General features: G+C 39.0%; 1 protein-coding gene and 2 long non-coding RNA genes across 5 annotated transcripts; all 3 read left to right on the top strand.

Annotated features, from left to right (window-relative positions):
* The first annotated feature begins 5,756 nt into the window (after positions 1–5,756).
* optc (opticin) lies at positions 5,757–55,819 on the top strand. 2 transcript variants are annotated; one of them, XM_067588522.1, is made up of 7 exons: positions 5,757–5,925; positions 8,164–8,391; positions 36,140–36,287; positions 52,267–52,425; positions 52,528–52,721; positions 54,132–54,227; positions 54,531–55,819. In XM_067588522.1, the coding sequence occupies exons 1-7, from the start codon at positions 5,845–5,847 to the stop codon at positions 54,696–54,698; spliced, it is 1,074 nt and encodes a 357-aa protein (XP_067444623.1). In that variant the 5' UTR covers positions 5,757–5,844; the 3' UTR covers positions 54,699–55,819. The 2 variants fall into 2 exon arrangements, with proteins under 2 accessions (XP_067444623.1, XP_067444622.1); XM_067588521.1 differs by having other exon boundaries at positions 5,758–5,925; positions 52,528–52,730.
* LOC137182189 (uncharacterized) lies at positions 14,464–19,539 on the top strand. 2 transcript variants are annotated; one of them, XR_010928268.1, is made up of 5 exons: positions 14,464–15,409; positions 15,534–16,412; positions 16,991–17,038; positions 18,556–18,972; positions 19,088–19,539. It is a non-coding gene; the product is annotated as an uncharacterized lncRNA (long non-coding RNA). The 2 variants fall into 2 exon arrangements; XR_010928267.1 differs by having other exon boundaries at positions 16,991–18,972.
* Positions 48,012–50,327, top strand: LOC137182190 (uncharacterized). The gene is made up of 2 exons (XR_010928269.1): positions 48,012–48,966; positions 49,634–50,327. It is a non-coding gene; the product is annotated as an uncharacterized lncRNA (long non-coding RNA).
* Positions 55,820–72,089: the final 16,270 nt, after the last annotated feature.

Here is a 72,089-nt window from a genome sequence, read left to right on the forward strand (position 1 = left end):
ATACACACACACACAAATCTCAACAAACTGCGCTACACCTGCCCTAACACACACATTTCATATTATAAGCACCATTATAAACATCTGAAGTTTCTTTTCTGCTGTAGATAGATCTTTTTCCCATTTTATGGAAGGTAGAGATATTGTCAGGTTAGTGTTAAGAAGTTTGTACAATTTGGAGAGGGTTTTATGTGGTGTTGTGAGCTTTATTATTTCTTCTGCTAGTGTGGATGGTTGGATGTCTTGTTTTAAGTCGATCTTATTTGTTATGGCTGATTTGAGTTGTAGATACTGAAAGAAGGATTTGCGGTCTATACTGTACTTGTGAGTTAATTCTTCGAAAGGAATGAAAGCTGAGTTTTGGACTATATGTTGAAGTTCGGTTATGCCTTTGTCTGTCCAAGCAGGGAAGTTAATTGTTTTTTTGTCTAGAATGAAATCTGACTTTTTCCATATTGGTATGTATTTACACAGTTTGTGTGTTAAGTGCATGATTTTGTGAGCTCTCCACCGGGCTGTCAGGGCAGTGGCTATGGTTATGTTCTCAAAGCAGTTATGGCGTTTTATGGCAGTGCTAATAAATGGCAAGGTGGATATATCCAGTTCTATGCAATGTTGTTGTTCAATGTCTAGCCAGGGAGAGGATTGTTCTGTGGGATGGATCCATTTGGTTATAATATGTAGTTGGTTAGCCAGGAAGTAGTTTAAAAAGTTTGGTGCATCGAGTCCTCTGGTATTTTTGGGTGATTGTAAAGTGGTAAGTTTAATTCTAGGTTTTTTATTTTTCCAGTAAAATTTAGTTATTGTTGAATCTAGAGAGTTGAACCACATGGGAGGTGGGCATACTGGGATCATTGAGAAAAGGTAGTTTATTTTTGGTAATATTGTCATCTTGGTGATTGCTATTCTTCTGATTAGTGAAATTCAGATTCAGAATAGATTCATCCATCTGACAATTGGCAAACTTTCTGGGGAAGACCTGGTCTGATTAGAAGAGACAGCATACATCCCACTTTGGATGGAGCTGCTCTCATATCTAGAAATATGCCTTTTATTTATTAGTAGACCAAAACCATGACAACCCAGAGTTGAGACCAGGAGGCAGAGCTGCAGTCCTACACTCTTCTCTGTGCTTCCATTAGAGCAGTTACCCACCCAAAACCCACCAAAAACCAAATTAAATCTAAAATAAATAAAAGAGGAGTCATTCATAAAAATCTAATAAATATTAACACCACCTCTGCAATAGTACAACAAAATAGGAGAATTAAATGTGGACTCTTAAACATTAGATCACTATCATCCAAAGCTGTATTAGTAAATGATCTAGTCTCAGATTATGGTACTGATTTATTTTGTCTTGCTGAAACCTGGCTGCATCATGAAGAACATGTCAGCCTAAATGAATCCTCTCCGCCTAGTCATATTAATACTCACATTCCTCAAGACACTGGCCGAGGAGGTGGAGTTGCAGCCATTTTCAACTCAAGCCTAATTATCAACCTTAGACATAAACTTAATTATAACTCATTCGAAAACCTTGTTCTTAGTCTCTCTCACCCAACCTGGAAAACTCTAAGGCCAATTCTATTTGTTATTGTGTACTGTCCTCCTGGCCCGCACTCAGAGTTTTTATCAAACTTAGTCCTTGGTACAGATTTAGTAATTATATTAGGTGATTTCAATATTCATGTGGATGTCGATAATGATGGTCTTAGCACTGCGTTTATCTCATTGTTAGACTCAATTGGTTTCTCTCAGAGTGTAAATAAACCCACTCACTGTCTTAATCACACCCTTGATCTTGTTCTGACTTACGGCATCAAAGTTGAACATTTAATAGTTTTTCCACAAAATCCTATTTTATCAGACCATTACTTGATAACTTTTGAATTCCTATTACTGGATTACATGCCATTAGACAAAAATGTCTTCACTAGGTGTCTATCTGAGAGTGCTGTACCTTAATTTAAGGAAGCAATTCCATCAGTATTGGATTCAGTGGCATGTCTCAATACAACAGAGGACTCTTACGCTAATTTTAGTCCCTCCCAAATTGATAATCTTGTTAATTGTGCCGCAGGCTCATTGCGAATAACACTCAACTCCATTGCTCCTTTAAAAAGGAAAATAATAAAACATAAGAGGTTAGCTTCATGGTATAACTCCCAAACCCACAAATTAAAGCAAACATCAGGAAAATTTTAAAGGATTTTGCGTTCCACCAAACTAGAGGAATCTCACTTAGTCTGACAAGATAGTCTTAAAACATATAGGCAGGCCCTCTGTAATGCCAGAGCCACCTATTAGTCATCATTAATAGAGGAGAATAAAAACAGCCCTAGGTTTCTTTTCAGCACTTTGGCCAAGCTGACAAAGAGTCATAACTCTATTGATCCATGTATTCCTATAGCTCTCAGAAGTAATGACTTCATGAGCTTCTTTAATGATAAAATTCTAACTATTAGAGATAAAATTCATTACCTCCTGCTGTAAACTGCTGTTAAACGTGATATATATTTAGACTGTTTTTCTTTTGACCTTCCTGAATTAATTTAAACAATTTCTTCATCTAAACCATCAACCTGTCTCTTAGACCCCATCCCAACTAGGCTGCTTACGGAAGTCTTACCCTTAGTTAGCACTTCTTTACTAGATATGATCAATCTGTCTTTAGTAACAGGCTATGTACCACAGTCCTTTAAAGTAGCTGTAATTAAACCTTCTCTTAAGAAGCCTACTCTCGATTCAGGCGTCTTACCCAACTATAGACCCATATCTATTCTTCCATTTCTCTCTAAGCAGTCTTAGCAGTCATTGATCAGTTGTGTGACTTACTACATAACAATAATTTATTTGAAGATTTTCAGTCAGGATTTAGAGCACATCATAGCACAGAGACAGCACTGGTGAAGGTCACAAATGACCTCCTGACTGCTTCGGACAAAGGACTTGTATCTGTACTTGTCTTGTTAGACCTTAGTGCCGCATTTGACACAACTGATCATCACATCCTATTACAGAGACTGGAACATTTAATTGGCATTAAATGAATGCGTGTTAAGCTGGTTTAAGTCCTATTTATCAGACCGATTTCAGTTTGTACATGTTAATGATGAATCCTCCATGAAGGCAAAAGTTAGACACGAAGTTCCACAAGGTTCTGTTCTTGGACCAATACTATTCACCTTGTATATGCTTCCTTTAGGTAATATTATTCAGAAACACTCATTTTCATTGCTATGCAAATGATACCCAAATATATCTATTAATGAAGCCAGATGAAACCAATCAGTTAACTAAACTCCAAGCAAGCCTTAAGGACATAAAGACCTGGATGACCTGCAACCTGCTACTAAACTGAGACAAAACTGAAGTTATTGTGCTTGGCCCTAAACACGTTAGAAACACATTATCTAATGATATAGCTACTCTAGATGACATTACCCCGGCCTCCAGCACCACTGTTAGGAATCTGGGAGTTATTTTTGATCAGGATATGTCCTCCAACTCCCACATAAAACAAATTTCAAATCCTTTTTTCACTTACGTAATATTGCAAAAATTAGGCACATCCTTTCTCAAAAAGATGCAGAAGAAATAGTCCACGCATTTGTTACTTCCAGGCTGGATTATTGCAATTCATCATTATCAGGCTGCCCTAATAAGTCTCTAAAGACTCTCCAGCTGGTCCAGAATGCAGCTGCACGTGTACTGAGAAAAACTAGGAAAAGATATATTTCTCCCATCTTAACTTCGCGGCATTGGCTTCCTGTAAAATCCAGAATTGAATTTTAAATCCCTCTCCTCACCTACAAAGCCCTTAATGGTCAGACACCATCATATCTTAAAGAGCTCATAGTACCCTATTACCCCACTAGAACACTGTGCTCCCAGAATGCAGGCTTACTGGTGGTTCCTACCTTGGACCAGCCCTTAGTTATGCTGCTATAGGCCTAGACTGCCAGGGGACCTCCATTGATGCACTGAGCTCTTCTCTCCTCTCCTCCATCTGTATGTATTCATTTACCATTAATGCATGTTACTAACTTGACTTCTACACCGGAATTCTCTGTGCTTTCTCATCCACAGGAAACCCCATGGACCGCGCTGACATGGAGATGTCCTTCTCCTGCTATTCCTGCTGTTGCTGCTGTTTGTCGTTGCTAGTCATGTATCTATTGTTATTGCTGTTGTTGCTGTTGTTGTTGCTGTTGTTGTTCTGCTTCTCTGTGTGTACTGTACCATACACTGCCTTCCTCACTCCTTGTCTATAAAATGCATATACATTTTTTAACCAACATCAGTCTGCAATTGCACTCTGTTGTGACTGTGGCTCAGGAGGTAGAGCGGGTCATCCATTAATCGGAAGATCAGCGATCGATTCCCGGCTCCTCCAGTCCACATGCCGATGTGTCCTTGGACAAGACACTTAACCCCAAATTGCTCCTGATGGCTGTGCCATCAGTGTATGAATGTGTGTGAATGGTTAGCTTCCTCTGATGGGCAGGTTAGGACCTTGCATGGTAGCCCCTGTACCCATTCAGCGTGTGAATGGGTGAATGTGATTCATGGTGTAAAAGTGCTTTGAGTGTTTCGGAAGACTAGAAAGGCGCTATACAAGTACAGTCCATTTACCATTAAAAGACAACTTAGTCATTGTCAGCTTTTTACTTTCAGATTTCCACCACACTTCCTACCCACACATCTGCAACCTTGGAGTAATATTTTGACAGCATCCTCTCTTTTTAACACCACGTCAATCTAATCACCAGAACTGCCTTTTTCCACCTGAAAAACATAGCTTGTCACTGCCCATCATTCTCCTTCTCTACTGCAGAAATTTTGATCCATATTCATAATATCCAGAATTGACTACTGTAAAAGCACTCTTTATGGCACACCATCCAAGATTCTAAATAAACTCCAGTACATCCAAAAGTCTGCTGCTCACCTGCTCACCTGCTCCCACTCGTGTGACCACATCCACTGGCTCCTTGTTCCACAACGGATTCAATTCAAAGTCCTTCCCACTCACAAAGACCTCCATAACCAGACCCCTGCCCACCTCACCGACCTGCTCCACCACCCCCACTTTGATGCTGACCTCCTGTTTCCACCATTCAGGACCAAGCCCTGGGCCTGGGGTGACGGAGCTTTCTCCATAGCTGCCCACTCCCTCTGAAACACACATCTGATATGTCTATGTTCCAAAAAGAATAATAAGAACTCACCTTTTAAGAACTGCGTTTAATGTGTGATTAATGTTGTGTGCTACCTCGTGCTTTTAGTGTGGGTTTTTTATGATCCTTTTAACTTATGTAAAGCTTCTTTGACTACCTTGAAAAGCACTCCATAAAAATGTATTATTATTATTGAAAAAATCAGAGTGTAAAAGAGGAAGACAAGAAAACTCTTCACCTGGCACCACCAAATACATTTGGAAACATTTAAGTTAGAATACAGTATGAATAGCCCCAGTATCATCCAAACAGAAAGACCTGATGAAATAAATCCTCCGTTTATGTGAATAAATTATAGAGATTTTCCTGCTGCCTTCACTGACTGGCTTTAAAACAATTCCATAAGTTATGAAGGTGCTGTATTAAAACTGTTTTTGAGTGATGTGCTATTCATGGTGGCATGCTCTCCTCAACTTCAGTCTTAAAAACTGGTGACAGCTGAGTACACATTGAAATGACCTGCACAACCCCCCTCTCTTTCTGCAGCGTCATCCCCCCTCCTCTTCCCTCATAATGACACATTGTCCACAAGCCACACTGAGGCTAAGTGAACAACAGGGGCCTGCAGGGACTCTGGGACCAGTCTGAGAGACCCCAGGGGATGAAGCAGCAAAGAGTAGCCACAGGAGTAGAAGAACTGAAGGTTGCAAAATCTTCAGAAACATACAGAGGAAACAAAGCAGTAAGTTTTCTTCCATGATTGCTAGCCTTTTTGTTTCCTCATGTTATTCAGGCAGGTGAAAATAATGTTTTTTGTCACTTCAGAAACACTGAGTGTGATGACAATTTGCTGATAGTTGATAGTGTTCCTGGATAAAAAAAAGAGATAGGTTTCAGGTTAAAGAGAGATATATTCTGCTTTATTTCGGATATTTGTCTGTGTTGCAGTGACTAGTTTAATCACTGCTGGAATTCTTAATTCTTCCTGTGTGCAGACAGCTTATAGTACAGTGCAGGATTAAGAACTGCTCTATTTTCACTGTTTTTCAATGACAGAGTAGTACTCTGCATTACACACTGTAGGTCTGTAGTGTAACTTCCATGTAAACTGTAGGTTCTTTATCTGCAGTTCTAGTCTTTAGGTGACTATAGCATGTCAGTCGGTTTGATGATGACCATTCAGATATGCTGCAGCTGTTATGGACCTTTGTGCTCTAATCAATAGCACGAGAATGGCCAGTGTGTAATCAAATGTCCATTTATGAACAGGATATAAATTACAACAGTATAGCCAGAGCTCTCTTTTCACCCTGGCACTAATGTTTGTAGAGCTGTCCCAGCAGGCCAATACTCACACACTCATGTCAGCTTACAAAGCAAACATTCCTCTGGCATTCTGACCAAACAGTGAACAATGCTCTTTTGGCTCACTATCAGGAAGTAGCAGGACTGCTATGCAAACTCTTAAATCATCTCAGAAGGTAAACAGACATGACAAATAACCTAGATAATTGAAAAAAATATAATATTGTTGAGTCCATTACTTCTTCATTCATCCAGAATGAAGAAGTAATGGATCTCAGACCTTCAGGATATAGTTCTCTGGTGCATTTTAACATGCATTTACACTTCTGCATTAAGGGGTCACAGCTTACCTACAGCAGCTATTTGTGTAGGCTCTGTACCTATGCAGTATGTTCCTCAAAAATGAACTACACTACTAAATAATACGCTATTGAGCTATTATCTGTCTGTGTAGTGCTTTGTACTGAACTGAATGTGACTGCCTCGACTAGCAACAGACTGAATATACTACTGAACTGAAGAAAGTCAGAAGTGCTGTACATTCGTCATATTAACAACTTGTGATGTGTTCACTTACTGTTGTAAATACTGAAGTGCAATTGAACTGTGTTGTGACTGCTTAACTTTGGAAAAAAGTGAACAAACTACATAGTCAGTGACTACAAATCTTTGAACTGAAGTGAATAAAGGGATTGGAATGGGATTTCAACCTCTAAACATGAAGCAAGTAAACGAAAGATTCACTTGTGGTCTTTTTTCAGTAACATACAGTAGCAACAACATTTATGCTGCAAACCTCTTGCTCACTATGCACACCGACTGCGTGCAATCATCATGTCTCCAATGTCCATCATGGATAAACATTCATGACAGTCACAAAGATATTAGAGGAGAGAATATTATAGTCTACAGGTGACGTTATACTGTCAGCTGCAACAGAAGATGACAGATACCAGCAGAGAGGCACAGAGGCAGCTGTCAGAGTGAGAGAAGTTTCCTATAGCTGAAATAAAGAAGTTGTGGTGCTAAAATATGGCAATAAAAATCATGAAATCAAAAAACTTTTCAGTAAATTGGCATCCATGATGATGATATGGTAAATAGAATATTAATGTTGTATTACCTTTGTTTTAGTTATAAATTTAATTTTTCTATCATATTTAAACTCCTAGTGTTTCTCCCATGAGAAGAAAAAAAGAGATGATCTGTTCATGACATGTATCCAACAGGTCTGGAGCACTAGTAAATTTTATTCGTACATACAAGATTCTAAGTAAGAGAAAACTGATGAATGCCACAAATAAATAAATTACTTGTATGTTCATCTTAAGAACAAATCTGTTTGTACAAGTGGTTCTTGCATGAGGCCCAATGTTGCTCACTTCCTGTGGAGCTGTCAGCCTGTCAGTCTGACTGGTGAAGACAGTTCAGCTGGCTGCTGTCCTCTCAGTTCAGTAGCTTCTGCTGACAGACAGCTGGTCCTGTGGACAGACGGCCACTTTTGATGTGGTTTCCCAGTAAGAGTAGTAAAATTTAAAGATGTTGAGTCTGGAAAAACTGGAATCTGCCAATTAAATACCCACGATATACACATTTTTAATTGTATAATGTAAATGCCTTGTTTGAGAGACAATGAAGGGGGTACAACAGTACAACCCAATCTTGATGCTTGCAGGTGGTCTCCATGTTTGAGCTGAGGATGTCTCTGCAGTCTCTGATGGTGGCTCTGGCCTTGGTCCTGATCTTCATGGGTCCAGGCCTTGGCATGGCAGCCCCTCTAGGTGAACCAGATGATGAAGCTTTTGACATGGAGAACTACGATCTGAACAGTGAGACAGACTGGGAGAACTTGGACATCAACATTTATGGAGACAGTTATGATTATGATGACTTGGACCAAGAGGTAAGGGGGTTAAGAGATAAAGCTCATATTACGAGTTGGTCAACTCAACTCAAAACTCTCACGGTTAAAAACTCAAAAATAACTATGTCCATGAGTTAAACCTTTTATTTTTCCAGCTCTCATTTTGCAGCTGAAGGATAAGATTACTAGGACTGTTAACTTTACTGAGAAAGGGCAGAGGAAAGAGAGGGCAAAGGACTGACAGGGATTAGAGGAGGAAAAGGGTGGAGGTAAGGAAGAGGATGAGGGAGGATGAGGAAATATTAGTGCCTGGGGAGCAGGGGAGGAAAAGATGACATAAAGATGGAGAAGAGTACATACAGTAAGTTATGTATATGCTCACAAAAAAACAGTCAGGTATTTGTCAGTATTAACGATCTCCACATTCCTCCCACTGATGCAGACTGGAGCAAGTAGAGCTTTCTTCTTTCTAAAGTTCACCATGATCTCCTTGGTCTTGGCCATGTTCAGCTGCAGGTGGTTTTCCCCACACCACTTCACAAAGTGGTCCACCAGGCCCCTATACTCCCCCTTCTGTCCATCCTCCACACATCCCACAATGGCAGTGTCATCCGAGAATTTCGGCAGATGACATGATTCACAGATGTACCTGAAATCTGATGTGTAGAGGGTGAACAGGAAGGGACACAGCACAGTTCCCTGGGGAGCCCCGATATTGCACACCAGGCATGCAGACACACAGCCCTGTAGCCTCAGACTACAGTCTGCCTGTCAGGTAGTCCATGAGATCATGGGGGCATCCACCTGCATAACCTCCAGTTTTCCTTCAGCAGCCTGGGCTGGATTGTATTAAAGGCATTTGAGAAGTTAAAGAATGTTATCCTCACCGAGCTGTTGAGTCTGTTGAGGTGGGAATAGGCCCTCTGCAGCAGGAATATAATTGCGTCATCAACACTCACATGTGGCTGACACGCAAACTGCAAGGGGTCTAATGAAGGGCTCACAAGTGGTTTGAGGTGTGTTAGGACCAGTCTGTCCATGACCTTCATTATGTGGGACGCTAATGCAATTGGCCTGTAGTCACTGAGAACCGTAAGGCACCCCTTCTTAGGCACTGGCACCAGACATGTTTTCCATAATACAGGAACTCTCCTGAGGTGCAGACTCATGTTGAACAGGTGCTGGAGCACTCCACATAACTGGTCCGCACAAGCCTTCAACACACACGGGCTGATGCCGTCTGGTCCTGCGGCCTTGCCCCAGTGAAGTCTCTCCAGCTCAAATTTTATCTGGTTGGCTGTGATGTATAATTCAGCCTGGGGAATGGGGTATATGGCTGGGTCAGCAGTGGGTGTCAGTGAGGGGGCAATGGAGTGCAAGGGAGGAGCCCCAAGGCCTCTCCTCATGTTGCTGGCAGTGAGGGAGTGGACATCAGAGAGACACCATCCTGGGGGCTAGGGGAGTGGGCAGGGAGACAACACAGGGGCTGGTGGAGAGGGGGAGGTGGGGGTGGTTGTTTGTTTGCCTGCTCTAGATTCCCCTCAGCTACACCACCTTTTCTCTGGAAACTGGTGATCTCTCTCATTCCACTCCCTCACCCTGTTTCTCTGCAGTTTCTCCTCCAGCTTCTGTCTATGGGTCAGAGACAAAATGTTTTGATCATAATAACATGTGGCAAGGGGATATTGACTCTGGATAATATAACAAAAACAACTGCAGTTGCAGACATAATGATTGTATGATTGATTGAATATGTAATCTACACAACAATATAAAAAATAGTAGTTACCTGGATGTAACTCCAGTTCTATGAGTATGTGCATAACCCTCTAACGGGCTTCACTACTGGTTTACTCCATCAAAGATAACTCGGTAGATCTTTGTACGCTGTAAACCCAAATGTTCAAAATAATTAAATAGATTAAGTAGTGTAAACTTAATTTTAAAAAAATTCTACTAACGTAAATATTTTGAGTTCTTGTGACATTTTCTTCCTTTTTGAGTTAATTAAACTGATAATTTTTGACTGACTTGAACTATTTTGTGGATTAAATAAGCACCATTTAAAAGTATAATTTCACTGTACTTATTTCTATCGTTTCAACATTAGCGTGTGTCTGACGTCAGTAATATCAGTAACGTTATTGCATGTGGTGAGGGATAATAGGAAAGCATCCAACCGGTTTATGTGAGCACTGTCAGGCTGAGGAGATTATTATGCATATAATCATAGATTGTACTAAGTATCATCAAGAAAGACAATGAAGGAAGAACTCAGGAGGAATGGAGATCGGGAGCTCAGCATTAAAACTTTAATGAACCTGCCAAGTGGGCCGAGCAGTAGAGTTTTCTTTCAGTTTATTAGACAGACAGGATAAAGGGGTATGATTCTTAATGTCTGATCCACACTCCGGAGCAGAAGGTGCCGGTAATGCACCTCATACGCTGGTTTCCAACCACTGTTAAAAACCAAAAAGAAGAAGAAGAAATGTGACAAGGGTATGGGAACGCGGGATTTGGCAGGAAAAGGAAAGGAAAGCACCAGAAATGCCAGCAGTGAGGTGGATCTGCACTCTTAATTTTCCGCAGTAATCAGCATCATTGGTCTCACTGTAAGTGTTAATATTCACATTTCTTCACATTTCTTTTTTTAAAAAAAACATTTGTTGATACTTTGAGATTAATCATGTTGAGCTAACTTTGATGTTAGCCAGATAATTGCTAGCTAACATTATCCAGCAGTTGACTCAGGAGATTAACAGAAATGCTTGAATTATTTGTGCAATGTTACTGTATAATGTTAATTTACAATATTCATAGCTAGAGATGTGGTTGTTACCAAAGTAGGACAGTCACTTTTCAGAGTTTCCGCCAGCGTATTGCAAGCTCGGCGGCCCTCCTGGCCTGAGTTGACATATGGTATGTTGACAGCAGAGAAAAGGAGGGAGGACAGATGTCTCACTCCACTATTTTGTAGTGTGACCTTATCACCCCCATTTCATCATTGAAACATGATGAAAATTTAAATGTTTGCGCTAATTATCTATTAAAAATCAAAATGAGAGTAACTTAACATTAGAGGATGAAAGTCTGACTGACTGCAGCAGACCATTTAAGTAGTGTGCCTTGAAAACCAGTGGGTGGCAGTCTTGTACTGCCAAGCTGAAGTTACAGCCCATGTACTGAAATTTAAAACAAAATAGAAGATACCAGCTAACAGTTAGCAAGCCAACACAACCTCGCCTCACTAAGGTAAGTCGTTTTGCCCATAATCAGCCACAAGATGCGGATGGCTATGTGTGTATTGAATGAACACCACGTTAATTTCAACTTGTTGGGATAGACAGATTATAACAAAGTGTTGTATTTGTAACTTCATGGAAAACAGTCATAGTTGGAAGCTTAGTGAGGAGTTCGGAGCTGGGGAAACACGCCATGATTAATTGTTAGGTAAGCTAAATGAGCTGGTTAAACCGAATAGAAATTAATGTTATATTTAGGGATGTGACCGAGACAAATATCTAGATGTTTATTGGGGGGCAATTTTGGGCATGTATTGTACATGAAAGAAAAATAAAACGCCAAGTGAATACACAGGGTCAAAATTTTACACTCGCCAAGTGCCAAATGCGGGTAAATTTTGGGTTTAGTGGAAAAATAAATTGGAGTCACCAGCCAAGTGGCTGGTAAATAACTAAGATTTACATGGTTGTGTATTTTATGTGCTTCAGTGTTTTCCGTATATGCTTTCAACAGCAGCGCAGCACTGTCTCACACAAACACACACACACACACAAAACCAGCAGACAAGATGAAACAGACTTTAGGTTTAACTTTACTCGACTTTACTACAACTGCTCTCTGCCCTAAGTGCAACGAAATCCATCAGTCAGGGAGACAGTACGAGCAATTTATCAAAACATGAAACATGAACTTAAATACGACGTCTTCGACGGAGACAGAGGAGAGGATGAATAATGCCATAGGGCTCTTACCCAGTTCACTGTTAAACACTTGCAGCCTTTCTAAACAGTGGAGTCCGAGGGCTTTAACCATTAATAAGTTCAACAGATAAACAGTAAAAAACAGTAACATAAGGATGTATTCTGAGAAAACATGGGTTTATATTGATCATGCTAGGCTCTGTCTTGTTGCTGCACACACATCTGGGGGGGGGGGGGGGGGGGGGGGTAGTGGAAAAATTATTGTGGTGCCTGATTTACTTGCAGTTTGATCTAAGCAAATCTTTTAACAGTATGGATGAATCCATACAATAACAGTTCTTGGATGGGTCTAGTTCATAACTACCATATTCCTACTTGATATTTAACCTCTGGCACTGCACCAACAGTACTTACCTTTACACTTGCCTGCAATAAAGAAAGATGATTTGTCCAAAAATAAGTCAAAAATTTCATTCAAGATTTTTCTTAAAAAGATGTTAAAAAGTTTTACATATATAATTCTCCATCTATAGACACCCTATTTAACACATTCACATATTGCCATTCTGAAAGTGTTAGCTGTATTCCATGGTCATGTTTTTGTAACCTGATAGTAATGAACTTGTACTCAGTTGCAAGTATAAGATATTCTGATTTGAATGTTTTTCACACAGGCTTAAACTTTCTTACAGTTTTTTTTCTTGCCTTTCAGGTTGCTGGCTCCAGTATGATTTGGTTGTGTGAGTTATTTTCAGCTTCTTTCACTGCCAGAATACAATTATTTTAACACTACAGACTGCAGCACAGCCACTTTTCCAGTGTTAGCCCCCTTCCATGCCTCTATAATGATTGCATGTGTACATTTCAGATGCTTAATGCACTGAGAACTTATTTGTCAAGATATCATACGGCACAACTTAGCAGTAGTGCAGAGCAGAGTCAGGGGCCTGTGTTTAAATGCCCTTTACGCACATTTCAGCAACCTTTTTCTGATTCTGTTCTCCTCTGTCATCTCAGAAAGCATTTAAAAAATCATGAAACACTGGCATGCCCATATAAGGATTGTAACTGTCACACAAATGTGTACTCGTCATTCAATTCCCATAAAAGTAGAGCACACCAAGCAAGTCTTGCATCATATTTTCGAAGTGACATTGTCAGTGAGGACTCCCAGAATCTCCAAGCCAGTATTTCTGAGGTCACGAGTGATTTGCATGAAGAATGTCCCAGCCAGAACATAGAAGTGGGGGGATGATGATCAGTATGACACTGACAATCTAAAAAATCAACTCAAAATGAATGTATCTTCCCTATTCCTAAAGATGCAGGCTATCCTCCATGTCTCAAACACAGCTACACAAGAAATAGTGGACCACTTGAATCAGATCTTCACCTTATCTCAGCCATTGATCAAGGAGGCAGTTAGTGACATATTGCAGAGAAATGGTCACAGTATTGGAGAACCTACACTGGATGAAGTAGTTAGTGCTGTCATGGACTCCAGTGTTCTATTTGCTGCTACCTCTAAAGGTGCAGAGTTGTCTTCATCCAAGCGCAGAATGAATACCAGCAGAGTATCAGTTGGAGCAACCTGGACATCCCATCATGTATGTTCCCATCCTTCAAATGATTCAGGTGCCACCAAAATACCGATCAGTAATAAAAGCTATACAGCTAGCAATACTAGCAAAAGTGACAGACCTCCATAAGTATGGATATGCAGCTGTACTTGCTCCATTGATGTTCATACTCCTGAACAGGATGGTGTCTTCATTGAAAGAGTTGGTCAGAATGTCAAGGGCACCATCTTTTGTGTTTCTGCTAACAATCTGGCTGCCCATGGATTAAGTGGCTTTGTAGTGTCGTTTAAAGCAGACTATGTTTGCAGATTCTGTATGGCCACAGGAGAACAGTTTCGAGAAACAGTTTTCTCAGAGAACCAAAGCCAGTCATGTAGAAAATATTCAAGAAAGTGACACTTTGAGCAGCCACTTTGGTCTTAAAGGTGGCTGTGTCTTGTGTGAGTTAATTAATTACTTAATTACTTCCATCCAATCACAGGCTTTCCTCAAGATATACTACATGATCGCCTGGAAGGTATCGTTCCTCTGGAGCTTTCTCTTTGCATTAAGGAGATGATCCGGCTGAAGTACTTTATGGTATTTGAGCCAAAAGATTGCATCATTCCTGTATCAGCACACTGATAAAGTAGATAGACCTCAGCCAAGCTAGAGGAACAATAGGGGGCAATGGGCATGAAAATGCCACTCTGCTCTGATTGCTTCCATTGCTTGTAGGCAGTGTAGTACCAGAGGGTGATGGTGCATGGGCAGTTTTGATGGAATTGAAAGAGGTGGTGGAGTTAGCATTGTGCCCATCATTTAGTGATGAAACCTTAGACTATTTTGAGTGCAAAATCAGTGATCATAGGCAAGTACTGGTAGAGGTTTTTCCTGAGATTAGGCTTCATCCTAAACATCACTATGTGGAGCATTATCCCACCCTAGTCAAGTATTTTGGGCCCCTGCTGCACCTTTGGACCATGCGATTTGAGGCTGAACACCACTTTTTCAAAAGAGTGGTGCATGATGCTCAAAACTTCAAAAATATTTTTAAGACAGTGGCAATCAGAGACCAACATATGATGGCATATCATCTTGCTGCTCCATCATTTTTCAAGCCAAGAACAGAAGCATCCTGGGTTGACTCTGTTCTGGTTTCAGGCCTAACAGAAGTAACGTAAGTACATATTAGAACACAAACAACTACTGACACAATCTACCAGACATCGAAGGTGACCATTGATGGCACAGACTATGTCTGTGGTATGTTTCTGTCTGTCGGAGTCAGTGGTGGACTGTCTAAATTTTGCAAAATAGAACAGATCTACCTTGTGAATCACAATGTTTCTTTTCTGTGTTGTGATTATAACTCCTGGTATGTAGAACGTCTTCAGTCCTATGAGCTGTCAGCCACACAGGCAATCTGTCCATCCACCTGCAGTCTGGTCTCAATGATACAGTCCCACTTTCAGCATACAAGATAGATGGCTTGCTGCTGTTGACTCCCAAGCGGTTCATACAAGTGTGAAACAGAACTGAGACCAGCCAATGGTGAGTAGTTCTTTATTAATCAATTATTGTATCTTTATTTATTACTGAATGTAATCAAGCAGTTCATAATCTCTATATTTTAAGAATAACCTTTTAATGACCTGAATGTCTCTTTCTAACCCAGTTTGTCTCAATAAGATGAAGGATCATGGGTTGTGGGGATGCAGTTGGAACAAGTTGGAACTAGACCTTGACTTCAGTTTGCAATATGAAGATCCAGACTTTGATGGAAAACTTACTTCCCTTGCTGACATTGAGGAGTTGCCACAAAAAGCTGTTGAATATATCTCACTTGCACAAGATTCCAGCTCTCTTGCATCTACTGAAACAATTTCAAGTGTGTCATCTCCACAACGTCTAAGCAGATGGCCTCGAAGTCCTTTTCCAGTTCCCACATTTTCATTTGATGTTGAGCTGAAACTTAGAGAAGGAAATACTGAATTTGAGAACAACAACAAACACCTTAAGTTGAAAAGAGACCTAAAGCACAACATTATAGAAAAGCTTGCATCCACAATATATAGCTTCAAGGCTTACCCAAGTAGTAAAGAGATAGCAGTGGCAGCTGAGGCTCTTGTGGCCAAACATCCCTGCTTGAGGGAAGCAGGATCTGAGACTGGCTGCAATGAATGGAAGAACAGTATAAAGTTTAAGATGGGCAATTACAGGAACAAGATGAGACGGACTGGATGTCAGGAGGTCACTGTAAATGCTGGAAAAAGAAGTGGAAGCAATCCTGACAGTGAACCTTTACACTCCAACATTAAAAGACCCAGGTGAGCAGAAGTCAGCTTTCTACCCAACTTTCCCCAAGGAGAGGATCCCTCAAGTCTTGAGCAGTTGAGGCAGAAAATTGTTGAAGAAATCAAGAAGACTGAGAAGAACCTACCCCTCATTAAAAAGATGATGCAGACCACATTCGCCCTGCGGTGACAGACCATAGTGAAGACCACCAGTGAACGAGCTCATGGACCTCTGGCCTGCTCTCAAAATGGAGTCTGAGGTAATATGGATTAGCTCTCTTTTTCTATTTTTCCTTTATTAATAACATATAGCACATTCTGTGTAGTTAAAGTGATAGTTGTGGTTCTTAGTCATATAGCGGCTATTTGCTGCTTTATAGGAGTGTAATAGAGCCTCCAGGTTTGACTTTTCAGCTCCTTCCCTATGGCAAGAACGAGCGCTTCACCTGGACTGTTCTTCTCCAAAATTTTGTACTCCACAATTAATGAAGTGGATCTGGACCACCAAACAACCATTTTGAGCTGAAATAAATGTTTTGGAGGATGCACAACACACTGTAAAAGCAAATAGTATACCTTACTAGAAATAACATGGCAAGTTTACTAGATTTTAAACAAAATGTTGAGTTTACTATTGGTGGTTAATTGTTGTGAAAATAGAGGTGGCACTAGTTCACAGAAATACTATTATTCAAATGAACTTACTCAAAGAGTCCAAGTTGTTACTTGAAATAATGAACAGTAGGTGGAGATAACACCCCTCGCCCCATGGAGGTAAATCGCCATTTATGAAGACACTGAAGAAATGCATATGGCTGTTTTCCACTCTCCCACACAGCCCATGTTGATGAAGAAGAGGTGCAAGGAAGACAATCCTAGTGTAAAGGTAAAAAAAAATTATTTGCAGAATGTTTAACTTTTGCGTAATGTCTTTTAGTTATTGTTCAATTCATCATATATTGCTGCATTCATGTTAGCTAGCTAACGTTAGCGTCCAGCCTAAGTCAGCAAATCTTGATATAAAACAATGAGTTAAGTTATCGACGTTACTCAGGCCTCGATCACTGCCATTTTCATTTAGCAGGCTGAGCGTGTTTCTTCAGAGCTCCAAGAGTTTTTCCTAATTAGAGAATTTCAAGGCGACCGCCTCTGTCAATTTCCAGACCGCCTCCGTCAAAATCAGGGTCCCCACAGATTCTTAAAACATCTTAAAATATATGTCTTGTCTTATTGTAATGCATCTAATAATGGGACAAGACCACAACAAATAAAAACAACAAAGTCCAGCCCTCTGCAGAGCAACCACAGTTGACATTAACACCTGAATACAAGTTGAACTTTGTGAATCTTCCCTGTTTGACAAAACGCAGTATTTTTTTTATTTCAGCTGTCATGCGATCAGATATTTCTTCTTACTTGTAAGATTAATTTAACTGGAAAGTCCTCCTTATTCTAAGCAAAATGAGGTATAGCACTCCATGGTTTTATAGAAATGCGATTGATTAAACGGATGTTCTAATCATAAATGCTTGTGATCTATAGCGCTACACACTGGAAAATCACTATTTAGGGCTCGACACCAACAGCGTCCCATCATCCTGGGACGGTAGAAAATGTTTTCGGGACGAACAGAGATCTTCCCCGGGACACCTTTGGGATTAAAGCGATTTTATATATAATTTTCATTTATCTATTTTAAACTATCACTTAACAAATGACAAACTGAACCACGTGCTGACTACAGTGGAGCGCGTCTTCTCATGCTGTTACTATAGTTACTATCACATATCAGCACAAGACCTGGAATGTCCCAGCGGTACCTGTACATCTGTCCCCTCAGTCACAAACTGCTTGCTGGCAGGACCTTGCAAATATGTTGCGCTGGTTAAACAAAACACAGCGTTGCCCGGCTGTGTGTGAGTGTATCAGCTAAAACATACATTTGGACAATTTCAGTATATTATTGTGGTCTTTTAAACACTTACCAAGTCGGGCAGGTCAAGTCATAAAAAATTACATTCTGATTAATAGCGGATGAGTGGTGAAATAATATATCATTAATGAGGTAAATATTAATTACATTCTCTAAAATGTGAACATAGCAGAACAGAGCTGACAAACTGATTCAAAGGTATGGCACTTCATAATTAGTGTGCTAGCTTCAGCAAGTCACAGTTACACAATCTTCATTTACTTCTGTATTATTCTTCCACGAAATGTTCTCTGTGTCATCATTTTAAAACAGTTTAAGATATCATAGAAAGAGGAAGTTAAAGTTGAATGTTTTTCTTAAAGGCTTGCGTCATGCATTTCCTTTTCTATTACAAATACCATTAAAGACCTCACCCGAAAATGTTTCTGTAGCCCCACTGTCTGTCTGTCCCTCGCTCTCTCTCTGTCCAGCCCCCCACCTCTCAATCTCTCCATCTCACTCTCCCTCCCTCTTAGTAATCTGATGTAACAGAACTGTGTACAGTGGAACTCCATGGCCTTCCAGTCCTTCTCTGTGATGACCCTGAAGAATTTTTTTTGAAATGCTTCTTTAGTAATGTTACCAGCAGTAATGCATTAGTATCATTCATATTAGTACAATTCACAAACAATTATTTGTATTGCTTAGTTTTGAAGTCAGGACATAAAGGAGGAAGTTGTTGTGTCATTATGAAAGGAGTTGTGTTGTATGTTGTAGTAGGGCTGCACCATTAATCGTATTAAGATCTCGATTCATACCTTTATGTGATCTCATTCCTAAATGACAGGGATGGGTATTGTTGAGATTTAAACGGTACTACTACTCTACCAAAACTGCTTATCAATCCAGTACGTAAAGCACGTCCATGACCAGTCAAATAAATATTTAAACGTTATAGTAGTGTGCTAAGAGAGGTGACCAGGTGCATTAAGGATATATAACAGATTTTCCCCCTTTTCTTAGGCTGAAGATGCAGATGCTGACTTAAGCCAAGTTGCAGTTGCAGTGCTCCCAGTCATCCCTGAACAAGAACCAGGCCCAACTCCGAACTCACAACACTTTGAATGTGAAAGATCATTCTGGAGGGACAGATCGTGGTCGATAATCTGCGAGATCTGCCAAAAGCTGTATGTCTCTTATTTGGCTTACTCTATGCCCTGAACTCTGAATGTTGAAGAGCTTTATGGCCAAGGTAAACCTTAAAAACTACTGTTTATTATTGTATGGAGAGGATTTTTGTACATGAGAGAACTGTTCATTGTCTTGTTGAACTTTACCTTTTTACCTGCTGAAACTTAAATCTCATTTTGGCAGCATGTTGGAATGTTAGCTTTCCTAGAAAGGGGGCTTGTGGAGGGCTTTATGGCCAATATAAGCCATCTGAACCATTATATGAGAGTTATTTTTGTATATGAGAGGATGATTTTCTAAGAATTGTTAATAAACTTGTTAAAGTTCAAGGTTGTTTCACTTTTTGATTGCCTTTCCACTGAAAGTTGAAGCTAATTGTGGCAACATAATCTAACATGTTGAGTTTACTTGAAAAAAGTTTGGAAACCGATCGCCTCACATCATCCAATTTTAACTCAAACATATTGAGTTAAATAGGATTTAAAGCTATGTATAACTAAGTTAATTGAGTGGAAGTAATGGTGTTATACCACATACAAGTCTTTAGTAAGATAACTTAAGGTCCAAGACTAAACTTACTTGCAATCATTCAATAATTTTACATGAAATCTAAGAGTAAACTTACTCAAAAACAATATGTTCAACTAACTTTTAGTTGTTTATTAATTTAACTTTAATTTGGCTTTGAAGTTTGCTGGGTAAAAGTGAGGCAATTGGTTTCCAAACTTTTTTCAAGTAAACTCAACATGTTAGAATTTACAGTGTATAATACAGAAAAAACACTGCTGGAGGAGTTACAAAATATTAGAACTCATTTGGATGAGAATAGATCTAGTTCTGTTGATGATGATCTTTTGATGAGCTACATGGATGGAATACGGTGAAAAATGCACCAAACATTTTTTGCAACTTCAAAATAGAAATATACCCAGAAAAAATATTGTGCAACTTTTGAATGAAGATGAAACAACTGCCACATCCACAGATGTTATCCTTAACCCTGTAAAGCCCAAATGTAGAAAAAAATGAGCAAATTTTTTTTCACCTTTCAGATGTTGTTGTAGGAGGCCTCTGATGCAGAAATTAAAGGGTTTTTGAATTATTTACGTTTTAGTAAGTTTTTACGGAAATGTTGTAATATTACAACTTTGGGCCTAGGTGGGAGCAGAATTTCTGTATTCTTACTCACATTCTCTGAACAAATATACAGAACAACTAAGGGTTAATTTGCAGGGTTGACTTCTTATTTAGCCCCATAACAGTATATAACATGAATAATAATCACATAATAGTCATATTTTTTTTATGAATAGTCATTTATTAATTTGTAAAAAACAGAATAAAATTGTATTTACAAAACTGAATTTCATCTCCATCCTAGTGTTCAGCCATGTTTATTTGCAGTGATGGTCCCAAAGACACTTCTTTTCTTCTGAAAAGGAAAGATGAACATCACACTTGCTGCATAGCTTGTTGGTTTATCCTTTATTGCAGTGTCTGCAGCGTCCTCTCTTCGTCTTCACTGGAAAATGTGTGATTTTTCAGCGAGCAATACCTTGTCACGGGGCCTGGTGTGTTTGATTTGATTGGGGCTCGATGATAATCACTGGCTGGGAAGTCAGTGGGTTGTTGGGTTTTTTCGTCCACTTCACTGGCATCTTCATCTGCCTCTTCGTCACTCACATCAGTGTTGTCTGATTCCATTTCAAAATCACTCTCTCCATTTCGGATGGCAACAGTGACATCCTGCAAACTGCATAGAAGACCTGTCTTTGCTGGTTGCATTCAGAAATGGAAAAAGTAAAAACAAATAATAATAAATATATGTATTGATGATACATATAAGTATTACATTGTATGAGATAACCTGAAGGAATAGATAAGGTGGGGGATCAAGTGTTCAGGATTGAGAGTCAAGTATTTTCCAGGCTAAATATTATCAGTGCAAATTAATCCTACTTCATTTACACATTTCACTAAATTCACACAATACTGTCTGACTAGCCTATTATGCTCTCTACTTATCATACCTAAAGAAGTACTTCCATCCCCCCAGAACATTTACATCCCCACACCAGGACCATTCACACCTGTCCCTGAACAATGCAACAACCATCCCCCAAAACATTCAGAACAGTCAGGACCTGTTTCTAACTAATGTAACAGGCAACTATTTGGGCAAACAAACAAAGCCCAGAAAAAAGCCCAGGATCAGTTAAATGTATTTTTTTAACTGATAAGATACAGTTTCTGCTACAGATAGAGCTTCAAATACTGCAACCAGAAACAGTTTATTAATTTGTTCAATTCTTGTCTAAACTCAAAATTTTAACAGAGAAAACAAATTTAGTTATAGTGAATCATCAAAGAAATTATATTTATATTAGTATTTTTTCCATATTTTATTATATATTTATATATATTTAGTTTATAGAACTTTTTTTTATCGAAATTAAGGATGCTTATTAGCCTGCTATAAATTTTCTTTTGAAGTTGGGCAGCAATCTAATTCTCAAAAAGAGGGGCTAATTTCCCTGCTGCTAAAACATGATGCAGAAGGCCAGGCAAAAGATACTGTGAAACTAAATAATTGGAGACCTCTAACACTCTTGTGTTGTGATGCTTGTAATTTGGCCAAATGTATTGCACTGAGATTAAAACAAGTCATTCAGCAATTAATACATTTTGACCAAACAGGTTTCTTACAAGGCTGATTTACAGGTGATAATATTAGGTGACTCCTTGAAATCGTTGAGTATTATGATAAGAGTAATCTGCCTGGTTTGATATTTATAGCTGATTTTGAGAGCCTTTGACACTGTTAACTGGAAGTTTATATATCAATGTTTGCAGTATTATAACTCTGGTGATTGTTTCATCAAATAGGTTCATGTCTTGTATCATAAACCTTCTAGCAGAATCATAAACAATGGATATATTACTGACACAATTGAACTTTCTAGAGGGGTAAGACAAGGCTGTCCTCTCTCAGTTTATCTGTTTATTCTTGTCATAGAAACATTGGCTATAAAAATAAGAAATAATGTGAACATTAAAGGTTTGGCGATTAATGATTCGGAATCCAAAGCTTCGTTTTATGCTGACGATGCATCTTTCCATGTAAAAGCCAATGTCCTTTCTCTAGAGACGCTTATTTTAGAGTTGAATTCTTTCGCCTCTTTATCAGGCTTGAAGCCTAATTATCAAAAATGTTGTATTCTTAGAATTGGATCACTGAAAAATTCAGAATTTCAGATACCTTGCCTGGCCCCTATAAAATGGTCAAATGGTCCTGTGAATCTTTTGGGAATACATATACCAGCTGATAGAGATACTTTAGTGAAAACCAATTTTGATTTAAAATGTAAAAAAGTAGACAAAGTTCTCCAAGCTTGGAGGGGAAATCATCTGTCTATTCATGGCAAAGTTACAATAATTAACCCCTTGATAGTTTACACAATTTACTTATTGTCTTTTGTCTCTGCCTTCTCCTGATGTTACCTTTTTTAAAGCGTATGAAAAGAAAATCTTCAGTTTTATTTGGAATGATAAACCTGAAAAAATTAAGCGTAGTTATTTGTATAATACACGTGAAAATGGTGGTTTAGGTGTAATATGTCTTTCAGCGCTTGATCATAGTTTGATTAATTGGTTTTCATCTAAGCTTTTTTTGTCTCTGAGTAGTTCTTTTATGGGAAAATTTTATCCTTTTTTTCAGCTATCCCAAATTTCGATGGGAAATGTGTTAACCCCCTTTTCTAATTTTTCCTCTTTTTTTATAAATTCAATGTCCCTGTGGTTTCAATTTCAGTCTCTTCCACCAAAAAATTAATTAGAGGCGAGACAACAGTTGTTATGGTTAAATGAAAATATATGTATGGATAATGAACCTGTATGCTGGTCTCTTTTTTTACTTAATCACATCTTTTTTGTGAATGATATATTAGATGTTAAGGGAGATTTTCTTACTTATGATTGTTTAATCTCGAAATATGGGGATATATGTACAAGGTATTGCTATATGCAGCTATTATCCACAATCCCTCCACTATGGAGAACTCTGATTAAAAACTCTCAGGATAATTTAGGTGTTTGTCGCCCTTGCATTAGAAATTACAAATGGCTGAGCAAGTGTAAAATTAACTCAGATACGTATTGTTTCTTTATGTCTTTTGAGAATATGACTTCTCATCCATATTATTTTCAAACTTATTGGAATGTTTTTGATACTCCTCTTCCTTGGTTAAACATTTTTAGATGCATTTATTGTCATCTGGCTCTACCTATTTATGGGCCTTTCAGCTAAAAATTTTTTATAAGATGTTACCAACAAGAAAAATGTTTAAGATATGGAGAATAACCGATGATAATATCTGTAGATTTTGTGATGATGAGGAGGAGGATATCTTGTATTTATTTTGGTATTGTCCAGTGGTTGCATCCTTTTGGCAGCAGGTAGCAAATTGGTTATCTGAACAAGCAATCCTTTTACCTCTATCCCCTCTCAATATTATTTGGGGTTATCAAGATGAGAAAAATATGTTATCGGATATTATTGTGTTGCTTGGCAAGCTTTATATATTTGATTCTCCAAAAAAGCTGGTTTTGAGTTCCTTCATATTATTTTTAAAACATTAATATTTGCAAGGAAAAGATAATTATTAAAGGCAGAGTCAAAAGCTCAGACATAAATAAATGGGAGATCTTGACATTATCAAAAACTTGGGATACAGAACTATGATTTTTTCTATGTCATTATAAATTAATATTTTATTTAGCTCCTTCAGTTCCTTTTATAGAATGATGTATTTAATTTAAATTTCTGTATAAGTGATTATTTTTGTACCACAACCACATATAATGCTTGACATGTATGTACATATATATATGTTTGTATATGTGTGTACATATGTGGAATGTTTGTTGTTTTTGTTTGTGGTGTAAGTTATGTTTTTTTGTTTTGTTTTGTTTTGTTTTTTCTCTGTGGGTGTCAGTATTGAATATGTGTTTTATGTTTGTGTATAATAAAAAAAAAACCTGAGTTAAGCCCAAAGATAGCTGGCTAACCCGCCAATCTCACTTTGTAGTACAGGCCCTGTACTACCTGTGCTGTGACACAAACACAAACATTAGTTCTATTTCACTGGGGAAATAATGGGGGCTAATAATGGGGAATCTTAACCTGCACTGGCTCTCTGACGGTTCTTCCTCTCCTTTGGTCTTTTATTTAATAATATGTCTGCAGATTCAACTGTAGACAATTGCAGTTTTATATTCCCCAGGCCCTGACTCCTCTTCAGTGTTCCCTTGATGCATTCCAATTATCACCTTTTAATCACACTAGTTTTAAATGCAGAACAGACCAAGCACATGGTATTCTCCACCTCCACCAGTGACTCTGACTATCCTGTCGTTACAACGTTAAATAGCACCCTTATTACTTGCTGAGTCATACAAATACTTGGGAATTTGGCTGGACAACACACTGTCATTCAAGATTTATATTCAACATTTGACTCAGAAATTAAAAATCAAATTAGACTTCTTATATAGAATTAAAGGTTGTCTGTCCTCTTCCAGTTGTAAGACACTTGTGCATTCAACCTTCATGTCTGTCCTTGATTATGGAGATATTCTGTATTGTCATGCTGCCCCGTCAACACTTCAACAGTTAAACCCTGTGTATCATAGTACATCACGTTTTATCAGAAATGACAAATTTCGCACTCATCATTGTTCTCTGTGTCACAGGGGTTGGTTGGACTTCCTTACAAGGAGACAAGAGGAAATAACCATCTCATGTTATTCAACTCAACTTAAATATGTTTTTCACTTTGCTGTTACTGAGACAACACAGCAAGCCTAAGGAAGTTTGACTGACTCTTTATCCGCTGCAGACTGTGAGCCCAGGGTGCTTATTTGTCAGCTCAGTGGCTGGCTCATTGGACTTTGTGATACAATTCAGCCAGGCAACCTCTGTAGGGATTGCCCATGTACAGTAATGTGTCACTGGAAGAGATCTACCTGATCATGTCTTGGTCTTTCACATCCACTTTGGTGCAGTCATATCTCAGGGATATGACATCTGACTGTGTGTCTTGCTTAGTGCAATGTCTGTGTGGGCACCATCTAGGTCAGATTGATACCTTTCTGGTCTTTTTTAGCTCCTAGCCTGGAGTGTTTGTGATTAGGGACCCCTAATCGAGTGTTGCTTAATGACCTGATCACTTGACCTCTTTCACCCAGTCAGCAGTTGGGTCTGGATTGCTGTGTGCACAGATTCGGGCCCAGCTGGGAGTATATCACATCCCTGACGGCATTTGCCTCTGCATGTTACCCATAGCAAAGCCCATTAAAGGGTGTAGCACTTAAAAAATAGAAATAGGAGGTACCTGGACGCAACTCCAGTTCTACATGTCGAGCCCTAACTACAGGCCCAGCTGGCCCATTTTCTTCCTCATACTGAGCTAAAAAGAGGGTGATGAACAGCAGGTTCACTGGTGCTTTATAGTGTATAGTATAGAACTTAAAATAAGTACACAAACTTTTTTATGTTAACTAAACTCAATATTTAGTAGTCTCTTGTATTTTTTTATTACTTATGAGTCAAACACATTGACTTATTAAACTCAAAATCATGTGACTCAAAACTTTGTGGCAACTCATTGCCTCAATTACATTGAGTACAACCAACTTTAACAGCTTGGATAAATGTCTTCTATTTAACAGTATTTTCTGCACTGTTAATATGCAAAAGACAAAAGAAATTTAAAAAAGAAAAGAAAAGAAAAGAAAAGAAAAGAAAAAATAATTTCAAAAAGTACATACAATGCAAAAGCAATGTGTACACTGTAAATTCTAACATGTTCAGTTTACTTGAAAAAAGTTTGGAAACCAATTGCCTCACTTTTACCCAGCAAATTTCAAAGTTAAATTAATAAACAACTAAAAGTTAGTTGAACATATTGTTTTCGAGTAAGTTTACTCTTAGATTTCATGTAAGATTATTGAATGATTGCAAGTAAGTTTAGTCTTGGACCTTAAGTTATCTTACTAAAGACTTGTATGTGGTATAACACCATTACTTCCACTCAATTAACTTTGTTATACATAGCTTTAAATGCTATTTAACTCAATATGTTTGAGTTAAAATTGGATAAAGTGAGGCAATCGGTTTCCAAACTTTTTTCAAGTAAACTCAACATGTTAGATTATGTTGCCACAATTAGCTTTAACTTTCAGTGGAAAAGCAATTAAAAAGTGCAACAACCTTGACCTTTAATGAGTTTATTAACAATTCTTAGAAAATCATCCTCTCATATACAAAAATAACTCTCATATAATGTTTCAGATGGCTTATATTGGCCATAAAGCCCTCCACAAGCCCCCTTTCTTGGAAAGCTAACATTCCAATATGCTGCCAAAATGAGATTTGAGTTTCAGCAGGTAAAAAGGTAACAACCTTAAAGTTCGACAAGACAATGAACAAAAATCCTCTCCATACGATAATAAACAGTAGTTTTTAAGGTTTACCTTGGCCATAAAGCTCTTCAACATTCAGAGTTCAGGGCATAGGGTAAGCCAAATAAGAGACATACAGCTTTTGGCAGATCTCGCAGATTATCGACCACGATCTGTCCCTCCAGAATGATCGTTCACATTCAAAGTGTTGTGAGTTCGGAGTTGGGCCTGGTTCTTGTTCAGGGATGACTGGGAGCACTGCAACTGCAACTTGGCTTAAGTCAGCATCTGCATCTTCAGCCTAAGAAAAGGGGTACACTCACACACAGCCGGGCAGCGCTGTGTTTTGTTTAACCAGCGCAACATATTTGCGAGGTCCTGCCAGCAAGCAGTTTGTGACTGAGGGGACAAATGTACAGGTACCGCTGGAACATTCCAGGTCTTGCGCTGATATGTGATAGTAACTATAGTAACAGCATGAGAAGACGCGCTCCACTGTAGTCAGCACGTGGTTCAGTTTGTCATTTGTTAAGTGATAGTTTAAAATAGATAAATGAAAATTATATATATAAAATCCCTTAAATCCCGAAGGTGTCCCAGGGAAGATCTCTGTTCGTCCCGAAAACATTTTCTGCCGTCCCGGGATGATGGGACGCTGTTGGTTTCAAGCCCTAAATAGTTCGATGCGATTTTCCAGTGTGTAGTGCTATAGATCACAAGCATTTATGATTAGAACATCCGTTTAATCAATCGCATTTCTATAAAACCATGGAGTGCTGTACCTCATTTTGTTTAGAATAAGGAGGACTTTCCAGTTAAATTAATCTTACAAGTAAGAAGAAATATTTGATCGCAGGACAGCTGAAATAAAAAAAATACTGCGTTTTGTCAAACAGGGAAGCTTCACAAAGTTCAACTTGTATTCAGTTGTTAATGTCAACTGTGGTTGCTCTGCAGAGGGCTGGACTTTGTTGTTTTTATTTGTTGTGGTCTTGTCCCATTATTAGATGCGTTACAATAAGACAAGACATATATTTTAAGATGTTTTAAGAATCTGTGGGGACCCTGATTTTGACGGAGGCAGTCTGGAAATTGACAATAACTAAAAGACATTACGCAAAGTTAAACATTCTGCAAATATTTTTTTTTTACCTTGACACTAAGATTGTCTTCCTCACACCTCTTCTTCATCAACATGGGCTGTGTGGGAGAGTGGAAAACAGCCATATGCATTTCTTCAGTGTCTTCATAAATGGCGATTTACCTCCATGGGGGGAGGGGTGTTATCTCCACCTACTGTTCATTATTTCAAGTAACAATTTAGACTCTCTGAGTAAGTTCATTTGAATAATAGTATTTCTGTGAACTAGTGCCACCTCTATTTTCACAACAATTAACCACCGATAGTAAACTCAACATTTTCTTTAACACCTAGTAAACTTGCCATGTTATTTCTAGTAAGGTATACTATTGGCTTTTACAGTGTACATTTGTTTATGTTTCCAAGAAGAATACTTTATAGCATGACCTCGAAATGCACACTTAAAAGCATCCCATGCACTGAGTGGATTTGCAGAGCCATTATTTATAGAGAAAAATTCCAGAATAAATTGTCTTGTTATTGAAACAAAAGTCTTATCTTCCAGTAATGATTGGTTAAATTTCCAATAACCTCTTCCCCTGTTAATTTCAGAGAGATCAAATTTTGATATAATAAGATGGTGATCATGAGGGAATCTTTCAGCTATCACTACTTGACTAACTTTTGTGATTAGGGAGAAAGAAGGAAAAAGTCTATTCTACTGGCCATGGAGATTCTTCGCCAAGTATATCTGATTATATCTGGGTTCTTTAACCTCCATATATCAACTAAGTCCACAGCTGACATCATAGATGCAATAGCATTGCGTTTTTGACCTTGACAATCTCTTCCATCTCCTGTTCTATCTTTAGTTGGGTCAAGGACTGTGTTAAAGTCCCCGACGATAACTATCGAACACTGGATAACACTGGATCATATTATACAGTGTAAATTCTTAATTGTAACATCTAAACTAATTAATCGACCATCCATATCATGTTCCATCTTATGTAAACAATAATTTAGATGCTCTCTTAACAGAATTGCAACACCTCTCTGATTTCTTGACCCATGATTAAAAAAGATGTGCCTCCTCCATTCTCGTATCCACCTTGCTTCCTCCTCTTGAGTAGAATGTGTCTCTTGTAGACATGTTATATCAAACCTTTTTGTTATTCAACCAAGTATATATCTCAAGTCTTTTCATAGTATTGGCAAGCCCATTACAATTGTAACTGGCAATACAAAGGGTCTCATTATTCATAACTTAAAAAAAGAATATATAATGCCTGCACATAGAACCTTATTAATAATCTCGTACTCTACTATTGCTTGTTTATAAATGCATGTACAAATAAACAAACAAACATAAACACAACAACACAAAACAAATTTAAGAAAAGTAGCATGAGCCTAGTGCTAAAAGAATAACTGGTAAGCAAGTAATAGTGGGTGGGCCAGAATCTTCAAAAAATAAATAAAGTCACGAGAGTCACAAGTCAACATAAGATCATAGTTTAGATATCCTCTTCATGCATCGTTCATCCACGTTAAGGCCCAAAAGTATCAGTTGGTGGAAAAAGCCAGTGTAATATTAATATCTTTGTATAGTTTGCCATCAATGTATAGTTTATCAGCAACAAGTCTTACCCTGCTTTTCTTTTGCTGCTTAAACTCCCGGTATATGGGGAGAAGTTTGTTTCTTCGGTCCACAATCTCAGACAGAAACTGCTCACTGATGCCAAAAGGTTTTCCAGCAAGACGCTAACCCCAACCAAAAAACAAGTCTCTGTGTTTAATATGCTCAAATCTTGTGGTGATCGAGCTGGGTCTATAAGACTTTCGATCACCACATCTTTGAAAGAGAGATTATCCGCGGATGTGGGATGCTTCCATGCACCCAGCCTATGCACTCTGTGGAAAGTGATCACCTTGACGGTGTCACTGTCCAACAACAGCTCGTTAATGAGGAAACTTCTAATAGTTTGCTCAACATCCTCATCTTTTTTCTCAAGAATGCCTCTAAAAATCACGTTGTCACGCATAGAGTGCGTAGTCAGTTCCAGCATCTTTTCTTTCAGTTTGCAATTTTCACTGGAGATGTAGTCAATTGAGCTCTGCAGCTGTTTAACTTTTCCTCTCATAACTTCAACATCCTCACGTGTCTGCTGCAGAAGATCCACAGTAGTTTTCATAGTGTCTTTCAGCTCTTTGATATCCTCTGACACAGTGTCCAGGATATCTAGCTTCAGTAATTTTTCATTGATTGCCTGTAGGACATCCTCCATAATATTAGTTTTTGACTTTGGCAGAGAGAGATGCGCAGGTGAGTTCTCTGGACTGCTTTCTATGTCCCATATGAATCGTTTGGCTGGTTGACTCGAACATTTAATTCTATTTTCTCGGTTTGGATCACCTGTTGTTTGGGCGTGCTGCCCTCCATCAAACAAAGAGACGGGAAAAACTGCTCAAAATTAACTCCGGCAAAAATCAAAAATCTGAATGCTTCAGATCGCTCAACAGCAAACGGCTTCTGAGTCCAGATCGATACATTGAAAGATGACTTAATATTTTAAATCTCTCGCATTTAACAGAGTTAACCACCCGACGTTACCTGCATGCACATTCACTCGTGCATGTGCATCACTCAGTCAGTTTTTTTTCCCCAAGCCTCAGTTTTTTAACTCAGGTTTTCCAGTATCAGGAAGCTGGATCACTTTAACCTGGGTAGATCACCATGGTAGCTTATGCTGAACAGCTAACATGCTCCAGAGCAGGTTAACTTCAGAGGATCGGATCACAACCTGTCAACACCCCAACCACTGACCAATTGGATCACTGGGACAGTCATCAGGATCCAGACAACAAATGTCTTGAGTTTACAATAAAGTGAAGTAAAAAAGAGCAATATATTTTGATATTAACACACCTGCCTCTTTCACATGAACATACATGAAGCTAGAAGATACAGAGTCAACAGCCAGTTGATAACTAGCTTCATGATACTGGTTATCCAGGATGGACAGTGTTACACTCAGTGAACCGGAGCTAACCCCAAGAGATCCAGACTAAGCTGAACTTGCTTGGAGGTACAGGCCTCTGGAAGAATGCACAAACGCCTTAGGTAAATGCCTTGGGTTGCTGGTTTCTAGGGCTGTAGTCTGCTGGTCGACTGGTCAAGTAGTTGGGTCGATATGCTCTCATCTGACTAAATTCTCATTGGTCGAATAATCTCCATGTTACTTTCATAAGGAGAAAAGTGCTACATCAATAGCTTTCCAGGAGTAATCCATTATTTCCTGCGGCGGGAGAAACAGACTAACAAATTACCTGTGAAAATGGGGGTGTATTCAAAACACCCTTGTTGTTTTCACAACTTTGAACTCGCCCAACCTAATGGAGACTGCTGGGTCTAACTGTACTCAACGTTTACTGAACGTTTACTGAATCTGTGTTTCTCCATAATGACCTGACACAACGAGAGCCCCCGCCATATAATATTTGATATCCGAATGAATATCCATTCATTCGAAAATCGATAGCATTTAGGAGTCTCTGTGCAGCGCTGTTCCAGCACATGAGTCAACCTCTGTCATTGCCTGGGAAACTATTGGTAGCGTGGCTCCGTTAAGGAGTATGTTTGTGTAGCGAGTGGGAAAGAGCGAGGGGCAGAGAAATAACGGTGGATGCGAGCGGGGCAGAGGAAAAGGTTAGTAGTAAGTTGTCAGTCTGGCAGTAAATGTACAGTACAGACTACAGTGTGTCAGTTAATAAATCCTAAAAAGTCATGTCTGTTATTTCCCCAAATGCTGGAAAAGTAAAGGGGGTTAGATCCAAAGTTAACAACAATGGGTTAGCCAAACCTTAAGACACAAAACAGAGAAATAGAGAACAGAGAAATGTGTGGCTCCCGAGTTTACTGTGCACTCTGTCCCGTTACATCGCAATTGAACAGTGCACACTGTTCAAACATTTAATCATTTAATCACCCTCATACAGGAAAGAAATATGACATAAAAGAATTCATTAACTGTCTCTCTACACGTCATATATATCTTGAAATGCCCATGTGGCTTAATGTATGTAGGCCAAACAAAGCACCATCTCAAACTAAGAGTTGCTGAACATAAGGCTGCCATTAGAAATTGTAATATGGATTATGCCATTGCTAGACACTACAAGGAGAAAAACCATGGGTTGGCTACGTCCCTCAAATTTATCAGCATTGAAAGAGTGCGACCCAATCCAAGAGGTGGTAACTTGATTAACCACCTCTTAAGAAGAGAGGCATTTTGGATTGAATACTATTGAACCTTATGGACTTAATGAAACACAGGATTTGAGTTCTTTTCTGTGATATGAAAATGTTAACCATATGACACATAGTATTTGAGCTCTTTTCTGTGATATAAGTATGTTAACTTTATGAAACACAGGATTTGAGTTTTCGTCTGAGATATGTAAATATTAACTTGTATTTCTCTCCACAGGCTATTTGGACTCTTAGGGAGAGATGAGATGAGCCCCTGGCACTCACCCTTCCCATTTAGCGATGTAGAGGGACAGCTGTAGGACCTGTTGTCCATTCTGCTTACGGAATTTTACCCATCCTATTCAGTCAGTTGTTTACAGGATGTAATGAAGTTTAATTATATAAAATGGTGTAATTCCTGTAACTTTGTGCAACATTAATCACATTATGTTTTTTGTAATATGTATATTTTCATTTTCGTGCCCTTTGTAAAATGTTCACTTTGAGAAAATGAAGACTGTGATAATTAGTCATGTGACTCAAATGTATTTATGACACCTGTGAGTACTCAGCAGTTGTACTGAGCGAACCTGAAGAAGCTACAGGCGAAACCCATTGTTCGCTCTTAATAAAGTCACAGTAAAGTCATTACAGTGTGCGGTGGTTAATTTTGATTTTCAAAAACAAACAGGGTTCAGACTTCACAAAGGTGAGCAAAGTCAAAGCTTGTTAAATTCTGTTTAATGAAGTAGTGAGACAAATCACACACTTGTTTCATCATCAGAAAGCCTGCAGCATTACAATAATTGCGCACTCAAAGTTCCGCCATTTGTCCCCCTTTCATCGGATTTGAACAAAACTTGGTGTGTACTGTATTCAGGAGGTAGTGCAAGATGTCACCAGTGAGTTTAATCAATTTCAATTTCAATTTATTTATTTATATGGTGCCAAATCACAACAAAAGTCATCTCAGGGCACTTTTCACATACAGCAGGTCTCGACCATACTCTTTAATTTACAGAGAGACCCAACAATTCCCCCATGAGCAAGCACTTGGCAACAGCAGTAAGGAAAAACTCGTCTTTAACAGGAAGAAACCTCAAGCAGAACCTGGCTCTTGGTGGGCGGCAAGGGGTCATCTGCTTTGACCTGTTGGGTTGAGATCAATAATTATTGATTGTATTTATTTATTGGGACATCGTACAGTTTTTAACATAAAATTTTGGGTCCCTCCTTGTGAGATTATTTATGTTTTTCCAGATCAATTTACTGTTGCTTTTTGCCTCATTCAAAATATTGATATAAAAACGAGATTTAGCTTCTCTTAGCTCTTGGATAACTTTGTTCCTTAAACCTTTATAAATCAGCATGTCAGTGTCTCTTCTAGTTTTAATTGCCTTCCTTAGTGCAGCATCTTTAGATTTCATTAGTTTCCACAAATTCTCATTAAACCACAGTAAATTGTTTTTATTTTTAGATTTTATCTGTATCCTTACATTAAATTTTCCCTCACAGAATTGATTCTGTGAGTAAAAGTATCACAGCCATAGTCCTGATCATCAGAGGACAGTACATCATCCCAGTTCAAGCTGTTCAATTTCATTGATAAATTCTTCTTGCTTATCTCTGGGTATGCATTGGAGGATCATTGTCGTAGTTGCCTTCTTTTAGTCAATTTTCTCGCACATAGGGTTATGTTGATCTGATAAGCCAGTGATTAAATTATAACTTTTAGTTATTCTTTATGGTTTGTTAGTAAATATCAGATCAATTCGTGTACTGGAGCATTTTGCAATCCCAGTTGGGCCTTTTACTAGTTGTTTTAATTGAAATTTCTCTGTGATCATTTTTAGTTTTTTCCTCTTAGTTTTATCCTTCCAGTTCACATTAAAATCACCCATAAGTAATAATTCTTTGTTGAGATTGCACTTTTTCAAGGCGTCTGTGAGTTGATCATAGAAAGTGTCATCTGCACAAGGAGGCCTATAGACACCTATGATGTTAAAAGACATTTGTTGGGATAACATTTTTTTTCATCTCAACATATTCTAACGTGTTACCTGCATTGTAAGTCACACGTTCACATTTGATGTTGACTCACATTAAAAAGCACCCCTCCTCCTCTTCCATCAGGTCTGTTTCTTCTGAAACATTGGTATCCGGGCACCATGAACACACTCACAGGAGTTGTTTGTTTCAACCATGTTTCAGACAGCCAGAGAAAGGCCAGATTTGAGTCAGACACAAGATGAGTTAGTTGATTGCTCTTTGTAGTAATGTTTCTGATGTTAAAATGTCCACCGAATGGTCTCCTCAGTTTAAGCTTCAGGTCCCGTAAGACTTTTGTATGATTGACAATTTGGAAGGTTTTGAATAACCTCTGCCTACTCACTGCAGGATTTCGACACACAGTGGTGTCAGCAGCAGGTTTTGTGAGAGAGACACTGGACATATCAAGGTTTTCACAGCCCAGTAGCAAAAAGTTATTCAGTGAGACGTAATGCCTTGTGTTAGAAAAGCTTAGTCTGTTAAGGGAGAAGCCCGGCTAAGAAAGTTGCCGCTCATTTGTCACTGGCACCAGAGGAGTCCCAGACACACTTGGGCACAAATCAGCATCGAAGTTCTGCAGTGTTTCAGGGGTCACTGGTCCAGGATTTAGCGGAACATGATGTATGCAGGATGAGCATACATCATGTTGCTTTGTATCACTTATACACCACACCATGTAAATTTTTATGTAAATCTGATGATATTTGTCACATAAGGCTACCTTCCTGCTGTCAGTAGGTGGCAATATGACTATAACTCAATATTGACATGTAGATGTGTTCAGGCCTGGACTCTTATCAAACATGAGAAATTTGGGGCGGCTTGGACAATGAAAAGTGGAGTTAAAACAACTTCCTGTTTAATGCCCCAAACGTGTTTTGGGCAAAATTGATCGGCACACCACAGCAAGGGCGTTTCATGAAAATTAAAAACCTTCACAAGTTAGCATCACAAAGGTCTTTAGATATCACCTACTAACTTTGAAGTCAATCATGTTAAATCTCTAGGAGGAGCTCGTTAAAGTACAATGTCTGTCAGTGGCTTCACTTTGCCAAAAAAAATTCAAATTTGATTAAAAACGGTTGACTTCCTGTTGGAGATAGTATATGGCTCCAAGAGGCTTTTTAAAAAAATTCTGTAGATGTTACATCTGCCTACTAAATTTCATACATCTAGTCAAATATAAAAGTGGGGGCTTTGATTATGAAATTTCCTGCCCATTTGCCACATCCATGCCCAAGACCTATATCAGATGAAAGTTACCCCACTTCTGATGCATGTGCAAAGTTTCATGACTTTTTGAGCATCCCTAGCACCTCATAAGTGCTAAAAATAATTAGGGGGCACTGTAGAGCTGAAAAGTCACACCCAAGCCCACTACTAATTGAAATATTTACTAATCCGACCAACAACAAAGTTTCGTGATTTTTCACGCATCCTAAAGGCCTCGAATGTGTTCATAACACAGAAAAAATGAATACCCCCTCCCACAGCAGCACTTAACCAGGTTATCAAAAAGTTTTATGTAGAAAAAGAAACTACATCTACTAACTGACTGAGCCTACTAACCATTTGTTATGTTTTTCCTATTGTTGCTTCACTGTGGTGTTCTGTTTTCTGTGCAGAATGATGTATGTGTAGAGTCTGTTTTCACATTCAGCTGCTGAAGGAGGAAAGTTTTTGTGCTCACCTTAAATCTCAGTTAAGATGTGTACCTACAAGCAGGATTTGTAACATCACAACTAGTTTGAACCCAATCATTATCCAGTATGCAACTTACAGAGGAGTTGGAGTTGTTGGAGTCTTGAATCTTTTGGACTTTGGATTTGGACTTTTCAATGAAGCAGAAGAGCTCATGTTTAGTAATTAAACATCTGAAATAAAAAAATATTTGCATATTTATAGATTCTGGATTTTTCAATGAGAGAGAAGGAGGAGAAGCCATTTTAAGGATTTTTAACTAATTGATTTACTTTTTAAATTTTTTGTGTCTGGATGTCTGGATGGTATGGTAAAAATGTCTATATAATCCAAATGACAGATTGAAGTGGGCACTGTAGCTCCAGACACTCCTCCACCTGAACACCACGAGGAGGAGGTGACCCTGCCCAGCCAGCCCACCCTGCCTCCAGCTCCTGTCACCCTGGACTTCAAGGGACCAGGTCTGTTTGGCCCTGAGACTGGACTGGGTATGTCAAAGCAAGGACTGGGTCCTTATTTATGTACACAAATGTTGGACAATCTTTAATGTTAAAGGCTCTACACACTCTGTTCCCTCCATTCCAATATATACAACAAATGCAACAGAGGAGCGGAGGGCAATGACTGTAGGGGGTGTGGTCTCATGGCTATGTAGTGTGTCACGTGGGAGTGTCAGTATGTGGCTATAGCTCTGCTGTTTATCGTGGTTAATGTTACCGTCATCAGCCCTGAATATTTTGTTAAGCTCTGAATATAGCACAGTTACAGATATTTCTTTTCTCAACTGGCGAGATAACAGCAGTACTGCCATGGCAGCAGTGAATGGGGGTGAAATAATTCATCCAGGAGTAGCTGCAGTGTGCACCAACAACCACCAGGTGCCATATGTGAGTAGTCCAAATGCAGTGTCTGCCTGTCTCTCTGGAGGGTAGTCAATACAAAATGGAGACCATGCTTGGCAAGCAGATACGACGGGGGAACAGAGAAACGCTGTGAAACTTTTTGGGAATTAGTCACAGCACTGTTATATTTTTTGCTGGGCCTGTACAGTATACTTATATTACACAGTGTTAATTTCATAATGTTATGATATTTAAACCAACCATCCATCAACACAATTTAGAATATATGAAACAGAAATTTAACACCCAGGGGCCAGATGCATAAAACTCTGTGTCTATTCATGACATAAACTGTGTGTACACACAAAGCCAGAAATATTCAGATGCATTCTTTTCATCAGATTCATAAAGCTGTGCGTATGCATGGTTGTTTTATATATCTCAGTCATTGTGGAACTACACACACACGTCTCATTGGTACACCCACAATGAGCCAAAAATGGGTGAAGACACGTCCTGAACCAGCTGTTTTCAAATCAACATGATGCCTGGTCCACCAGTCTGTACAGCTGTCAATGAAACAAACCAGAAATAAAAAGTGCTGTTTCACCGATTGTGTTGCACCAGTGAGGTTCTCCAACAGCCAAAACAGCTGTCATTATGCATGACCGTTACGCACAACCTGTTGTCACAGGTCAACTGTGACACACAAATTTCAGCTTTATACAGTGGAATTGTTTGTAATAAATCAGACTTAGGGATAAATACTGAGCTCCATCAGAGTTGTTAGGATATTTTTATTTGAAGTAGCTTAACGTCCAAGTTATCTATAATAATTTCTCTATGCTTTCTCTTCTAGAATGTAAGCAACTGAAACATAACCCGATTTCACCTCAGGATCAATTAAGTATTTCTGATTCTACTTACTACAGTTAATTACTTGAATCCTTAAGTGTTTCACATATTTCTCAAATATGTGTCATGCTACCTTCTCATAAATACCTTCAGTTGTACATCTTTACTATAACCAACTGCCCTACAATGAGGGGTTATTACCACAGCCCCCCACAACCCCCACTACCACAGTGAAGTTGGCTTTCACATGGACATGATAATGCTGCTATACAAATGTAAATCAGCCATTTAAAGGTCCAGTGTGTAGTATTTAGTAACATCTAAAAGAACAGACTTGGTAAAAATTGAATAGATTATTTATAAGTATATTTTAATTAGTGTCTAATGAGCTGAAAATAATAATTGTTGTGTTTTCGTTACCTTAGAAATAAGCCCTTTATATCTACATGGGAGCGGGTCCCCCTCAACGGTGGCCGCCATGTCGCATCGTCTGTCACATCTTGCCTGGACTTAAGGTGTTTTTTTTGGGCTTATGTTGTGTTCTGTGGGGTCTCTGCTGGGTCCATTACTGGTTGGATCGTTCTGTCAGGGCTCAGGAGATGCAGGAGTGGACCCAAACGCGGAGGCCGGAATGCAGATATGATGAAAAAACTCTTTTAATTGTGGATGGTCACGGACAGGTAAACAGGGCTGAACAGAACTCGCAGAAGGAACAACACAAAACGATCCAACAAAGACTGAACAGAAAACCCGAACTTAAAGAAACTGAACTAACAAGGAGATGAGGTGCAGGTGGGGAGATGGCTGGAGAACTCGAGAGGGGAATGAACATACAGGGAGCTGATAGGCTGAGGACACACAGGGAGCGGGGCAGGGCTGACGAGGCTAACACAGGGCAGGTGTGGGGAAGACAGCAGGGCAGGGCTAACGAGTCCAAATGCAGGGCAGGTGTGGAGGAGCACATGAACACACAAGGGAAACAGAACAAAAACCCAGAAAACAAACTCAACGCCATCTACACCAACCCATCCAAAACCAAACACAAACACAAACCCAAGCACACAACCCAACAAACCAATGATGCAGTGAAGAACCGAGGGACTAAACAAACGTGCAAAACCAGGAGACCCCACAGAACACAACATAAGCCCAAAAAAAACACCTTAAGTCCAGGCAAGATGTGACATCGTCATGTTTCTGCAGTAGCGCAGAACGGACAAACCTAAAACTGGCTCCAGTGAGGGCCTTACGTGTTTTAGATTCAATGGGCGACTACCGGAAATGCACCGGTATTAAAACGAAGAAGAAGAACGGACCAAACATTTTGTATTGTGAGACGTTTTTGAAACCAAAATCTGATAAATGGAGGATCATACTTATTTAGAAAATCACAGGAGCGTGAATTGTTGTCGTCAAAGAAATAAAAACACGAAGAAGCCAAACGAAATCGGGACAAGCAACGGCATAAAACGAGGATAAACCCAGATGGAAATCCCTGATGAGAGAAATGTTTGCAGACTAACGCCGAAGTTTCCTGTTTACTGCTGGACAGGTAAGAGTGTAATGTATATTTATTTTGCCCTGCTGGTAATGGTTCAAAACCTAGATGATGTACAATGTTGGCAGTACATTAGTTTTCCTGAAAAGAAACACCGCCACGTAACGTTAAACATTAGCACAGTTTAGCCTCAGTTTGTGCCTCTCACGGAGCTGGTGGTCTGACAAGAGACAACAGGGAGGCGACGTTGTGCTAATAACCCAACGATTTATTCATTTTCTGTGGCAGTAAGACAACACATTGATTGATAACTAAGATATTTAGCTCTGGTGATGTGCCAAAGACAGTAAGTGAGAGTAATGAGTTAGTGTGAAAGATAAACTGAGAAGTCTGCTCATCACCAAGTTAATACATCCTGTGAATATTTTTCACAGTGCTCCATGATTTCATTGTTTGCTCCTAATTTGTCATTTAGGAGCACATGTACACACAGGGGCAAGGGAGGTTAGCTTATAGTCCAACACAAGTAACGTTTTCCCCGTTTCAATGTTGAAAAACATGTAATTGCTACCACAGTTTTAATTTTACATTTATCAGTCAGAAGTAGAATTTTTCTGTTATTTATTTTGGTATGTTCATCCAGGCCAGCCAAGGATACCAGCATCTTAGGACGTAACATAATGTATTACAAGGGTTTGTGACTGTGTCATAAAGCACTTGTTTTTTGAGGTTGCTATTGTTTCTCCAGCTATGAGAGAGGTCCCGCAGCATCGATGCATGGTTTTGCCTTTATCTTCATCCTGAGGTGACTGTGTAATTGGTCAGGGGTAATTCACCATGTGCCATTGATGGCTGGGAGTATATAGGTTTTCATTACAACCAAAGACAACAAAAGTTGATTTCACTGAATAGCTACTTGTCTCTGGCTGAAAGTGTGTTAATCAATTCAATAATCTGATCTAGTCTGTTGTTGGGATGAAAATCTGCATGGAATAAGATTGAACAGTTTCTGGTGAGCATGTTAGATAGATAGATAGATTGATAGATAGATAGATAGATGATTTATAATAGTAAGTTCATTCATTTGTGCTGTTTTATTTTTCTCAGGCACTATGGGTTGGCATTATTCACCATGTCTGTGACATTCGCACTCGCCATATCAGAAGTATTTCAGACCAAGTCAGGAGAGGTAAGTGATACACATTTGTTTGCCTGTGTAGCATATTAACTTACCCTGGAAGTCCTACTCTTGGTTAAATAGCACAACTGCATAAAATGTATGAAATAGTAAATTAATTTGTTGTGTAATGGTACTGTCTTCCACAGAAGCAGTTTTCCCTGCAGCTGCTGCTCTACACACAGCTCCTGGAGCAGATGAGGAACAGCAGTGCCAGTGAATCATAGTTCCTGCCATGAGAGTATCTTCATCCAGAGCAGCAAATTGAATACCTTTGGTGTGGTATTGGTCTGACCCTTGTCAGCTATTATATGTGCAGCAATTTGACTGCTGGAAGGTGATCGGATAAGTTTAATCGCACTGCTTTTAGTGTTCAGACTAATGATTTGATAGATTATTCTGTCTTTATCAGAGTCAACTCTGAAGAACACAGAATAAGCTGTCAAAATGTTTGTTTGAAAAGTAAAAGCTGCATGTTTATGTTATAAATAAATGTTTCTGTTAAATAAAGGATATTTTTATTACAAATTTCATTATTCTTAGTGTTGTTTTTTATATTTTTATTTTGTAGTTCAAACTAGTGAATTACAGTTTACATAACCTGAAGTGGCAATGAAAATTAATCCATAACATGTACCCGCCCTACGCCCTGTTCTGAGGATCAGTGGTATTCCAACTTCACTACTGTTTTATGTTGCTTTATAATATATAAATAATGAAAATATAAATTAATGGTGGAAGTGTGAATGACAATATACTGACACTGCAGGGAAGTACTGTATTTATTGAAGTATATATTAATATGTTTATCATTGCAATTATCACAGCACATCTGATGAATATCTTTTACTTGGTAAACTTGCACATTTAAGTTGAACAAATGTGAATATTTAAACAAGTTTAATAATTATCTAGAATATATATAAATATAGAAAATGTATAGAACAAGTATAAAATAAATAAAGTATCAGAAGTGTAACAAATAAATATTTGATGATTTGATGCCTTGGTGATGAACAGGCAGGTGTGTAGGTACCTGAGATGCTGTGTGGACGTTCCAGAGGACCTGGAGGGAAACTCAGAGGCCAGGTGTGAAACCAGTGTGGTGTCTTTGGAGGACCAGGGAACTTGTCCCTGATCCTCCAAAAACAGCAACTGGGGATGACAAGTCGATGCTGTCAATAGATGAAATGTCTATAGGCAGCATAACGGTACTCCCGGTTGTCATCCCCAGGCTTCCTGGTTTGGCTTAATGCCATAATGTCCTCCCAGTACCGCCTGTGAATGCATAAAAAGCATGTTCAAGACAGTACTGGGAGAAGTGCAGACTCACACAATCTGCAGGGTCCTGGCCACAGCATTTCCTCTCCCGGTCCGTAGGCATGTCTGTACAGTTACGACAAGTACACCATTGTACCCCTGGCACTCCAGCAAACGGTGGGACACCATGCCTGCACTGATGCATCATCAAGGCATCAAAAATGAACATGTAACGTTATCCTGCCAACACTATCTCGCTATCAATAATGCCTAATGTCAGAATAAAATAACGCAAGTTTTGTTTAGCATGACATTGCTAATGTTAGCTTGTATTACCAAAACAATAAAACACTCATAATTGCTATCTTACTTGTGAGCTATAACCTATAATATTATAGACTAAATAACTAAATACATATTCACCTCATCGTTTGACTTGTTAGAAATGCTCGGAGCTGTCGTGGACGACGACATCTTCAACAAATAGCCTCTTGTCCTTGAAGGCCACTGTAGCTTCTGGAACCTCTCCAAAGCGGCAGAGTGCTTCAATCTAGAAACTCACCGTTAGAGGCCGCTAAATACCACACATATTACACACTGGACCTTTAAGGTAGTAGGGGGCTGTGACTCCTGTTCTACATTTAGGAGCTCCAAATATTTAAAATATGGAGAACCAAAAGTCAAGTTTACTAATTTAATTTGGTTCATTTTTTTAAAAATTGTTTATACTGCAGGGGTTGCTTATACTCTTTTTCTAAAAGGCACTCACTCCATTTTAAAGGAATATAGTGATCACACATAAGAAAACGGGTTCTTATATTTACACAAATATGCATTTATCGCTTCCCAAGCTCCCCACCTGCCAAATGAAAATTACTAAGAGTTTTTCTCTATAACCTAACTATAATGGACTAAATTGAAGGTGAATACATTGATACATTGATACAATTGATTTAATTTGTTCCGTCAATATTCAATGATAAACCAACTCCAAAATGCTCTGGATGTGTAGCTATCATTCACAGAAAACCCCCTGTGTCTCTTTTGCGTTCATGTCGACAGCAACATTGAACACAACAGCTGTTAGTGTGGTGCCAAAGCTTTGTGTCCATCCTGTAGGTCTCGGAGGTTGCTCCCTAGAGTTTTTTGCTCTTAATATCTTGTGATCTTTTTAACCCAAAAACATGATCTTTCCCTAACCCTAACCAAGTGGTTAAGTGCCTAAACCTAACCAGATCTTAAACACACTGTTGTCACATCATAAAAACCAAAAATAATGGCAGTGCATTAGTATTGGATATCAGACACTGACAATGTTAATTACCTGAAAAAATACTTTTTATATATTAGAGGTCCTCTGCTAAATTCGGTGTCATATTTCAATCAGTAAAACTCAGATTTAACAAATCAGCCATAATAAAAATGTGTGAAATGTGTTGTTAAGGCAAATGAGCATTATCTGGGAAACATTATGTTTATTCACTTTACATGGAGCTAAAATTAATACAGAAATATTTTAAATGTTGGCAAAATGAGTTAGTGTCTGTTTATGAGAAATCATAAATGATCTTTTAGAAGCAGTACAAGTTTACCGGTAACACACTACACTATTACACTATTTAACTTAAAAGCATTTCCAAACGAGCAATATGACAAGGGAGCCTTGAATTAAGACATGACATAAATTGCCACACACACAACTCAAATATATGCGGTACTAAGCTACGAGAAAGATAGCTCACTGCAGTCAGTCAGTTTCCTCTGCAGTTGCTTCACTTCTGGTGGACTTATTGAGCAGAAATACAGACAGTGCCACTCTGCCATTGCAATTACATTGTGGCCGGAGGGGGTATTACCCTAAAATCCTGTCAGCAAGCGGATAGCTCGTGGTCTGTGAAGTGAAGCCAATGCAGAAGTGCCTTAAACCATGATCATGCATGGTTAATGTCACAACAGCAGTGAAAGATTGTCCACTGTAAATGCTCAAAAGGGTTGCTTCACTTCATTAAAGACAACAAGGCAAAGTGCAATGCACATGGGAAGCTAATTAGCTGTAAGTCAGGTTGCACATCAAATTTGACCAAACATTCAAGGCAGCATGGCGTCGATCTAAAAGAATGTTCAGTGTTTGATGTCATACGGCCTAGCCCGAGTGTGTCATCAGCCAGCGCTAGCAGCTCACTACTACTCACGCTAATGCAAGTAAACCGTCCGTGCATGAAGTATAGTTCATTTGCAGTTCACAATGTATAATGAAAAATCCGATTTTGGGGGGTATTTCCTAATTTCATTGTTTTAAGATGTGCAATGCAGACTGTCTGCTTGTTCCATTATCCAACTTGTAGAAAGAAAATTGAAACCGTAAGTTGAGAGCTGGAAACAGAGACAGTTCGCCTTCAAAGTAAAAGTTGCACGTGTGTTGGCTGCAGCGGTCAATTTAAGGAGAGCTCAACTTAATAAATACACAAATAGCCTAAATAATGAACATAATTCATAACTTCTTTTGCACACTTTGGAGATGAAACTATGTAAAAGGAAGCAGAGGCGGCAGAACCAACCCGGGGATTTCTGCATGAAGTACATGCAGCATGTGTTACACAGATGCACTAAGCCGCTGCAGACATTAACATTAAGTACCGGTGAGTCCTACTTAATGTGTTTGTGATCATGTTGTGTGCATGACTTTATCAAGTTAACCTCTCCAACCAAACACTGTTTAAATTGTTTACTCATCCACCAGCGTAGCTAACTGTTAAATTAAGAAGATTACCAATGCTAGCAATGCTAATTGATTTTTAAGTAAACTAGCTACCTGTTGTAGCTAACAAACAGCTGTTGTATGCTAATGTCACTCCTTTCCTATTATCAGCTGTTTTGCACATTGTTTAGATTATTTGTTCATCTAAGTCTGTGTGAAATATCTATATTTATGGGAGAAGTAAGTTAACTGAACTCTCTTCAGTCACATATGTAAGGATTAGGGGTGTTTTGACATGCATTTTTCATTTATTAAGCTCACAGATGTGTACAGTACCAGCAATGTGTTTGTGCATGCAGACTACAAAGTAAAGAAATGTTCTAAATAGCCAATGTGCTGAAGTACAGATAAATTACAAGAGAACTATCAAATATGTGTAAGAGTGAAAAGAGTCTTTCTTGAGCAGTTTTAGCAGTCATATTAAAGTTCCCTTATTAAAGATTTGTGGTGCACAACTTAACATTACGTATGTGGCTCTACTGGAGTAGACAATATGTTGGGACCTTTTCAGGGAATTTTTGCCTTAATGTTTTTCAGGTCTACTAGCTCGCACCACCACACTGGCTTCCTTCACATTGTTCACCTGTCACTGGCTGGTAAAATGTATCAGCACTCAGTGGCATGGGGATATATGTAGTAAAAGTTTAAGTAAACAGATTCTCACTGAATTTACTTAATTTATTTAAGACATCTGTTTTAAACTTTCAAACCTTTTTTCTTTTATTACAGAATTTCCAGAGGACCAGAGTAGAGACCTTGTGAGACACCAGGGAAGACAGCCAGTGGATGAAGTGTCGCTCACCCTGAATGCTTTTGCTGGGGTTTCATGTCTGCTTTCTGTGTCTCTAACAGTACCTACCAGTTTTTCAGTGCAAAGGACTAAGACACACATGGTGATGGGTCTTTACAATTATTGAAAAGTTAATAATAAATTAAAGCTGCAAGCAGCGTTGAATGGGCCCTCGTGCCTCCACGCACGTTGGGCCGCGGCGCAGTCGAAGGGCGTCTGTCACGGGCATGTAGATGTCTTCAGACCCAGGCTGTTTTCAGACAGTGCAAGAAGGAGATAAACATCATTTCCTTTGTCCACTGTTTTGCCTGCTGCTGGGACTGCTTCGCTAAAATTTTTTAGGGGGTGTTATTCAGCCAGTTTGTTCAGGACGGACTCTTTTCAAACATGTAACGTTTGGTGCAGACTGGAGCATGTACAGTAAAGTTATCACAACCTCCTCTGTCATGACGAAGCATCAAATCTCAACGGTGTGAGGATGAGAATTTTCTGCAGGGTGAGATATGTCTGTCTTGCTCACGCCTGTGGCATCAAAATTATGCAAGTTTTGGGCCCATTCACTTGAATTTCAATTAGTAAACAGAAAACTGTTGATGAGTTTGTGTGTAAAACAAATTGATTTCCTGATTTTCATCAAGTTTATTTTTAGAAAAGTAAAGACTTTTAACCCACATGACCTGGTCAAAGTTTGATTGAAATGTGTACTGTCAGGTGTGGAGAGACAATAAGTAACTGCAGCTGGACACAGAAAACTATTCATATATTTGAATGGAGGGTGTGAGTGAACCGCTAGGTGCTCGGGCCATAATAAAGGAAAAACTGCAGTACAGAGGTACAAATTTTAGTTTTGATTTTATTTTTCTGCAGCACTTTATCACTAAACTGTCACTCTCACTCACTGAACTCCATTCAACCCCCACACCCACCCACCCCCCTCCTATTCTCTCTCCCTCTCAGTTGGAGAGGAGAATATCACTCTTCTTGTGAAATATCCTCATAAATCCCATGACTTTGGCCAAATACTACATTAAAAATCACATTTTTTTGTAGGAAATTACATTGCAAATCCATTGATACAGGTTTCAAAGTGGTCAGACTTACCGTTCAACGCTGCTTGCAGCTTTAATTTAGAATTTGGATTAATCAGTGATTACATACACAGTCTGCCCTAATTATTCTGTTAGAAAAAATGCATAGATGGATAGATGCATTTAGGATGCATATAACAGTTAAATGCATCCTATCAAAGTATGACAAAATTATATCAGTACAAACAACTGTAAACAAGAAATAAAAAATCCAAGACACTTTGAGTCCTGAGTGTCTTTAATACATTTTAATGTGGATGATTAGAAGAGATGGTTAATTTTTGTACAGTACACACATGCAACATGTACAGTGGCTTATACAGGTCCCATAAATTGAATTCTTCATCATAAATCATTGTGGTATTGTTTTGTTGGATTTGTATTCATCACTGATGGTGTTGGCAACACGGTCTAATTCTGTAAGTAAAACAAAAAAACAAAACAAAACGCAACAATTCATGAAATAAAGTTAATCTTACTTGTGTATTGTGCCCCCTTTCTGCCACTGTTAAAAACCTATTAAAATGTTGAATGTCTTAAGTAAGTGGAGGGAGTTATAAATACCCACTAACTCAAAGAAATAATGTGTTGAATGATGTTTTTTCTGCTTTAAAATCAAATAAAGGATGTGTATTGTTATTAATCATGGGTGGTAATTAATTGCAATACATTTGCAGTTAGTACACAAATAATTGATTGTTACTTGGAATTCTCACTTAATTAGCTCAGTAAAACATTATGGCAACCTGAAACTGTCTTGTAAAGGAAATGAAGTTCTCAATTTACATTCTAATGTTTCAGTTTGAGGCGAGTCCCCTGAACACTACACAAAAAACATGGCTACCTTCACAATATGAAAACCACATCAACGTCTTCAATTTTCAGTAGTCATAGTGAGGTTGTTGGACTGCTTTCAGAATTCCTTGTATCACGTAAAATGTCATCACATTGTTTAGGTGTGACATGAGGACAGACATGAGTTGTATATAAATACAACTCCATGTAAATTACCAGAAGATTTAAAGTATTTCAAATGTATAACAATAGGTGATAAGATGCTAAGAAACTTGAATTTGAACAATGTGTTAGTTACACAACCTGTCCAGTGTGACCCGGAGAGTCTAGTACGTTGAATGAGGAGAGAGGCAGTTACCCTGATCCCATTTCACTGCAGAGATGCAACCAGCTGAGTGTCTTGGTGCAAGTCGGTAAGGTTAGGATATTTATCAATGTTTCAATGTACAGGGGACAAATCCCCATCAAAACTGTATGATAGTATCACTACTGTATGTGTGATGTACACATATATACTGAATTGTTTCAACACTTCACTGAGTCACAAAAATCCAACATGCTATACAGTACAATGTATCACTGAAAACATTGTGACCTTCCACTATTGTGAGTTTAAACAATGTTTGACTGGTTTAAAGTTTTACATAAATGTGGGAAGCATTAGGCCAGTTGAATTATACTTAGCCTGTTCTTGTTGATCCTCTGTAGAGCAGGGGTGATGAGAAAGAATTCATTAGAAAATGAGGGATGTTTGCAACACTTGAGGCCTGCTATATGATCTATGACATTAAATAATGTGTGATGTCTGTTAAATTTGTTCTCTAAAATGCTACTCATTCTCCATTAGGAAGGCTTTGAAAATTGCAATAATTCTCTTGACAGTATATACAGTGCTGCTTGATAGTTTTTGAACCTTTTAGAATTTTCCCTATTTCTGCATAAACATGAGCTAAAGCATGATCACATTTCCATGCAAGTCCTAAAGCTAGATAAAGGGACATCAATTAAACAAATGAGAAAAAACCTTACACTTGTTCGTTTATTTATTGAGGAATATGATCCAATGTTACATATTTGCGCGTGGCAAAGGTATGTGAACTTCTAGGATTATCAGTTCATGTGAAGGGGAAATAGGAGTTGGGTGTTTGCTGCATTTACATTGAAAACCCCTGGGCTGGTTCCGCCACCTCTGCTTCCTTTTACATAATTTTATCTCCAAAGTGTGTAAAAGAAGTATGAATTACATTAATTATTTAGGCTATTTCTTTTTTTATTTAGTTTAGCTGTCCTTAAATTGACCTCTGCAGCCAACACGCTTCAAAACATGTAACTTTTACTTTGAATGTGATCTGTCTCTGTTTCGAGCTCCTGTTTCAATTTTTTTTCTACAAGTTGAATAATGGAACCAGCGGACGCTCTGGCGCGCTGAATTGCATTGCACGTCTTAAGACAATGAACTTAGGAAATACCCTGAATACAAAGTGAAAAACTGCAGATGAATTATACTTCATGCACAGACCATAAATGCTTAAAGGTCCAGTGTGTAATATGTGTGGTATTTAGCAGCCTCTAATGGTGAGGTTCTAGATTGAAGCACTCCGCCGCTCACCCCTATCCCTCCTAAGACTTTGGAGAGGTTCCAGAAGCTACGGTGATCTTCAAAGACAAGAAGCTATTTGCTGAAGATGTCATCGTCCACGACAGCTCCAAGCATTTCTAACAAGTCAAGCAATGAGGTGAATATGTATTTAGTTATTTAGTCTATAATACTATAGGTTATAGCTCACACGTAAGATAGCAATTATGAGTGTTTTATTGTTTTGGTAATACAAGCTAACATTAGCAATGTCATGCTACACAGAACTTATGTTATTTTATTCTAACGTTAGGCATAATTGATAGCGAGATAGCATTGGCAGGATAACGTTACATATTTTATTATCCATTTGCAGAGTCAAGTACTGGAGGTTAAAGGGAGAGGAAGAGGGTGAGGAAGAGGGCAAGTTAGCGGTTTTGCTGCAGGCAGGGCCAGACGAGGGAGGAGAGCAAACACTGGCACCGCAGAAGCAGGGGAAGAGGCTGGAAACCCCCCGAAGCAACTGAGGTTTGTGACATGATTTATACAATTATTTTATTATATTCCTACCCGTTCTGCATGATATTAAAAATGCCAATATAACACAAAGTGGTATTTACATAGCAGCTCTGTGCTTTACGTTACTGTAGTCTGTATAGTTTGATGTATTATCAGTGTAACATGAGTCAGTAGCCCCTTTTACACAGCCCGTTCAAGGTGGGAATACTGTACTGGTAATCCTCCTCGCTGTTCTGTTTAGCCCGTATTCAGACCAAATCTGGTGGGGCAGCGTACAGCTGCAGGGTTGAGGGGGTGTGTGGGTGTGTTTGTGCTTTAGAAGCTAACCGCTGTGAAACAATAAGAAAATAATGTTTATTGATCTGATTCACCGGCTTCCTCACTACCAGCGATCACCCTCTAGCTCACTCAACCACAGCTGCTCTCTCTCTCTCTCTCTCTCGTATAAAAGAGGCTACTGAAAAAATCAGCAACATTATTGAATGATGATATAAATACTATATAGGAACAGTATTGAGCAGCAATATTTTGACTTTTTTTAAAAATCATGTTACTGTTGTAGACATGTTTGGGAACACTGCACAGCCTACAATCCATATTCTGCACTACCATTACCATATTTCCAACATATGAAACTTATAACCTATAAAGCCTTATCTGTGTTTTATTTTTTCAGAGACTTCTTGAAGAGATGACCTTGGAGGAGCACAGGCAGCTCACTAGCGAACTGCTTCAGAGGCAGCCAGGGCTCGTTTTTGATGCCTTGATGATGCATCAGTGAACCACAAAATAAAAATATAAAAAACAACACTAAGAATAATGAAATTTGTAATAAAAATATCTTTTATTTAACAGAAACATTTTTGGACATCCTTTTCAATCTGGACAATAAAAGGATAACATAAACATGCAGCTTTTACTTTTCAAACAAACATTTTGACAGCTTATTCTGTGTTCTTCAGAGTTGACTCTGATAAAGACAGAATAATCTATCAAATCATTAGTCTGAACACTAAAAGCAGTGCGATTAAACTTATCCGATCACCTTCCAGCAGTCAAATTGCTGCATATATAATAGCTGACAAGGGTCAGACCAATACCACACCAAAGGTATTCAATTTACTGCTCTGGATGAAGATGCTCTCATGGCAGGAACAACACCTATGATTCACTGGCACTGCTGTTCCTCATCTGCTGCAGGAGCTGTGTGTAGAGCAGCAGCTGCAGGGAAAACTGCTTCTGTGGAAGACAGTACCATTACACAACAAGTTAATTTACTATTTCATACATTTTATGCAGTTGTACATGTGGAACTAGTGCTATTTAACCAAGAGTAGGACTTACAGGGTAAGTTAATATGCTACATATGCTACATAGGCAAACAAATGTGTATCACTTACCTCTCCTGACTTGGTCTGCAATACTTCTGATATGGCGAGTGCGAATGTCACAGACATGGTGAATAATGCCAACCCATAGTGCCTGAGAAAAATAAAACAGCACAAATGAATGAACTTACTATTATAAATCATCTATCTATCTATCTATCTATCTATCTAATATGCTCACCAGAAACTGTTCAACCTTATTCCATGCAGATTTTCATCCCAACAACAGACTAGATCAGATTATTGAATTGATTAACACACTTTAAGCCAGAGACAAGTAGCTATTCAGTGAAATCAACTTTTGTTGTCTTTGGTTGTAATGAAAACCTACGTACTCCCAGCCATCAATGGCACATGGTGAAATACCCACTTTACATCACCTCAGGATGAAGATAAAGGCAATAGTCACAAACCCTTGTAATACATTATGTTACGTCCTAAGATGCTGGGATTCTTGGCTGGCCTGGATAAACATACCAAAATAAATAACAGAAAAATTCTACTTCTGACTGATACATGTAATATTAAAACTCTGTTAACAATTACATGTTTTTCACCATTGAAACGGGGAAAATGTTATTTGTGTTGGGCTATAAGCTAACCTCCCCTCCCCCAGTGTGTACATGTGCTCCTAAATGACAAATTCGGAGCAAATAATGAAATCATGGAGCACTGTGAAAAATATTCACAGGATGTATTAACTTGGTGATGAGCAGACTTCTCCTCAGTTTATCTTTCACACTAACTCATTACTCTCACTTACTGTCTTTGGCACATCACCAGAGCTAAATATCTTAGTTATCAATCAATGTGTTGTCTTACTGCCACAGAAAATGAATAAATCGTTGGGTTATTAGCACAACGTCGCCTCCCTGTTGTCTCTTGTCAGACCACCAGCTCCGTGAGAGGCACAAACTGAGGCTAAAGTATGCTAATATTTAATGTTACGTGGCGGCGTTTCTTTTCAGGGAAACTAATGTACTGCTAATAAACATTGTACATCATCTAGGTTTTGAACCATTACCAGCGGGGCAAAATAAATATACATTACACTCTTACCTGTCCAGCAGTAAACAGGAAACTTCGGCGTTAGTCGTCTGCAAACATTTCTCTCATCAGGGATTTCCATCTGGGTTTATCCTCGTTTTATGCCGTTGCTTGTCCCGATTTCGTTTAGCTTCTTCGTGTTTTTATTTCTTTGACGACGACAATTCACGCTCCTGTGATTTTCTAAATAATTATGATCCTCCATTTATCAGATTTTGGTTTCAAAAACTTCTCACAATACAAAATAATTGGTCCGTTCTTCTTCTTCGTTTTAATACCGGTGCATTTCCAGTAATCGCCCACTGAATCTAAAATGCGTAAGGCTCTCACTGGAGCCAGTGTTAGGTTTGTCCATTCTGCGCTACTGTAGAAACATGGTGATGCAACATGGCGGCCACCGTTGAGGGGGACCCGCTCCCATGTAGATATAAAGAGCTTATTTCCAAGGTAACAAAAACACAACAATTATTATTTTCAGCTGATTAGACACCAATTAAAATATACTTATAAATCTATTCTATTCTATATTATACTTATAAATAATTTTTATCAAGTCTGCTCTTTTAGATGTTACTAAATACTACACACTGGACCTTTAAAAGAATAAAGATGAATTAAGATATTTTTGTTATCTAAACATTTGACCTCTTTTTTGACTATATTGGAATTAAAGCTGGGAATTGATAAGAACCAGAATCGATAAGCAGAATTGGAATCGTTAAAATTCAAACGATACCCAACCCTAATTAACATCATGTGCCAACATAGACCTACATACAGTGTGCATTAAAGGATGATTTAGTATGTAGTTACCCTTTAAAATTTTGTGTGGCTGTGTGCATATGTGGTACAGCTGTCTTCTGTCTATGTGCAGGAATGCCTACCTGCCTGCTGTGTGTATGTATCGGAGGGAGTGTGTATTGTGACGACGCCGGACTGGATCAGATCCCACCCCTGCCCAAAGACACCACCCATTTTTATGGACGTTTCAACAAGATCCGACACCTCAAGAACACAGACTTCATCAACCTCAGTGGGGAATCAGTTTGGAGACTGAGGTCTACTGTAAAGTCTCAGATAAAAACTAATATTCAAATAATGGCAGATATAGACTATGTTTTTGTTTGTTTCACAGATAAGCTGCAGTCCATTGATCTAACTGGGAACCAGATCTCAGAGATGGATGAGGATGCGTTTCGCTCTCTGCTGCACCTCCAGCAGTTATTGTTGGCTGATAACAACCTGCAGATGATTCCTGAGCTGCCAATCACCATGAAGCGCATTGATCTACGCAACAACAGGCTGATCAGCCAGGGGATGCACACAGAGGTATTCAAGGTAGACCCCCTGCTTTTATGCTTAGACTTTTAAAAATCCTATTTTAATCTTTTTTTAAAAAAAAAAGCTGTCACTCAACCCATTTTACAGAGATCTGTTTATCTGTCAAAGGAAGTACCACTACCACCTGTGAAAACCAGTGTGGACAGTAACTAAGTACATTTTCTAAAGTACTGTACTTAAGTAAAAATTTGAAGTACTTGTACTTTACTTAAGTATTTCCATTTTATGCTACTTTATACTTCCACTCCACTACATTTCAGAGGGAAATATTGTACTTTCTACTCCACTACATTTATTTGACAGCTCTAGTTACTTTTCAGATGAAAATTTGACACATAATATAACAAGCTTTTAAAATACAACACATCGTTAAAAATTAAGCAGTGGTTTCCAACCTTTTAGGCTTTTGACATCGTACAAAAAGCAGTGTGTAGTCGGGGTCACATTTCAGATGTTGTTTACAGCTCCACCAAATAGTGATTTTTCCCTCTAAACTTTTCACATGGTTTCATTCCAATAAATGTTCAAATGATCCGGTATTTCACCGGAAATCAAAGATTTGAGAAAAAGTTTGAAAACTGAAAACAGATTTGTGTATCAGAACTTTGTTGTTTCTTCTTTCCTCTCCCATTAATCGTCTTTCGACCCCTAAAATTTATCTGGTGACCCTTTGGAGGGACCTGATCCCTAGGTTGGGAACCGCTGGACTAAACTAGCTAACTGTAAATGAAGTGGTTCAAACCAGTTCCACCCTGCTGGTTACACATTGATGCTTCAGTATTAATAATCTAATGATGTCATATATAATAATATATCAGAGGAACCAAACCACTGCTTTTACTGTAATACTTCAAGTACGTTTTGCTGCTAATACTGTGTAATGTACTTTTACTCAAGTAGGATTTTTACTTGTACTTTAGTAGGATTTTTCATGCAGGACTGTAATGGAGTATTTTTACACTGCTGTATTGGTACTTTTACTTAAGTAAAGGATCTGAATACTTCTTCCACCACTGGTGAAAACACTTGTATAATGTTATGTCTTCATCTATATCTAAATCGTCTGGAGGTTTGGGAAAAGCAGGGAGGCAGGGAATTATCTGTTATCCTGCAGGAACAGACTCCTCCTTTTATTCTTCTTGCAGAAAACAGCTTGTATCCTTGGATAGTTAGAGTTATTCCCCTTTGGATCAACTACAGTTGATCCAAAGGGGCATGATGCAGACCACTGATTACATGATGGAAAACATTGAAAATGTGAAGAAAATGTAAAGACAATAAATTGTTCAAGATGTAGAAAGTTGACATTCAGTGGGTGTTGTGCTCCCTCTTATGGATATTTTCATGTATTACTTTTTTGTTATGTGACTGTTTCCCTTTCCTTTCTTCTCTGTGCAGGATATGAGCCAACTAGAATTCCTCTATCTGTCCAATAATAACCTGGATTACATTCCTACACCACTGCCACTGAGCCTGAGAGTGTTACACCTGCAGGTAGGAGCACAAACATCTATTGTCTCTTCTTCTTTAATGTCTCTGAAGGGAAATGTTCTGTTTTCTCTGCATTAAGATAAAATATGGTAAAATGCCGCTTTTAAACATAATCCAGGCAGCAAAATCATTTCCTCAAAAACCTGTTTTGAAAAGCAATAAGTAGGATAGTGTGAGGTTACAACAGTGATAAATGAAATGATGAAATAGTGGCAAAACTATGCAGAGTCAACAGTAAAATGTCCAATGGCTAACACTTTAAATGTAAAAACATTAACAGCAACTTCCTTGTGCCCCTCAAATCAGAACAACAACATCCAGTCTCTGCATGAGGACACCTTCTGTAACCGCCATGACCGCAAGTTTATTCGGCATAACTTGGAGGACATCCGTCTGGATGGTAACCCCCTGAACATTAATCTGTTTGCTCAGGCCTATATCTGCTTGCCACGCCTGCCTGTAGGGAGTCACTGACAGCTGCCGGACACCAGGCTTGAAAACACACTTAAAAAACACACAAATAATACTAGAATAAAAACTGTTTAGCTGTAATATCTATAATATAGATGACGTGGAATTTGAAGGCCATACTGATCCAAATGTTTTAAACACTAAGCACTTTGTCTACATATTCAATGCCAATTTTTATGCCAAAAACATGTAAAGTCTGTGGGAAGAAACAGCATGACTGAAACTGATATCTTTAAAGCTGCATTAATTGTTTTTTTGGCCACTGGTGGGCAGCAAGACAAGCTGAGGACCACAACAGTGACATATTATCACCTTATAAAGTTGTATATGGTTAACATGTTGGCAAGTTGCCTATTGACAACCAGAGACACAAAGCAACGTCAGCATTCATTGCTAGGACACAGTCCTGCTTGTGTCCTGATGAACAGATTAACTGCTAAATAGTCCACTATGTTCACCAGCTAGTCACTAACTCCCTGTCTGCTGTTTGGTGTTGAGTTATTCACTGAAAACAGCTACCTGCTGTTGCAGCAAATGAGGTTCTTGAGAGTTGAGTTTATGGGCCTGAATACTGAAACCAAGAGCAGAAAGAGGCTAAAAAGCTTTGAGGGGAACTGTAGTGTTGGTGATAATTCTCTCTGGGTTCATTCTTATAAGTAACCTTTCACATTAAGCAGTCTTTGATTTGTTGTTAGTATAAAAATATTAATTAATGCAGCTTTAATTATTATTATTTTAATGTGGGAAGAAAGAGAAACAAGTCTCCCCTTTTAACCATCTGAACCCTTGACTGTTTTTGCTTAGTTTTCTCGCCTAGGCCTTTATTTGCAGGCATATGGCATAATTGTTACATGAACATTTCTTAGCTCTGTATATTATACATTATCCTTTATTTCTTTAAAGAATATGTTGGCCTGTTCAGAAATACCATCATATAGCATGTCAATGATAAACACATTTTCCAGGTCATCTTTTGTGAAAAAATGTAATTGTTCTTTTTTCTGAATGTTCACAGGTTTTTAAGACATAACCACAAACAACTGTATATGAATGGATAGATGAGTGTAAGAATTGGAATGAAATGCATTGAATATGTAAAATGACATAATACAGAATTTCATGGATTTTGTCACTCCTGTTCTTCTTGTTATTTCCATTTGGAAAGAATATGTTTTGAGTTTTGGCACTGCAGATCCCATGACGGGATGGTGGGTGGGTGATGCAAACAGGAAGTGCAATGTGCCTGTGATGTATTTGGCCCAGGGGATGTATGCCAGGTCCTCCAGCAAGATGGCAGTGTAACCGGATAATTGGCAAAACCTCCTTTACATTTATTTAGGAAAACAGCAGCTTAAAGTTTATTTACACAAGTTTATACAGACTCTCCTACTCAAGATGATTTTTAGATCTGTTTTAAGCTTACTTTAACAAAAAAAGTGTAATCTTCGATATTCTGAATCTGAACCGAAAATTTCATGGCTCTCAACAACAAATGCAAATCTACTGCCACAAACAAAATTCCGACAAAGACCCCCAGCAAGTGCAGAAAAATGCTTATGAAAATATAAAAATGCAATAAATGTAAGAGCTGATGGTCTACAGGCGGAAAAATGTCAGAAACAATCAACAGGGTGGACAAAATAGAGCTAAAAATCCATGAAGTGGAAAACAAGATCCAAGAATTGTCAATGTATAACCGACGCTGGGATTTGTGTATGTTTGGGTCAGCTAAAGAGGAAGGAGAAAATGTTTGCCAGGAAACTGTGCCAAAGCTCAAAAGTAAACCAAATACCAAATACCAATACCAAATATCATCTGCAGTGTCCACTGACCTGGTTGCCAATGATGGAATAGACACTACCAGGATTTTGTCTGGAAAGAAAAAAAGAAAAAAAAAAGTCCTCTCTGGAATGAGAATGGGTGCACCAGAGATGGGCTCCTGAAACATGGACTTTTTAAGTGCATGTTTGAGATGCATTCTCAAATTATCAAATTAACAGCATTAAGCAGCAAGAACAGAAGAGGAAATATTGTCCTTGAATATATTTTTTAAATCAAAACAACTAGCTAGCTGTCAACTGCTAACTGCTACCTGCCACTGTTACCAACCTTCCAAAGGAGAAACTGCACTGAGGAAGCTAACAGAAGAGTTATTTTGTGAAGATAAGAAGGGGGCCCTTGTTGGTGATATTCCATCTCTTTCCATGAACTGGTGTGATGGTGGTGTGACTGACGTTTGCAGTGACCTCTCCTAGTTACGACTAGGCAGTGTCTTTGTCCATGTCTACGTCTATGTCTATGTTGGGCCTCAGCCATGGGGTCAGACAAAGGCAGGCCTACATGTAAACTCTGAGGCCTAGCTACAAGGCCGCCTCTTTCCTTTGTTCCCTGAAACAAAGGAACAGCGCCATAATGCTACTTACAGACTCCATTTCCCCTGATGCTTTGCAAGTTTGCACTTAAGTGTGAACTCAGCAAGGAACCTCAGGTTCTCATCTCTGATTGGCAGAGACGCATCAACACCACAGGGAGCCATGATAACGCAGCCATAATATCACTGCCCTTTAAGTACTGTTCGGAAACAAGTCTCGTCCCTTGCCAGTGTATCTGCGCTAAGAGAGGGTCTGCTTTTTCTGTCAGCCAGATTACCAACGGAGGTGAATTGTGCACGTGTGCTTATCCCCCTTTCTTTTTGGAGCTCCTCCCCTCGCTGGACGAGACAAGACTTCGACCCGTGTTCACCTGAACACTATTACTGGATCCATGAGAGACTGCTGTTGCAACTCAGCGCTCTCACTTTACCTGCAGAAGGAAGAAAGAATTTTCTTCACAGAGATGGCACCGCCAGTACCACCCACTGGAGGACCCGTGCTGGTTCTCACGGACTCTCACACACACACTGGTTCGCTCTGGAGGGCGACAAAAGTAAGAGGTTGTCTGGGCAAAGATAATATTAGTTTTGTGTGTTTTATAAGCTTGTAACTTTGTTGTGTGATTTGACGGACCGAAGAGTTCCGTTTTCTGCTGTTATTCTGCTGCTTCTCCTTTTTAGTTTGTGTTCAACACGCTAGACTGTGTTGTCCCACTCGGGACTGCTGTGTTTGTGCCACCGCAAGTGAAAAGTAAGTTGCTTCATCGGTTCACAACCAGACAACGTGTACAGATTACCATACATATGTGCGTTCTCTGTAAATAAAGCAACCGCTGCTCTCCTCTCATGGTCACGGGACCGAGAGTCACTTTCCCTCCTTCTCCATCCCTCTCCTTTTACTAACACACACACACACACACACACACACACACCCCTACATAATTACACACCTTTTTTTACACATCTGATGGTCAGATAGCATGGGACTTAGTGCCACTCTGCCCCCTTTGTTATCTGCTATCTGCTATTGTTCAACTGGGACACTGTGGCCACTTCCACCGGTTGGTTTTCGTGTGACGTGACTTCCTCCAGAAGTCACGCCATCTTGAATCTCGTGCAACGTCATCTGGCCAGATCACGCCCGCTATCATAAGGTTGCGTGGCGTCATCTGGCCAAATCATGTCGGTCATCTTGTGTCACACACACAATTTTGCTTTTTAAATGTTTTGACTGTACACAGCTGCTGTTTTTATGTGTTTCATTTAGTATTAGTTGGAAGTATAGTGTTTGTTAATTGAAACATTTGTTGACTTTGTTGATTCTCATGGAGATTAATGAATACTGTCATAGCTTTAAAGAGAAGTTTTTTTTTTCATTATTGTGCATGTTTTATTGTGATAAGTGACTGATTGAGAGTGTCAGAGCTTGGACTTATATCTTTACTGTTCACTTAGTGGTGCTGATATCCCAGATGTTTGCTCCCCTAAGTGAATAAATTGTATATGAGACTACGTTATAGTTAGGTTATTCGTCCCGGTGGTGCCCATATTACTAATCAAAATTAATAATCTCTTGATTTCATAATTCATAATTCTCTGATTTATTTATTCTTTTATTTTATTTATTTATAATTATTACCAATACCCAAACGCACTCCCACCAAATCCACCATCTACCTCTGTGTCATCATGTAGAGTGCAAGGGAAATATGTTGTTTTGGACATTCGTAACAAAGACTTTTGCCAAGAGAAATACTGGCTGGGAGCTAAATCAGCTGAGCGAGCTTTGTCTGCTATGCCCAATGGGCCCAAAGGACACCACGGCCTTGCCTGGAGCTGTATTGGAGAGGAAACATTGAAAGCAGTGTGACAGAACGCTGGGCAAGTACGGAGTGCAAGCTAGGGTAATTGTTAACCCATACAAATTGGCAGTTCCAACAATCATGCCGCCTAATATTTTTTGGGCAGCAAAATGGATTATTTCACTCCCCCATCAGTGCTGGTCACTTGTTGACATGCAAGAGCTGTCCACATTGAACTGAGACATGTACTTTCTTTACCCTTTCTGTTTTTGATAAAATATGACCAAAATCTCATATCTTGATATAGAGAGAGCCAACACTCAACTCATTATGTTCCTGTAAGTGTAATAAAAGCTTCGCAAGTAAAAAGCAGTCAATTATTATTATCAGTGTAATCCGCGCAAAAGATGGACAGACTCCAAATGACAAAAAATACTGCCATAAAGAGTGTGATTTGCATCACAATGAAATAAATAATAGAGCATAATATGAAACAATAGACATTTTTCTCTCGTCACACAATATATATTATCATATTGCACAGCCTTACTGTATATGACAATAAAAAAAACTTAAAACCTTCATCTGCTCTGGCCACTTGTGAATAAGGCAAGAAAGGATGGTAAAACAGCATTCTTCATCAGTCCCAAAGCCTTTGTCATAGAGGCAGGAGGAAGAAGGAAGGACATCCACCTTGCCACTGATGAACTCCAGTCCTAAAGGTTGTTTTTGATCTGAAGTAGAAATAAGACATTTTTCTGCAATTTGTTACACACTTGAAAGAAAAAAAAAGTTATTCAAGTATTCAGTAGGCTTACTCAAGTTTGTACTTAAAGAGTTATTGTAAGTATATGTTTTTAGGAATAATATTATTAATTTTGGTAGAGTGAGAGAGGGAGAGTACATAAACCTTTATGTATTCAGAGAAGTTTCACTGACAGGAAGCCGCTCTTTTACAGAAACGTGCTGGTCACATTCACAGTTCACAGTGGCGAACCTTGACTAATAGAGCTGGGCCTTCAGCTCAGCCGAAATTAGCCTTGCCCCTCCCAAAAAACACACACACACACACACACCAAAGAAGTAGCAACAGGGCAAAAGATTTTGCGAGGGATAAGCGACTATAACACTTAACGAAACATGACGTAAGGTAAACAAGAATAGGCATAATAATCATTTTAAGCTCATGTATCTTCTCTATACCTACTCAAAGTAAACAAGTCACAAAAAACACAGAGAATTTAGGCTACAAAATGAACTGAAAAGAAACTGGAAATATTAAAACAGCCACCCAGCACATATATTTTTCTTGTCAATGGATATCACAATAGCCTTTGTCTCTCAGACCGGTGCCAGGATGAAGTGACTGAGGGGGCTGTTAAAAATTGCAAGGGGGCGTTCCTCCATAAGCTAAAATTCATTGATATAACCATGCATTAGCCTCAGAAAGGATAGATAATAACATAATGCTACTGTTTCAAAATCAAAGAATTCATTTATTAATCAGAATAATCACAAAAACACTTACAATAAGCAGGGGGAGGCGTGTAGAAACAGCTGTTTGAAGCTTGCAGCTCTCTCTCTCTCTCTCAAACAAACAAAACTACAAACAGTCATGTGTGCTGTTATTCTTCATGTACAAATGAAAGAAAAAAAAAACAGTTGTATCCAAACTTATTTGGTCTACTACTTAGAGCTTTAATAAATGCACCACTATTTGCAAATAGGTTTCCAGGTGGACTGGTTGACAGGACACAACTCCTCACTTAGCATGATGCTAAAAACCTATTAATACAATGGGAAATCCCATAGAAAAATGGCAAAGTTAGCAGCTTTAACATTACGCTATTTAACTTTAAACAATTACTAGATGTGTACACAAAACTTCTTTTTGAACCCATAATAATGTTTAAGATGTAACAAGAGCATTACCAAAGAACATGACAAGGGAGCCTTGAATTAAGCAGGGCTGCCAAGTCTCATGTATTGACGAGTTATTATAGCGAGTTATTCAGACTATCAGGGGAAAAAGACAAATGAACACAAATACATAATGTAATGTATTCCCATACATGCTGCTCAGCGTAATCTTAGTCAGTGGCTCTTCTGGCAGCAGCACAGCATTTTTCCCTCTCCTGTCGCGTCATGCGGGCAGGCAGGAGTGAGTGAGTTACTATGGTTAGGGGGACGCTCTGTGTCTCTGTCGCTCTGAAACTTTCTCACAATTCCCAATAATAGGTTTTTAGGTTAGTTGTGAGGCCATTTCATTCATCCAAATTGTTTGCAAATGTTAGAATTTGAAGATGGCCTTGTGAATATTAAGAATAGCAACCCTCAGCTTTAATATTGTTTAACCAGGTTTAATTATCAAAATCATATTGTGATGTGTTGTAAGGCTATTTCATTTCTATAGACTGTTTGTCCCTGTTTGACCTTGAAGACAGTTTAGTAGCCTGCAACCTACTACCATTTTAGACTACATAATGTTTTTGTATACATAATTTCAAATATGAAATAGACATTCTTCTGATAATAATTTCCTGTCCTGATCCACCCAATTATATACTGTTGTTGATGCATTCTTGGTTTTCATACCACCCTCAATCTAACTAATTTAGACTAGTGCAGGTGGCTATTTCTTGTCTAAATGTGGTGTAGAAATACAGGAAATTTGTTTTAAATTACACAGTTTCATCTCCTTTTCTAACCTTTAGGACACCACTGCACCCATATAGTTTCGGTCTCATAGACATAGAGATTTAAGTACCCCAACAAATAAGATTTCACATGGTCAAACAAAACAGCATTCTCTAAATCAGTGGGACAATATTCTGAATTTGATACAGCCTACAGGTCATGTAAACAGCATATTCAATTTGGATATTCTGGATTAGGTCTTATGTAGTATTTTCCAATTAAGACATGTGGAATATGCTGATGTTATTCTGGTTTTCGGAGCATTCTTTGGACATGAATACAGGGCAATCGGAATTTGAGTCTCAATTGGGGTTTTTAACATAGTTTGCAACACACGGCCCTCTTGCCTGTTTACCCCCGCGCAGGCAAAATGACATATCCTGGAGCAGGAAGGCAGGCAGAGGAGAGCAATGACAGGAGGGTGGAGAGCTGTTTCAGGTGGACTGGAAAAGCAGAGTGTGCCTTCTCCACAACAAGGACAGAGGGGTTTGGTTATTATCCTGACTGACAGCGATGACTCGGGTTCCATGCATGTATCGGTATGATACATGCATGGAACACAGGTAGCTAATAAGTTGAAAACTGTTCCTCTTTCAAACAACACAGTAACAAGGAGAGTTGAAGAACTTTCAGATGACATTCAGTTTCAGCTAGTGGATAGACTGTGTTCCTGCAAACAATTTTCTATTCAGCTGGATGAATCAACAGACATAGCTAATGCTCTGATGGCCTTAGTTGGCTATCTATGGGGAGGGAAAATACTGGGGGAATTTCTCTTCTGCAAGGAAGTGCCTGGAAGAACATTGGGCAAGGAATTCAAATGCGAATGCATTCAGGTTAGGCATCTATCCTGGGCAGACTAACACCGCATCCACCATTATACTATAAGCACACAACAAGGGATCTCTGAATTTATATGGAGCTTTAAACTCCTCAGTGTTTTAGCTACAACCCAAGGACTGCACAGTGCCCGTAGAAATATTGCACAAGGCGCGATTTAACTAATAACCAAATAATAAACAAAGGAAACAAAAAAGAAAAACAATTTAAAACAAAAGGTCCGTTACTCTACTGACTCTGGATGTGGGAAAAAACAGTGACAGTCAATACTGCCATGAAGACAGTCCTATAAAGATAGACATAGTATTAGGCTACAGTTAGGCATATTTAAAAAGAATATTTTTCATAAAATTACCAACCCACTATGTCGTACCTTTAATTAATTTAGATAGCACCCAGACCTGCGGTGTGCTTACTGTCGTGATGCCCACTAGATCATAATCCCACATCAGGTTTACACATGGTGTCTTTTAGCAGATGACGATGATGATGATGGAAGCGTCAATGTCAGCGCACATTTACAGCATCCACTCTCTCCTCAAGGGCTTCTTTCTGAGCTTGCGAACAAATGTTTGGCATCCCTCGTGCTGTATCTACCTTGCTGCACTTCCTCGTTCCGTGGACAGGTGAGAGAGAGAGAGAGAGCACTCACTTCCTATGTCCCCTATGTAGCCTTCCCCAGGGTCCTGAGGGCATCCTCATTACACTACCTTTTGTTTACCCTTTGTTGATCACTGCCTTGATCTTACATTACGTTTCCATTTCTTGTGCTCTGGGTCAGTCTACTGTATCAGACCAGCTCTGTGTCAGTAAGCTCACCACATTTCCGGAATGCTATTAAAGCACTTCCACCACAGCAAACTTTGAACAAGGACTTGAGTGATTTGAAGGACTTGAGTTTCTTCAACAGACAACACACACCATTACCTCAGTAAAGGTGAATTAGCATAGTTGTTAGCATTCCCTTTGTGTAACATCACTTAGCGAACTTTATAGGCTGGCTGAAGCCACGTTATTATGGGACTTTTGTTAACAGTTTAATAAGCATGATCTCAGATCATATTTCAAGATTGTACGTTGTATTGTATTATGAAACTGAAGCAGGTTAAATTTTTGTTGTTAATATGAGTATGTGAGGCATCACAGAGGAAGTCCATGGTCATAGACTTAGACTATGACCATAGACTCACTAACTTTCTAGTGCATAGAAAGTTAGTGTACCATCATGTTTGTGTTGCATTTGTTCTCCTTATGATTACTTTTTATCATTACACTTGTTCATCTCTTCTGACAATGTCACTGACAATAACAAACTTAAACATGCATGTTGCCACCGTTCTGGTGAGTGGAGGTGTAACACCACCTGAAGTCCTATGGAGGTTCACCTCTTGCAGCAGAGTATCCGACAGAAAGTGGGCTTCAGAACACAAATACAGCACCACCCAGGAAACATGTATGGAGGGGGACAGCAACTTCTGCCTTCAGCTGATGGAGAAATTCATCTGAAGGTAATACGCTGTGTCTGCAGCTGCGTTTTTCAGTTGTCTGTGTCATGCATATCTGACGGAACAGTACGCTTCTATGTTAATCAATACAGCTGTCAACACAGCATGTGTACCAGCTTGCGTGTCACATGTCCTATATGTGTGTAACCACAACCTTAAATGTAAAAGATGCAGAAAAACTAGTTCACGCATTTGTTACTTCTAGGCTGGATTATTGCAATTCCTTATTATCAGGCTGCCCTAACAAGTCTCTAAAGACTCTCCAGCTGGTCCAGAATGCAGCTGCACGTGTATTGACTAAAACTAGAAAAAGAGACCACATTTCTCCCATTTTAGCTTCGCTACATTGGCTTCCTGTAAAATCTAGAATAGAATTTAAAATCCTTCTCCTAACTTACAAAGCCCTTAATGGTCAGGCACCATCATATCTTGAAGAGCTCATTATCCCACTAGAACACTGCGCTCCCAGTATGCAGGCTTACTGGTGGTCCCTACAGTCTTTAAAAGTAGAATGGGAGGCAGAGCCTTCAGCTATCAGGCTCCTCTTCTATGGAACCATCTACCGGATTCAGTCCAGGGTGCAAACACCTGAACAAACTTCAATGATTTGTTCAACTAAACCATCAGCCTGTCTCTTAGACCCCACCTCAACTAGGTTGCTTAAGGAAGCCTTACCCTTAGTTAGCACTTCTTTACTAGATATGATCAATCTGTCTTTAGTAACAGGCTATGTACCACAGTCCTTTAAAGTAGCTGTAATTAAACCTCTTCTTAAGAAGCCTACTCTTGATTCAGGCATTTTAGCCAATTATAGACCTATATCTAACCTTCCATTTCTCTCTAAGATCCTTGAGAAAGCAGTCTCTAATCAGTTATGTGACTTTCTACATAATAATAGTTTATTTGAAGATTTTCAGTCAGGATTTAGAGCGCATCATAGCACAGAGACAGCACTGGTGAAAGTCACAAATGACCACCTTACTGCATCGGACAAAGGATTTGTCTCTATCCTTGTCCTGTTAGATATTAGTGCCGCATTCGACACAATTGACCATCAAATCCTTTTGCAGAGACTGGAACATTTAATTGGCATTAAAGGAACTGCATTAAGCTGGTTTAAGTCCTATTTATCAGACCAATTTCAGTTTGTACATGTTAATAATGAATCCTGCGTGAAGGCAAAAGTTAGACACGGAGTTCCACAAGGTTCTGTACTTGGACCAATTCTATTCACCTTGTACATGCTTCCTTTAGGTAATATTATTAGGAAACACTCCATAAATTTTCATTGTTATGCAGATGATACCCAATTATATTTATCAATGAAGCCTGATGAAACCAATCAGTTAAACAAACTCCAAGCATGCCTTAAGGACATAAAGACCTGGATGACCTGCAATTTTCTACTACTAAACTCAGATAAAACTGAAGTTATTGTGCTTGGCCCTAAACACCTTAGAAACACATTATCTACTGATATAGCTACTCTGGATGGCATTACCCTGGCCTCCAGCACCACCGTAAGGAATCTGGGAGTTATCTTTGATCAGGATATGTACTTTAACTCCCACATAAATCAAGGACTGCCTTTTTTCACTTACATAATATTGCAAAAAACCTAGTCCACACATTTGTTACTTCTAGGCTGGATTATTGCAATTCCTTATTATCAGGCTGCCCTAACAAGTCTGTAAAGACTCTCCAGCTGGTCCAGAATGCAGCTGCACGTGTACTGACTAAAACTAGAAAAAGAGATCACATTTCTCCCATTTTAGCTTCGCTACATTGGCTTCCTGTAAAATCTAGAATAGAATTTAAAATCCTTCTCCTAACTTACAAAGCCCTTAATGGTCAGGCACCATCATATCTTGAAGAGCTCATAGTACCGTATTATCCCACTAGAACACTGCGCTCCCAGTATGCAGGCTTACTGGTGGTTCCTACAGTCTTTAAAAGTAGAATGGGAAGCAGAGCCTTCAGCTATCAGGCTCCTCTCCTATGGAACCATCTTCCAGATTCAGTCCAGGGTGCAAACACCCTCTCTATGTTTAAGAGTAGGCTTAAAACTTTCCTTTTTGATAAAGCTTATAGTTAGGGCCGACCAGGCTCGCCTTGGATCAGCCCTTAGTTATGCTGCTATAGGCCTAGACTGCTGGGGGACTTCCCATGATGCACTGAGCTCCTCTCTCCTCCTCCTCCTCTCCATCTGTATGCATTCATGTAACATCAATGCATGTCACTAACTTTGCTTCTTCCCCGGAGTTTTTTGTGCTTTCTCATCTCACAGGAAAACCTGAGTCCCGGGCCGAACCTTCGCGGTCCTTCACAGCCCTGATGGCATCCTTCCCTGGCTATTGCTGCTTGTGCTTGTTGTTGTTGTTGTTGTGATTGTTTTTCTTCTGTCCCCCCTCCCCCTTTCCCTCTCTCTTTCTCTCTCTCAACCCAACCGGTCAAAGCAGATGGCCGCCCACCAAGAGCCGGGGTCTGCTTGAGGTTTCTACCCGTTAAAGGGGAGTTTTTCCTTACCGCTGTCGCCAAGTGCTTGCTCATGGGGGAATTGTTGGGTCTCTGTAAATTAAAGAGTACGGTCTTGACCTGCTCTATGTGAAAAGTGCCTTGAGATGACTTCTGTTGTGATATGGCGCTATATAAATAAAAATTGATTGATTGATTGATTGATTTTGAGGATTCAAGTCTATTTTCCTCCATTTTAGACACGTAACTACAGTCGTGTATTGTGCATTGTGTAATGCTTCAAAAATGTGGGTGACCTACACTCAAAGCTGTACCTGACCGCTTCAGATGAAGCACTTGCTGCTGCTGCTGCTCTGCTAAACGTGCTGCTCACATTACACTTTCTGTGTAGACATGGTGTTAGACTTTGCTGTGGACAGTAGAGGCCTGAGACACTGAACATCACTCCAAATCTATCAAACACCTAGAGAAGGCTCATTGGGCTTTGGTAAAGTTGTTCCTTCTTGGGCCTTTTAAGTTGGTCACTGAGGCAGCTTCCAGTGTCACCTTTCAGCAAGAAGACAACTGATCAGCAAAACTTCACTGTTTGTGTCATGGACTTGAACACAAAGGTGACACAGTGGCATGTGACAGTGAATCAGAAAAATACTATATCTTACCACACAGGCCAACTCAGTGACAGACAAGACCTTAGTCAAACTGTGTGCGTATGAGAGGGCAGTTTACGTCATGCTTCATTTGCAATTCAGACTCAGGAACGACCTGTCATTGCGACCTTATACAAGCGCATTGTAACATGGGTTTTGAAAAAATGATCTAAATAAAGGTTATTGTAAGAATGATGATTATTATTCCAATTATATGAAAAGATTAATTAAATTGAAGGTGAAAATGTATGTATGTATGTATGTATGTATGTATGTATGTGACCAGAAAACGTATGAGAGGCCAAGAGTGAAACATAGCTCACATGGCCACTCCATAGTGAATCACAAGAATTATGCCAACATGCTCATTACATCATGGTGTGTCACAACCCATCTGTGTAATAGACTGTTTAGATATTATTGCTAGTATTCATTTTGTCTCCATGTAAAGGAGTGAAGACAACCAAATATTGTAAATCTTCTGCCACAAGGTGTTTTTTATGTGAGTGTTTATTACTATTATTTTTTATTTAATTAGTGGTGATATACTTTTTTCAGGATTTTGTTGTTTAGTTTTGTCATGTATGCCTTGTTCGTCATTTAACTTCTTGGGACAATGCTGGAAATAAGTGTTTTCACTTTAACATGTTATCAGTTGCATTTTTTTATGTCTGTAATTCATAAATAAATCATCATATATACACCGAATACAATCAGCACACCACTGTTGCTACCTCATTTTCTTTCTTTCTTTATTCTTTTGCAAATTGTTTTCAGCATTTTCAAATGAGAGGCAAGAGGACAGGGAGAAATAGAGAGAAGAAAATCTTCAAGGGTGCAAAATCAGACAGACAGAACTACTAAACAAACACGCTCACACCGTGGGAGTTCCCCAGAGATAAACTGAGCTACTGACACAAGCGAAGTGCTTTCAAGAGACTCTCCATAACCTGTTGTTCCCCTTCTCCTTTCCACAAAGTTAGGTTGTAAAAAATAGGCAATAAATGAAAAGTGCAAGAATCGCCATTGAAGTTCTTCTCTACACGTTACATGTTGTGCTGTCTCTGTGTTATGGGTGTATAAATAACTAGAGGTCTGTCTGCAATGAGATGATGAGTAAAGTTTTAGCTCAGTAGTCAGCACAGTCGTCTATGAGCTGGGAGACTCCAGTTCGAGACCTGGTGTGGGGACTTCCTTCGTAAAATAGTTTATTCATAAACACTTATTTTAACACTTTGTTATCCAAAAATTAAAAGCATAATAAAAGCAAAAACTGGATTTTTACACCTATTTTCACTTTTATTTGAATACAAATATAAATATAAATAATTTTGCTGTCTCAACAAATATAGATACAAATACAAATACTGGGCTCTCTGCACATCCCTATCACACAGAGAGATATACTGACAGGTCATGACAGATTTCCTGTTCCTTATCAGTACTTACCATCTTAATAATCTAATGCTGTCTATATTCCCAGTGACATCAGTGGCCATTATTCTTCAGCAAGTGTGTTTGTAAAGTGGAGGGGGACTCTGGGATGAATGCTATCTGCAGCTATCTCTCTGATGTTGCTAATATCAATTAAATAATGTGAAGCAAAACAATGGCAATGTTTAAAGGATGTATAGTGTCTCTTCAGTGTTGCGCATGACACCCTGACACCGTACTCTTCAATTCATTAACACTTCTCCAATCTCCAGTTTACGTTTTTAAAATAAATGTAATGATATTTTTTCAGTTCTGCTACTCTACTGATATTATTTACTTACTGCATCATCACTGCCAGAGAAACAGATCATACATTAAACTGTCATTTTCCAGCTGATGCATTTCAGTTTCAGCATGCCCCAGTCCCCGTCAAGAAGAAATTGGTATAATTTGTCCACAGCACACTAGGAAGTTGTTCACTGAGTGCCAGCAAAATAATGGAGGGCAACAGTGCTGTAATAGACAGATAATGGGAGGGTGGGAACAAGTATGATTCCATCCCAAGTCTAGTGTCCAAAGCAATATGACCCCTCCTCCGTGTACTTTGTGTGTTTTGGTTTGGTCTGTCTGTTTGCTCGTTCCCTTCCCCCTTTGCCCTCTCTCTCTCTCTCACTGCGCTCCTGCCTGTTGTCTTACTTGTCTGTCAGTTTGTTTGCCTACCCGCCAACAAAAGATTTACACCTGTTCTTCTTGTCTCCAGGAATACCTGTCTGCCTAGTCCCCTTGCCTGATTGCCTAGACCGTCAGCCAGCTCTCATTCTCAGGATACTCTCTGCCAACTCTCTGCTAATTAATTAGTTTGCACTATGGGAACAGTTAGCATCCTGATGACCTGAGAGTCTCAGAGGATTCATATTGTAAATGACAGTCAGGGATGGATTTTGGTCCTAAACCACTGCTAGATTTACAGACCAGCAGCAGTATTTAAAGAATAGGTACAGGAACCGCTTTCAGGAGTACCATATGAGGATGTAGACATTTGTGAAACCACAGCACTCAACCAGTCTATACCTCAAGAACATCCTCTTTATAGTTATTTTTGTGTGTGTGTGTGATTTCTTCTGTTTTTGACTGTTATGTCTCTCTAAAAACAGCCCGCCCACAGAAGGCCCAACATAATTAAAAGTCAATCAATCAATCAATCAATTTTTATTTATATAGCGCCAAATCACAACAAAAGTCAACTCAAGGCACTTTTCACATATAGCAGGTCAAGACCGTACTCTAATTTACAGAGACCCAACAATTCCCCCATGAGCAAGCACTTAGCGACAGCGGTAAGGAAAAACTCCCCTTTAACGGGTAGAAACCTCAAGCAGAACCCAGCTCTTGGTGGGCGGCCATCTGCTTTGACCGGTTGGGTTGAGAGAGAGAAAGAAAGAGGGAAATGTGGGGGAGGGGGGGACAGAATAACAACAATCATAACAACAACGACAACAGCAGTAGCCAGGGAAGGATGCCATCAGGACTGTGAAGGACCGTGAAGGCTCGGCCCAGAACCCAGCGTTTCCTGCGAGATGAGGAAGCACAAAAAAAAAACTCAGAGGAAGAAGCAAAGTTACATGTGACATGCATTGATGTTACATGAATGCATACAGATGGAGAGGAGGAGGAGGAGAGAGGAGCTCAGTGCATCATGGGAAGTCCCCCAGCAGTCTAGGCCTATAGCAGCATAACTAAGGGCTGATCCAAGGCGAGCCTGGTCGGCCCTAACTATAAGCTTTATCAAAAAGGAAAGTTTTAAGCCTACTCTTAAACATAGAGAGGGTGTTTGCACCCTGGACTGAATCTGGAAGATGGTTCCATAGGAGAGGAGCCTGATAGCTGAAGGCTCTGCTTCCCATTCTACTTTTAAAGACTGTAGGAACCACCAGTAAGCCTGCATACTGGGAGCGCAGTGTTCTAGTGGGATAATACGGTACTATGAGCTCTTCAAGATATGATGGTGCCTGACCATTAAGGGCTTTGTAAGTTAGGAGAAGGATTTTAAATTCTATTCTAGATTTTACAGGAAGCCAATGTAGCGAAGCTAAAATGGGAGAAATGTGATCTCTTTTTCTAGTTTTAGTCAGTACACGTGCAGCTGCATTCTGGACCAGCTGGAGAGTCTTTACAGACTTGTTAGGGCAGCCTGATAATAAGGAATTGCAATAATCCAGCCTAGAAGTAACAAATGTGTGGACTAGGTTTTTTGCAATATTATGTAAGTGAAAAAAGGCAGTCCTTGATTTATGTGGGAGTTAAAGTACATATCCTGATCAAAGATAACTCCCAGATTCCTTACGGTGGTGCTGGAGGCCAGGGTAATGCCATCCAGAGTAGCTATATCAGTAGATAATGTGTTTCTAAGGTGTTTAGGGCCAAGCACAATAACTTCAGTTTTATCTGAGTTTAGTAGTAGAAAATTGCAGGTCATCCAGGTCTTTATGTCCTTAAGGCATGCTTGGAGTTTGTTTAACTGATTGGTTTCATCAGGCTTCATTGATAAATATAATTGGGTATCATCTGCATAACAATGAAAATTTATGGAGTGTTTCCTAATAATATTACCTAAAGGAAGCATGTACAAGGTGAATAGAATTGGTCCAAGTACAGAACCTTGTGGAACTCCGTGTCTAACTTTTGCCTTCACGCAGGATTCATTATTAACATGTACAAACTGAAATTGGTCTGATAAATAGGACTTAAACCAGCTTAATGCAGTTCCTTTAATGCCAATTAAATGTTCCAGTCTCTGCAAAAGGATTTGATGGTCAATTGTGTCGAATGCGGCACTAATATCTAACAGGACAAGGATAGAGACAAATCCTTTGTCCGATGCAGTAAGGTGGTCATTTGTGACTTTCACCAGTGCTGTCTCTGTGCTATGATGCGCTCTAAATCCTGACTGAAAATCTTCAAATAAACTATTATTATGTAGAAAGTCACATAACTGATTAGAGACTGCTTTCTCAAGGATCTTAGAGAGAAATGGAAGGTTAGATATAGGTCTATAATTGGCTAAAATGCCTGAATCAAGAGTAGGCTTCTTAAGAAGAGGTTTAATTACAGCTACTTTAAAGGACTGTGGTACATAGCCTGTTACTAAAGACAGATTGATCATATCTAGTAAAGAAGTGCTAACTAAGGGTAAGGCTTCCTTAAGCAACCTAGTTGAGGTGGGGTCTAAGAGACAGGCTGATGGTTTAGTTGAACAAATCATTGAAGTTTGTTCAGAAAAGTTGACTGGAGAAAAACAGTCCAAATATATGTCAGGATTTACAGCTGTTTCTAAGGTGCCTGTGTTTGGGGAGAAAACGGTGCCTGTTGTGAGGGCAGGAAGTGGTTAATTTTGTCTCTAATAGTTAGAATTTTATCATTAAAGAAGCTCATAAAGTCATTACTACTGAGAGCTATAGGAATACATGGATCAATAGAGTTATGACTCTTTGTCAGCCTGGCCAAAGTGCTGAAAAGGAACCTAGGGCTGTTTTTATTCTCTTCTATAAATGCTGAGTAATAGGCGGCTCTGGCATTACAGAGGGCCTTCCTATATATTTTAAGACTATCTTGCCAGACTAAGT

The sequence above is a fragment of the Thunnus thynnus genome, chromosome 4, assembly GCF_963924715.1.
Source record: "Thunnus thynnus chromosome 4, fThuThy2.1, whole genome shotgun sequence".
In the NCBI taxonomy this organism is placed as follows: Eukaryota; Metazoa; Chordata; class Actinopteri; order Scombriformes; family Scombridae; genus Thunnus; species Thunnus thynnus.

Coding starts and splice junctions, on each gene's coding strand:
- optc (XM_067588521.1), top strand. CDS start 5,845: ATGAAGCAGCAAAGAGTAGCCACAGGAGTAGAAGAACTGAAGGTTGCA. Junction 36,288..52,266: donor TGGCCCTGAGACTGGACTGG/GTATGTCAAAGC, acceptor GTCTATGTGCAG/GAATGCCTACCTGCCTGCTG. Junction 54,228..54,530: donor TGAGAGTGTTACACCTGCAG/GTAGGAGCACAA, acceptor CCCTCAAATCAG/AACAACAACATCCAGTCTCT.